Source organism: Sapajus apella, unplaced genomic scaffold, assembly GCF_009761245.1.
Source record: "Sapajus apella isolate SASKATOON/1434 unplaced genomic scaffold, GSC_monkey_1.0 scaffold102, whole genome shotgun sequence".
In the NCBI taxonomy this organism is placed as follows: Eukaryota; Metazoa; Chordata; class Mammalia; order Primates; family Cebidae; genus Sapajus; species Sapajus apella.
Genome location: NW_022437042.1, coordinates 860,090 through 932,178, shown reverse-complemented (window position 1 = coordinate 932,178; position 72,089 = coordinate 860,090).

Sequence of the window (72,089 nt, the reverse complement as noted above, 5' to 3'; positions counted from 1 at the left end):
ATTTAATTTCTATGGATTGTGGACTCTAAACTGGCATTTTAAAATGTTCTCCTGGTGAACTAATATGCAGCCAAGATTTAAAACCATTGTGAAAGCAATAGGGATGTAAATCAGATGCATCACTTAAACAGAACTGTGTGAATGAGTTATTAGCTTCCTTCTATCTGACAGTAGAAGACAGCAAGAGAGCACTAGATCCTGGAGTTAGATGGTGAATGAATTAATTCAAATGTCCAGGGAGTGGAGCAATATGTATAGAAGCTGTGAGCCCAAGAATTAGATTCGTGCTTATACACCCTGAAATGCCAGCTTCACTGCTTCTAGCTATTTCAAATTAGATAAGTAGTAATATTCCTAAGTGCCAGTTTACACATAAATAAAATAGGGCTACAAATGATGGGAGGATTCAATGACATAAAGTATGTAAAATCATTTAATAAGGGTCTTACTTAATGTTAATAAGCAAGTATAAACTGCATTATTTAGTTTTGCACTTTGCCAGCAACGGGTTTAGGACAGTTATCTTTTCCTTGACCACAGATAAATTTATAGTAATGAGATGCTTTCCTCTTCAGTATAACTTAACTGGTTTTCTCATTTGCCTGAATTTATTAAAAAAAATGTAAAATTCAAGAGTTTGAAGGAATTTCAGGAGTCACCTCATAAAATTTATCGTTCAACTCAAGGATTCAATTTCAAATGGAGAGATGTTGGTTCAAGGGTACAAAGTTTCAGCCATGCAATATGAGTAAGTTCTGATTCTAATCTAATGAAACATAGAAAATACTCTGATTCAAACCTAATGTACAGCATGGTGACTATAGTTAATAATATCGTACTGTGTACACAAAAGTTGTATGTCCTCATCACACATACACAGAAAGGTAACTATGTGAGGTGATGAGTATGTTAATTATCTTCATTCTATCAGGCATTTCACAATCTATACGTATATCAAAACATCACGTTTCACCTCTTAATATGTAATACAATTTTAATTAAACCTCAGTAAAGCTGGAAAGAAGAAATTTTAAGAAACTACCTTTACTAGAATAATTTTAGTAATAGGAAATCCACTTCCTCAAAAATAGCTTTATTTTTTTAGATAAGAAATTTCACTTTTTACATTTTAAAAATTTAACAATTACCTGTAAATACCAATATAATTCATATTTATATAAACTGGGATGAAAAAAACATATGGTCAAGATACAGTTTAAAAAATCCCTTATTTACCATGCATATTACCTGGGTGATGAAGTAATCTATACACGAAACCCCAGTGACATGCAATTTACCTATATAACAAACCTGCACAAGTACCCCTTAACCTAAAATAAATTGTTAAAAAAAGAAAAGAAAAAGAAAAAAATTCAGCTGGGAGTGGTGTCTCATGCGTCTAATTCCAGCACTTTGGGAGGCCGAGGTGGGCGGATCACCTGAGGTCAGGATTTCAAGACCGGCCTGGCTAACATGATGAAATCATGTCTCTATTTAAAATACAAAAAATTAGCTGGGCATTGTGGTGAGTGCCTGTAATTCCAGCTACTCGGGAAGCTGAAGCAGAAGAATCGCTTGAACCCAGGAGGCTGAGGTTGCAGTGAGCTGAATTCACGCCATTGTACACCAGCCTGGGTAACAAGAGTGAAACTCCGTCTCAAAAAGAAAGAAAAAATTTTATTTCAAACCTTCCTGATGTTTTTTATGGACAAAGAATGTAACAATTTTTTATTAGGTTATTTAAAAATGAAAAGAACCCTATGCAGGAATCCTGTGTTGTAATGATTATAGCTTTCAATCACAGGCATACATATACAGTTATATGTAAACAGATTTTAAATGTGTGTTATTATTTGTCTCTAGCTAGTACCGTGTTATGTTACACCTGAGCATCCTTAGAGTCCCAAACCTTGTACAATAAGTCTTCAGTTAATGTAGTAGATAGATTCTTGGAAACTGTGGCTTTAAGCAAAATAGAGTAATGAAACCTATTTTTACCATAAGCTAATTTACATACACAAGTGTTAAGTTCCTATGACATATTTCTGGTCACAAAAACAACACAAAATTTCTAAATAAAGAAAAAAACACTTCAAATATTAAACATTTAAATAAATGTGAGCTATACATGCAGTCAAGACAGATTAATAAAAACAAGTAAGATAATTATTTACCCACTTACTCCATTTCAGACCCTCAGGTCACCAGAGCCTATCCCAGCAGCTCAGACCTAAAGGTGGGAACCATCCCTGGACAGGACATCATTACATTGCAGAGTGTACTCACACCCACACTCATACTCACTCCTGTTGGGACCATACTCATTCATGCTTGGACCCTGTAAATATGCCAGTTCACTTATTGTGCACATCTTTGGGATGTAAGAGGAAGCTGGAGTACCCAGAGAAAACTCACACAGATATGAGGAGAATGTGCAAAGTCCATATAGTCAGTGGTCCTGAGGGAATCAATTTTTTTTTCTTGTCAATGTTATAACAAAATGATGTTGAATGAAACAATGTTATTTGAGGACTTGCTGTATAGAGAGCTATTTTTAAATGATCGACTGTACACCAAACACATTGTTTGAAGGACAATGTGTTCACCATGAAATTTGGAAGGTATGAAACTGACGTGTGGTCATTTCTGTGAAATGCCATGTGGAATCTCCTAACACTTGAACAAAGCACCACTTCAAAGCAAACAAAAGCCCATTTTAATGAATCCAGATTTAAAAAAAAAATTTATCTTCTGCAGATATATGAAGCATTATATTCAGTTTCAAAATGATTTTTTACAATGACTCAATTAGCTAATTATATGTTATGGCTAATTACGTGCACTTGCACTAATTATGTAATAAAGCATAATTAGACTAATAATATAAACATATCAACTAAAAATCAGTTTTCTAGAATGCAAGGATATTCTCAGATAACAAAGGTAAGAGACATATTTGTAAGACTACTAGAGCAGAATAGTCGTCTCTAATATCATCTATTAACATTATACTTAGCTTGTAACTTATTCTAGAATTTCTAGACTTGCATATCCTATACTGATATTTAAAAATCTAGACATTTTAGTGACAGCCAACAAGGTGCTCTGTATTCAGATATGTGCCCGAAGTAAAATGAGCAAAGAATTTGCATTAACTCTTGCTGTGGAGAATAGATCTAAATCAGGAAAACTACTCCAGATATACTCAGCTTTATGAAATAGCTATATTCCTGAAAAGTTACATAGAAATCAATTTTCCTTAAGGAAAAAATGGCTTTGAAAAAACACTGCTGTTTGGTTTTTAATTGGCAATGTTGCCCATTCTCTTACTATTCCATGGGAGGAGCTTCAAGAGGGGAATATGCTCAGGCTTTTCAACTGAAAATTTCTCTATAAAGAAATGATAAATAAGATAAAAGCATTTGATATTTTAAAAATCTGTAGCAAAGTCTTTTGTAAAGTGATTATTCCTTCAATTATGTCAGTTTTTCTTACTGTAAAAACACATTTTAAAGGTTAAAAGCAAAGGCTTATTTTTCTGTAACATAAATAAGAAGTGGTAAAGCCTATGCTAGACTCCCTTTCTAGCATGATCATTGGAGCCCCATTGGAGCTTTAAGAGGAAAAACATTTTCAAGCTTCACATTTATCGGTCATGCTATCAGGATTGCAAGATCTGTCATATAGCTTTTTCATTTTTTTTCCCATTTATTTATTTTATTGCATTTTAGGTTTTGGGGTACATGTGAAGAACATGCAAGATTGTTGCATAGGTACACACGTGGCAGTGTGATTTGCTGCCTTCCTCCCCATCACCTACATCTGGCATTTCTCCCAATGCTATCTCTCCCCAGCTCCCCACCCCCCACCGTCCCTCCCCTATTTCCCACCAACAGACCCAAGTGTGTAGTGCTCCCCTCCCTGTGTCCATGTGTTGTCATTGTTCAACACCTGCCTATGAGTGAGAACATGCGGTGTTTGATCTTCTGCTCTTCTGTCAGTTTGCTGAGAATGATGGTTTCCAGGTTCATCCATGTCGCTACAAAGGACAGAAACGCATCGTTTTTGATGGCTGCATAATATTCCATGGTGTATATGTACCACATTTTCCCTGTCCAGTCTACCATCGATGGGCATTTGGGTTGGTTCCAGGTCTTTGCTATTGTAAACTGTGCTGCAATGAACATTCGTGTACACGTGTCCTTATAGTAGAATGATTTGTAATCCTTTGGATATACACCCAGTAATGGGATTGCTGGGTCAAATGGAATTTCTATTTCTAGGTCCTTGAGGAATCGCCACACTGTCTTCCACAATGGTTCAACTAATTTACACTCCCACCAACAGTGTAAAAGTGTTCCTATTTCTCCACATCCTCTCCAGCATCTGTTGTCTCCAGATTTTTTAATGATTGCCATTCTAACTGGTGTGAGATGGTATCTCAATGTAGTCTTGATTTGCATTTCTCTGATGACCAGTGATGATGAACATTTTTTTCATGTTTGCTGGCCTCATGTATGTCTTCTTTTATAAAGTATCTGTTCATATCCTTTGCCCACTTTTGAATGGGCTTGTTAGTTTTTTTCTTGTAAATCTGTTTTAGTTCTTTGTAAATTTTGGATATCAGCCCTTTGTCAGATGGGTAAACTGCAAAAATTTTTTCCCAATCTGTTGGTTGCCGATTCGCTCTAATGACTGTTTCTTTTGCTGTGCAGAAGCTGTGGAGTTTGATTAGGTCCCATTTGTCTATTTTGACTTTTGTTGTCAATGCTTTTGGTGTTTTGGTCATGAAGTCCTTGCCTACACCTACGTCCTGAATGGTTTTGCCTAGATTTTCTTCTAGGGTTTTTATGGTGTTAGGTCTTATGTTTAAGTCTTTAATCCATCTGGAGTTAATTTTAGTGTAAGGTGTCAGGAAGGGGTCCAGTTTCTGCTTTCTGCACATGGCTAGCCAGCTTTCCCAACACCGTTTATTGAACAGGGAATCCTTTCCTCATTGCTTGTTTTTGTCTGGTTTGTCAAAGATCAGATGGTTGTAGATATGTTGTGCTGCGTCCAAGACCTCTGTTCTGTTCCATTGGTCTACATCTCTGTTTTGGTACCAGTACCATGCTGTTTTGATTACTGTAGCCTGGTAGTCATATAGCTTTTTCTAAGAATAAAACGTTTTTCTGTATTCAAGTATTATTTCTCTAGGATAAATTCCCTGAAGTAAAATTGCAGGATTAAAAAATATAAACATTTTAAGGGTCTTGATTCCTATTGCAAAATTGTTCACCAAAAAACCTATATCGATTTCCACTGCCATTAGCAATAATGAGATCATCAGTGGGATACTCCCACAACTCACAACACTGTTTCAAACATATGCCCACACCTCTTTCCCTCTAGTCTCTCAAGAACCAAGTAAACATTCTTCTGTTTAGAAGAATGGGTCAACCTGTGTTCATGTGCTCTTTCCTTTCAATCGACATTACATTTTTATTTTTTAAACCTTCCCAGCAGAGGTGTTAGACATTTTGGATTTGCTAGTAATTACTTCTTCATTAATACACCTTGCTTCTTAAGGTTTACTATGCTTGAAGGGCCAAAGTTGTAGGTGTGTGGGTCTCTAAGAAAGGCAAAGAAGAAAGAAGCTTTGCTGACTTAATCAATACTCTAAACTGCTCCTGAAGTTAATCTTGTAAGTATGGCTGTTTGGGTTAGACTCCTGCACTGGCATTTAATTTCAGGCTTATAACCTAGACTCTTGCTTGGTTGATTTTGATATGGTTGTATTAAACCAGCGGCAATTTCATGTACTGAAAATTGATTATATCTCAATTGTCATTTAGCATTATCCATTCTGTCCTCATGCCCAGACCCAGAATTCTTTCTACTGTTCCATGTTACTTACCCTGTGAAGCAGTGTAATGTAGTGGGAAAACTGACTATGTTTTAACATTGATTCTGTATCAATTGACTGTATAGTTTTGGGTGAATTACTACTTCACATTTTAATATTTCATTTCTATTTATGAAAGCAGACACAATACTAACTAGTTTTGGGGAGCATAAATGTGACAAAGATAATATGATCATGAAAATATCAATAAACTGATGATGATATTAATAGCTATACTTTATTTTTTACTTACTATGGCATGTTTCACCTACATTACCACATATAAACTGTATTTTGTATGAGAAGCTCAAATAAGTTACCCAAGATTACAAAGCTAGAAAGTGGTAGAGACACAGTTTTAACTTTAGAGTCCATGCTAACAACTATACCAAAAATAACTAGGATAGGAAATGGAACATGACCCAATTCAGACCAGAAAGTAAATATATAATATAAATGTTTAAAATCTAGAAGAAATCTTTATATGTCATCCAGTGTGATATTCCTTAAAAGGAACCCTCAAATCTTCAAGAACTAAGAGAGATAGAGGGAAGTTGAGACAATAGAGCAGACAAGATCCAAATGGCCATATGGCGATAAGGAGGCTAGTGGTGTGCCCTTGTGTTGAATGCAGGAAGCCAGGCAAGCTAGAAATAATTGATATGCCAACCTCACAGGATTGTGGTAAGAATCAAGTGAGAAAGAAGATCCTAATAACAATAGCTTCAGATTAATGAGTCCTTCCTATGAAGAATGCATTGTGCTGAATTCTTGGCATACAGCAGCTCTTTTCACACGTTAATGTACATATGCACATATGGGAATCTTGTTCAAATTGAAGATTTTAATTCTGTAAGTCTGAGATGGGGCTTCAGATTCTGCATGTCTAACATACTAACAGGTGATGCCAATGCTGCTGGTATCAGATATATTTTGAGTAGTAAGGACATACATTACCTCATTTAATGATCAAAGCAATCACATTTTACAGAAGAGAAATTATGCTATAAGAAGGTCGATTGCCTCACTGTCATTCAATGGCACAATGAGGATTTAAACCCCATGTCATACTCATAACAAGAACACTCAACTAATTCCCAATTATACTTTGAAGAAAAGGATACCTTTATACTTTACTTTATGACAGTTTTCCATGCCTCTCTGAGGGGTCAGTCAGTTGCATTATCACTGAACTTACCAAGTGATCTCCTTATAGTAGTGGTCGCCATGAAATTCTGGGAAGCATTCGTTTGGTCTTCCTGTTGCCCTGCCATGAACAAAAATGGGCAGAAAACTCCATCCGTAATTAATTAACAATGCAATCTGTGAGATCAAGAAAGTGGTGGAGGTAGATTTTTCTCTAGACTTGGGTATTGGCCTTTGGCAGAACCCCCACTTGGAACTGTGCTTTTAGGCAAAATCAAAGTGGGCCAATTGTCTGTCACGGGGAGTAAAGCCCATTGTGCTCACCAGAGACTTGAAAGATCAGCAAAGGAATGCTGTCTATATGGAAATCTGGCATTGTTTAGTTATCTACCTGAAAGTAACTTTAGATTTTCCTTCAACCTAAAGTAATTATAGCGTCACAGACTTTGAAAGAAATGACAAAACAGATATTTGAAAGGGGAGATAATTGTCTACATTGGCCAAATATTTCACAAGAGGAGAGAGACGAAAGTATTAGAACTAAAAGAGAACTTGGAGGTCAACCGTTCCAAATCCTTTTTGGGGGCTCAAGGAAAAGGAGGCTAAGGGGCTGCCTAAGGTCTTGCTCACAAAGCTAGTTAAGGTAAAGCCTGTGCTATAACTCAAGGATTTCTGACACCAAATCCAGTGCTTTTGGTAGAGCGCTATGAAAAATTTGGATAGCATCCTTGCTACTTTTAAATGATTGGTTGTATTATCTTTTAGATATTTTGATATATTTTATATCATTTAGAATGATATAAATATATCCTATTTTCTTCATGATATATTATTATTGTTTATACTTTTAGATATTTTATATTTTTCCATTTGTTTATGCCTTTCCTAGTCCCTGAAAGGCTTTAAGATAAATTAAAACAATAATATAATTAAAAAGAAAAATACAAATAACAAACATGATGTGTTGTGGTAGAGCCAAATCTAGAACATAAACACATTCACTTTCTCACTATTCTAAAGTGTGGTTCAAGCAATATCAGCTTTAGCTTCACAAAAGAGCTTTTTGGAAATGCAGAATCTCAGTCCCCATCTCAGAACTCCTACATAACAATCTGTGTTTTGACAAGATCTCCCCTGGTGATTTGCATGCATATTAAAGTTTAAGAAGCACCGCTTTATAGCATGCCACGGTTTGTTGCTTAACATATCTCTAAATTTCCCTGTGACACACGTGTCAGTATTTCCATATTTTCTATTATGCAGGTTGCTTTAAGATATAAAAGAAGCATAGGTAAGGGGTCATTTTGTGTGAAGCATATCTTAACTAATTTTGCAGTCTTGAAGTAAGAAGAATAAAACTGCTGCAACAACTACAGCTAAGTGTAAATGAGGTTTATTGACATATTTTCATTTGTTTCATTATTAAGCAAAAGAAGATATACCTTTTTGAAACCGTGAGATTGAAAGGCAATTTAGTTGTCTTAATAAATACATAATTACAAAGGCATTTTCTCTCTTGTCTATACAAAACGTAAATGTATACCAATTTGTTTCTTTAAATGGTATCTGTCAAATGAGTGACTCCCCACAAATGTACATAGCCCCGAAATGACAATCCTCAGTTTTTAATTAGCTTAATTTGGTAAGTGCGTTTGCTTCTCCTTGTGTTAGCTCTTTTATCAGAAGATGTGAAAGAAACCCAAGAATTTGGTCAAATGTTTGCTAGAAGTGATTGAAACTCCCTCCAAATAAAAATTATTTTATTTATTTCATTCATGCTCCTTCCTTGCAGGAGTAACAGAATTTAACATCATAAAGTTAGTAGTGGATTAATTAACTCATACCACTATGCAAGTTTTGGGTTTTATCCTCATTAGGCAAATTAAATTTATCCCTTTTCCTGACAGGTATATATCATCAGCAGAAGAAGTTAAGCTGTAGAGTTTTTATTAGCTTTTCTTTTGGTGTGATTGTTAAACCAGTGCTAAACTGTTATCAATTTAAAGTAATAGGTAATAAGACAGTATTTGCAGTCCTCATGGTAAACTCAAGCCAAAAAACATACAACAGATACACAAAAAATAGAAAGCACAAAACTAAATCATATTACCAGAGAAAATCACCTTCATTAAAAGGAAGACAGGAAGGAAAGAAAGAAAAAAAGAGAACACAGAAATCACCAGAAAACAATAACAAAGTGGCAAGAGTAACTCCTTATTATCAATAATAACATTAAGTAGGGCTGGACATGATGGCTCACACCTGTAATCCCAGCGCTTTGTGAGTCGAAGGCAGGTGGATCACCTGAGGTCAGGAGTTCAAGACCAGTTTGGCCAACATGGTTAAACCCTATCTCCACTAAAAATACAAAAAATTAGCCAGGAGTTATGGCAGGTGCCTGTGATCCCAGCTATTCAGAAGGCTGAGGTGGGAGAATTCTTTGAACCTGAGAGGCAGAAGTTGCAGTGAGCCAAGGTCATACTATTGCATTCCAGCCTGGGCAACAAGAGTGGAATTCCATCTCAAAAAATAAATAACTAAATAAATAACATTGAATGTAAGTTGAATAAACTCTCCAATGAAAAGACTTACAGTGGCTGAATGAAAAAAAAAAAAGACTCATTGATCCATTGACTACAAGAAACACTTCACCTGTAAAGATACACATAGACTGAAAATAAAGAGATGGAAGCTGATATTCCATGCCAATGAAAACCAAAGAAAAGTACGAGTAGCTATATTTATATCAGACAAAATAGATTTAAAGGTAAAAATTATAAGAAGAGACAAGGCCACTATATAATGATAAAGGGGTTAATTTAGCAAGAGGATATAACAATTTTAACAATATATGCACACACCTCTGGAGTACTAAGATATATAAAGCAAATATTAACAGGGTTAAACAAAGAGCTATGCTCAGTGCAATAATAGCTGGAAACTTCAACATGTCACTTTCAGAATTGGACAGATCTTCCAGACAAAAAACAACAAATAAACGTCAGACTTAATCTGCACTATAAAACAAAGAGATCTCATGGAGAGTTACAAAATATTTTACCCCATCGCTGAAGAATACACATTCTTTTCCTCAGAACATCGATTATTCTTAAAAGCAAACCATAAGTGAGGTCACAAAAGAAGCCTTAAAACCATCAAAAAATTGAAATTGTATTAAGCATCTTCTCTGACCACAATGGAATAAAAGTAGAAATCAATAATGAGAGAAATTTTGGAAACTATATGAACACATAAAAATTAAGCAATATTCTTCTGAATGAAATGGTGAGTCAATGCAGAAAGTAAGAAGGAAATTAAAAATGTTCTTGAAACATATAATAATGAAAACACAACATATTATTACCTATGAGATACAGCAAAAGCATTACTAAGAGGTAAGTTTATAGCTATAAGTGCTGACATCAAAAGATAAGAAAAACTTCAAATAAATAATCTAATGATCCATTTAAAAAAGTACAAAAGCAAGAGTTAACCAAAACCCCAAACTAGTAGAAGAAAAGAAATAATGAATTCAGAGCAGAAATCAGTGAAAATGAAATGAGGAAAGCAATACAAAAGATCAATGAAAAAAAATTCGATTTTTTGAAAATTTAAACAAGTTAGACCAACCTTAAGCCAGACTAATTAAAAGAGAAGATCCAAAAATATAAAATTGGAGATGAAAAATGAGACTTTACAACTGATACCACAGAAACTGTAAGGATTATTAGTAACTACTATGAGCAACTATATACCAATAAATTGAACAACCTAAAGGAAATGGACAAATTCCTAAGCACATACAGCCCACCAAGAATAAACTAGGAAGAAATCCAAAACCTGAACAGATCAATTATAAGCAATGAGATTGGCAGTGTAATAAAGATTCTCCCAGTAAGAAAAACCTGTGGCCTAATGGCTTCACAGCTGAATTCTACCAATCCTACTCAAACTATTCCAAAAAATAGAGAAGAATGGAAAACTTCTAAAGTCATTTGGTGAGTCCAGTACAACCTTGAAACCAAAACCAAAGACATATCAGCAAAAGCAAAGCAAAGGCTAATATCACTGGTGAATATTGATCCAAATATTCTCAACGCAATATTAGCGAACCAAATTCAACAATACAGTAAAAAGATAATCATAACTTCATGGAATTTATCTCTGGGGTGCAAGAATGGTTCAAAATATGCAAATCAATGTGGTACATCATATCAACTGAATGAAGGGCAAAAACCATACATCATTTAAATTGATGCTGAAGAAGCACTTGATAAAACTCAACATCTCTTTACAATAAAATCTCCCCAAAAACTGGGTATGAAAGGAAAATACCTCAATATAATAAAAGACATTTATGACAGACTCACAGCTAGAATCATACTAAATGAGGTAAAACTGAAAGTCTTTCCTTTAAGATCTGGAAAATGACCAGGATGCCCACTTTCACCACTGTTATTCAGCATAGTAATGGAAGTCCTAGCTAGAGTAATCAGGAAAGAGAAAGATATAAAGAGGATCCATATTGTAAAGGAAGAAGTCAAATTATCCTTGTTTGCAGATGATATAATCTTGTTTGGAAAAAACCAAAAGCATCCACAAGAATACTATTAGAACTGATAAATCCAGTAATGTTGCATGATATGAAATCAACATACAAAAATCAGCAGCATATCTATACACCAACAGTGAACGATGTGAGAAGAAATAAAATGTAATCCTTGTGTTTACAATAGCCACACATAAAAGTAAATACCTAGGAATTAACTTAATCCAAGAAGTGAAAGATCTCTATAATGAACACTATAAACCACTGATGAAAGAAATTTAAGAGGACACCAAAAAATAAAAAGATAGTTATGTTGATGGATGGGAAGAATCAATATTAAAGTGTCCATACTATCGAAAGCAATCTGTAGATTCAATGCAATCCCTATCAAAATAGCAATGTCATTATTCATACAAATAGAAAAAACAATTCTAAAATTTATGTAAAAACATGCTACAGAGCTACAGTAACCAAAACAGCATAATAGTGGCATAAGAAAAGACACATAGACCAATGGAACAAAATAGAAAACCCAGAAATGAATCCACATACCTACAGTGAGCTCATTTTTGACAAAGGTGTCAAGAACGTACACTGGGTGAAAGACAGCCTCTTCAGTAAATGATGCTGGGAAAACTAGATATTCGTATGCAGAAGAATAAAACTAGACTCCTATCTCTTACCATATACAAAAATGAAATGAAAATTGATTAAAGTCTTAAATCTAAGACCTCAAACTATTAAAATTACTGTAAGAAAACACTGGAGGTGTCCTCCATGACATTGTTCTGGGCAAAAATTTCTTGAGCAATAATACCGCACAAGCCCTAGCAACCAAAGGAAAAATCAACAAATGGGATCATATCAAGTTAAAAATCTTCTGCACAGCAAAGGAAACAATAAATAAGGTGAAGAGACAGCACACAGAATGGGAGAAAATATTTGCACACTATTCCTTTGACATGGGATTAATAACCAGAATATAAAAAGAGCTCCAACAACTTTATAGGAAAAAAATCTAATAATACAATTAAAAATGGGCAAATAGTTGAATAGACATTTTTCAAAAGAAAACATTCAAATAGCAAACAGGCATATGAAAAGATGTTCATCATCGAGCAGAGAAATGCCAATCAAACCTATAATGAGATACCATCTCATCCCAGTTAAAATAGCTTATATCCAGAAGACAGGGAATAACAAATCCTCATGAGGATATATGGAAAAGGGAACTTTCATACACCATTACTGGAAATTAAATTAGTACAATTATTTTTGAAAAGAGTTTGGAGGTTCCTCAAAAACTAGAAATAGAGCTACTATGTGATCCAGAAATCTCATTGCTATGTCTATACCCAAAAGAAAGGAAATCAGTATATCCAACAGATACTCTGCATTCCTGTTTGTTGCAGGACTGTTCACAATAGCCAAGATTTGGAAGCAACCTAAGTGTCCATTACAGATAAACGGATAAAGAAAATGTGGTACTTACAGACAATGGTGTACCACTCAGCCATAAAAACAACTGTGATTCAGTCATTTGCAATAACATGGTTGGAACTGGAGGTCGCTATGTTAAGTAAAATAAGCCAGGCACACAAAGACAAGTATTGCATGCCCTCACTTGTTTGTGGGATATAAAAATCAAAACAATTGATCTTATGGAGATACAGAGTTGAATAATGTTTTCCAGAAGCTCGATAAAGTAGTTGGGGGAAGGGTGGATGTGGGAATGGTTAATAGGTACAAAAAATACTAGAAACAATGAGTAAGACCTAGTTTTTGATAGCACAACTGGCTGACAATAGTCAATAATAATTATTCAGTTAAAAATATCTAGAGAGTATAATTGGATTGTTTGTAACATAAAGGATAAATGCTTGAGGGGACAGATTACTCCTTTTCCATGATATAGTTATTTCACATTGTATGCCTGTACTAAAATATCTCACATACCCTATAAATATTATACATCTACTATGTACCCATGAAAATTAAAGTAAAAATAAAAACATTCAAGAAAAAGATTATGGATCAACTTTTCCATTTCTGTAAAAAAACAGTCATTAGGATTTTGATGGGGATTTTCTTGAATGTGTAGATCATTCGAGGTAGTGTTTCCATCTTATCAATATTAAATATTTGAATCCATAAAACAGATGAGTTTCTGTTTGTTTAGATCTTCTTCAATTTGTTTCAGTCATATTTTGTGTTCTTCAGTAAAGGCATCTTACATTTGCCTGGTTAAATTTATTCCTAAGTATCCTCCTTTTTTTGATGTTATTGTAAATGAATTTGTTTATTTAAATGTCCTTTTTGGAATGTTTCCTGATATATACAGAATATATAATAACCTCTAACAACTCAACAACAAAAACCTGAAACAATCCAATTAAAAAATAAGTGAAATATTGAACAGTAATTTTTCCAAAGAATATATACAAATGTCCAAAGATGCTCAACATCATTAGTCATTAGAGAAATAAAATAAAAACCACAGTGAAATACTACTTCATACCAAAAAGGATGCCTATAGCAAACAAAGAAATAAAATGAAATATAAAAAGTATTGAAGAGGATGTGGAGAAATTAGAGCACTTGTACAATCCTTATGGGATGAAAACAGGTAGAGCTATTTTGTAAAACAGATTGGTGATTCCTCAAAAAGATAAACATAGAATTACCTTATGACCCAGCAACTCTCCTCCTATGTAAATATCCATAAAGAATTTAAAACAGGTAATCAAATGAAAATTTGTACATGAATGTTCTTAGTGGCATTAGTCAAAATAGCCAAAAGTTGAGAATAACCAAAATGTCTATAGACTGATGAATAAACAAAATGTAGCAATGTGGTATAGCCATACAATGGAACATTATTCAGCTATAAAAAGAAATAAAACACTGATAGCTGCTAAAATATGGATGGACCTCAAAAACATTATGCTAAGTCAAAGGAGCCAGATACAAATGATCACATATTATGTGATTTCATTTATGTAAAATGTCAAGGATATATAGATTCATAGAGATAGAAAGTGGATTGGAGGTTCTTAGGGAGGTTATGATTGTACAACATTTTGATTCAATGTTACTGAATTCATACTTTAGAATGATTATTTTTATGTGATGTAAACTTTATCTCAATAAAAGCAATCCTTTTGGAAAACAGCAACCATCCTTCTGGTATGCACCACAAGTGAAAACTCATTCTGCTTTGTGCTCAATATTTGGCTTAGGCTTGCTAGCCTGGTAATCTCTCAGGAGTCTGACATTTGCTTTTTGTGCTTTCTTCTGATTACTTTTAGCAATGCATCCTTTCAGGGTTTACTAGGAACATAGCTGTATAGGATTTGAAACTATCCAGGCCTGGTAATGCAAGTAGTCACGTCTTTTCACTCTTAGGCACTTTTCTTATGACAGCTTAGTTGGTAAAGGAGTCAGGAGAGTCAGAGCAGAAGAACCAGGAGATGTTTGAATTCAGAGGCACCAAGGATGTGACAGGCACTTCCTTTATAAATGTTTATTATTTTGTGTATACATTTAATTAATTATATGATTGTAAATTAAGCCCATTGTAATCTTTAAAGACTCCTGTTCTGAATCTCTCGGATAAAACAAAACCTACACTCTTAGTTGTTTTATAAGTTGTATTTTATAGAAAATTTGTATTTTAACCTCAAGAGAAAGCATGAGATAATGGGAGGGACAACTAACCCTGCCTTGGAGTTTGAGCAGAGATGACCAATTTTACTTTTTTGGATTTGGTTTCCCTATGTGTAGATAAAGTGGTTGAACTAGTAATCTCCAAGAACTCGTTAAGGTCTTTTATTATATTTTATTCAATCCTTTAATATTTTGAATGATGCTGTTTTCCTAATCCCAACTATCTTCCTCATGCTTCTGAAGTATCCAATGGAAACAATTCCTGTACCAAAATATTTTTCCCCCTCAAGTTTATCCTAATTAAAATAACAAGACACTAAATATGTGGTTAATAATAGAACTGTCAGTCATGTAAAATTAAATGCAGGAAATGGCAGCATCTGGATGCTCATTGGTTTAGCTGCCAAATCCAACCACGATTATTTGATTGACTTCAAATGATTATGACTTTATTGAATAATTGGTTATTTTTGAATGATATAAATACTTATTTTTCTGATTATTCCTGGATAATTTGTGAACTTCAAACATTAGATTTTGTTTTAAAATATTTTCAAAATAACTGTATTTGTCTTGAATATTATTTTAATCTGGTTACAAGTTCATGGGAAAAATCATCTTCTTTAGTAAAAATACTCAAAATATAAATTTAGAAGTATGGCAGTCAAATCAGAATATATATAACGTTATTTAAAGTTTAGCATTCTAGACATCACATTTTAAAACTCAGTCTGTTCACTGAATTTGTAAGATATGACTTGTAGCAAAGGTATCCTAATTTATACTTCATTTGCAATTTTTAACATAAAAATGTAATTTCTTTTTGGTTTTAATTTTAATTAAAAATTTAAAAAATATTTAGTTGCAAGCACATTCTCTGTGTGTGTCTAAGTGTGTGCTGGAGATAGTCTAATAGGTATGAAATAGGGAGAAAATTTTGATTTTTAGTGATGTATATTCAGACAAAATATTATGCATAATTCTTTTCAGGACTCTTGATTGTAATTTGTTATAATAATGATAGTAGCAATAATGGTATAATAATATGCTTGGCTATAAAAATACATTTTATTTAATACATTTTTTCTCTATGAAAACAGCATTATCTTTAAGCAACATGTGCAATTCTGCTACTCAAACTTGGCATTTGAATTGATTTCACTCATGTAAGCAATAAAACATTGCTTGACATGATTGGTTTTCCTGCCTTTGAAGGAATTATTACAATGCTTTAAATCAGTAGCATCTGTAACCACTACAATCTTTGTATGATCTACTGTCATTAATCAGAGAAGGAAATTTTCTTCAAGCGGTTCTCACATCACAGACTTTTCACTGGGGTAAAGATTTGAACCTTTTTCACACATTGAAATTTGGAACTATTAAAAGGATCCAGCTAGACATAGAATTTGTATCATTTTCCCAAGATAAATACTTCCTGAAGAATTATTTGGTTTTTGCATGTGTGAAGAAAAAGCTTCAAACTTCTGGGACCAATTGCTTCTAGAAGAGTAAGTAGGGAGGTGATTAATAGGATCAAACTCCTACACTTAGCCCATAGAAAATCTAAACTGCTCTGAGGCATCTCAGGTCAGCAGCTAAGCATGGATGTTCATGGCTTAATCAAGGATCATTCAATATTTTACTTATTTAACAAATACTTAAGCAATACACTTAGTTTTGGAGAGGATTACAAACATTTTCTCCCAGCCCTAAAGGAGTTTAGAATCTAATTAAGAAGAAAATATACGTATATATTTCTGGGTATGATTATTTGCCTTTTCTTATAGATGGATTAGGAGCCAAATTAAAAAAAAATAAAGAAGATTTATATTGGCAGAAGGAAAAAGGGAAACTTGTGGCATATCTCATGACTATGAAATACAGGTGTGTCTAGACTGTTGTTTTTGGAAATAAGAAATCATCAGAAGTCTTTCAGCAGGTTTGAGTTTGAGCAAGTGCATAAGAATGATTGGAAAGGAGAGACATAAGAATAAGGAAGTCAGGGAGAAGGTTATTACATTAATTCAGCCATAAAATTATTGACATCAAAATTATGGTACTTAGAAGTGAAGCTGAAGAGAAAGACATGAAAAGAAATAATTTTAAAAAATAGAATAAACAAGGTTTTATGTGTGTGGGGTTTTTTTGTTGTTTTTTGTTTTTGTTTTGTTTTGCCCTTGGAATGTGAGAGACCTAACGGCTTAAAGAAGAATAATAAATATCTTTTAGATTTTCAGCTTGAATGTTTGGGAGAAGAATTTTTTCCACCAGCTGAAAATTGGTAAGCCCATTTAATAACACTAAGACTTCATGGTTTAGAGGCCAATTAATTAAAAAGCAGACTTCCTTTATACACTGCAGCCTCTACGGCTGCTTTCAAATTTCCTTAAAGAAGTTTTGGGTACAATTCTACAGTGAAACTGTCTTAGAAAACTTGTTACTGAACTATAGCTGGTTTTGAGTCCTTGGGACTCTTTGAGGAAATTTATGTGAAACATCTTAGGTTATTTTGGCAAGATAAAGGAGATAAAGGGGTGAATTTCAAGGCTAAATTGGATTCCCAATTTCACTTGAGCAAAGTATCATTTAGGTTAACCTAAGACTTACTGATCCAGCATACCAGTAATGCAGATATCAGTATGTAGATATCTAAGCTTGAATATCTATATTTTTCACAAGCTCTTCAGTATATTCTAATATAAGCAGTCCAAGGACTTCACTGAGAAACACTGTCTTAGACATGCTGCATATTCCTCAGCTTAATATTGTCCTTAGGGTTGAATATTTTGAATTTTTTGCAGGGCATAAGTGTGTGTGTGTCTGTGTGTGTGTGTGTGCGCGTGCGCACACACACACACATGCATGTGCACGTACATGTGTGTATAGGAAGCAAACACTGGGAGACCTGATATCCCTCTGAGATGTACTCCTGCACTGGATTGCTCTCAGAATCATTGAGATTTTACTACTGGGCAGGAAATTTGAAATGAAAACAGGGATTTGCAAACAAATGAAAAGCCCAATGTTAGAGAAGAAATCTTTCTTTTGCTTTCCACCAGTGATTTTGTTTGTTTGTTTTTGCCTTAATAATCACTTTCCTCTCCTATATTTTGACCACAGTCTCAAACAATCCTATGTGTAAAATCCACAACCACTGAGCTGTGTTATATACAATGGGATTCAATAAATATGAACCTTCAAACTTCCTGGATGGTAAAACTAGCAACTGTCTAGTTTGAAAATGTAGGTGAGGGACTCATTTAGTAACCTTGAAAGATGCCTTAGTGACAGCATTTAAAATAAATGCCATATGGTCCTTGTTCCCAATCCTGAGAAGATAGCTGATTTCTACACCAGTGAAAAGGTGTATGACATGCCTTTTCTGTGCTGACAGCACTCTGGCTGGAATTTCCTTCGTATGGTGACACCTGCCAGAGAAGCCTGCATCAGGCAAATATCTGGGAGTTCTCTGATGTAAGGCAGACTGTGATTGTTTCCAGACTTGCTTGGCGTGCTCTCTCACTGAGTAGTAGTTCCAAGATGATTAGCATATGTCTAGTATGGATAACTGAGTCTTTGTATTTCAGGAGCTTGAGCTGTATCAGTGAAATGCCAACTAATTTTGGAACAACTCTAAGGTACTAGGCCCTCATAATTCTAATATATAGAGCACTCCTTTTTTTTAACAATGTGCTAATGTTTTAGACATATTTGGTTCTGATATGTATGCTGAAGGCTAGCCCTATGTGCTATCAGGAAAGGGGAAAATCAGGCACTGATATGGCTGTTTTGGTTTACAAAATGCAGAAACTGCTTTAAAAAGTGAGTTTTTTTTGTTTTTTTGTTTTTTACTATATTGATGGTTTTGAGGCAGGGATGAACAGTGCCTTAGTTGATCAAGTGACCCTGAGGCCTTTTGGGGGGCATTGTAGGGAAGCATCCATCGAGCTATCTTGTCTTCACTCAGAAATTCCTCACTGGAGTCATTGTATATAGAAGTCTTCAAAGGATTGATAAGACAGCACATGCAGCTGAGGCAAATGAACAAATCTGTTTTTTGTCATTATTTATCAATGATGCTGGTGAGAAAAAATAATTTTCCACAAATGAATATATTCATGTAATGACACAAAAAAAGCTGTGAGTTCACTGGAAACTACATAATGATGTTCTCGTGTGAGAAGATTGTCACCTCCATTTTAATAATCCTGTATGTTGCATGCTGCCTCTTCCCCTGCATTCTTACTGAAGCCTCAAAATTACCTTGTGGTATGTCCCAAGTAGTGAGAGTAGTGACAAAGAATGGTTTTCTACAAGCAAGTAAGTAGTAGAGTTTTATTTTCTCAGAAAGAGATTTGCTAAAGTCAGGCAGTTCCTTTGTATTTTTTCCATTTTATTAAAACACCAGCCACTTTATCCACTTACACTTGTTACATAACTGTAACATTGTGATATGCAAATTTTTGAAATATAAAAGAGTAATTTCTCAGAGACCTTAGGAGTCTAGATAGATACCATGCGTCACAGATCAGGTAATACACAAATTTATCTCAATTTATTGGGGACATAAGAAGTAGCCAGTCATTCTTGATGACAATGAAAAGAATCAGATAGTTTAATAGGAAAATATAAATGTACTAGTGCCACAGAATTAAGTATACAGAACCAAAAACAGTGATTTTCCAAATTTGAATATTATTATCTTGGTCAAAATATTGTATTCCTTTTTATATGTTAACAATCAATAGACATCTAAATTACTTAATATATATTATACATATAATGAATGTGACTCTTTAGTTGGTATGGCATATTAAAATATCATATGATTGGTGCATTTGTCAATGTTCAGCTGCACGGATGATTTTGAGACCAACAGTCCTTTTTTCATTACTTATGAGTCCTTGAAGTTAAACACAAGAGGAAAATGTCATGGCTTATCAAAACAAACAACAACATAAAGCCACTAGAAACAATTCAGGAGAGCTTTTCAAGTAGTAAATCAATAACCTTAAATGTTTGATAGAAATTACAGTTTTAAATAAAATTAGGCATTTAGGACAGAAAAAGTAAGTCTTGTAGCAAAAATTATAATTGGAATATACAATCATGGTGCAAATTTGCATTTATGATATTTCTTTTGTTATTCAGGTTTTGTTGTGTTAAAAAGGAAAAAAAATATGGAAAGTTAATCTCTTCCTTTGGCAACAGAGAAGGAGCAGATCTCCAGTGGTCAGAGTAAGAGCACTGGTAAACCAAAGATCTATATGTTAGGTTTAGAGCAAAACTGAAACCTGAAGATTCGGAAGTGAGAGGCTTGGGCACACACACATTCGTTTAGGCTAATGGTCTCATGTGAAGCAGTATCAGTGAGGGGTTCAGAGTTTTTCTTTATAGAAGGGTGGAACTCAGTGAATGCTATGGACTTAACTGTGACCCCCCCCCCCGCCTTCGAATTCACATCTCGAAGGCCTAACCCCCAATCAGGTAGTACTTAGATATGAAGTCTTCAAGAAGTACTTAGGTTTAGATTAGGTCATGAGATGGACACCCTCATACTGGGATTAGTGCTCCTGTAAGAAGAAATCAGAGACAAAGTGTTTGCTTCCCCATGCCTTCCTTGATCTTAGACTTCCCGGCCTCCAGAACTGAGATGTCTGTTGTTTAAGCCATGCAGTCTATAGTGTTTTGTTATAGCAACTTAAGCTGACTAAGATAGTGAGGTTGGAGGAAACAGAGTTAAAAATTTAGGTTGGATAAGAAAGATGGTTTCTCCTATGGGCCTGTTTCTATAAATATGTCTCTGATTTTTATAATTCTTAAAGTATTTGATTATATGATTAAAAAATCATTTGCTTTACAAAAAAATGTTTGTGGGGAATAGTATCATTATGTATACATTTTTACTCTGTTTTTCATACCTGTAGGGAAGTACAGTTTTAGTTATATAAGCATAATCTGTGATCACTATTTACCTGCTTGCAACTTCTGTGAGTTGCAAACGGTGAAGCCAGAAAGAAACAAAAGGCCCTGAAAAGGCAAACCTTGTCAACTGAGATCTCAGCAGTGACTGCAAATATCATTAGCTTAAGGATTGCTTTATGAATTATTTTAGTATTACAAATCAGCTGGAAGATAGCTATCCTATGTTCTTTGACCTTTTACATTTACTTTTATATTAAGGCCTACTCCAAAGAATAAAGAGACACTGATTTGGTGATGTAATTATGCTTTCACAAACAACTTATGATTGTTTTAAACTTAACAATCACAAAAAATGTAGATTTCAAAGGCTCCGTTAGCAGTTACATTAAGCAAATTACAAAAATCTGAATGGACTCAGTTGTGAGGCGCTCTGGAGCTTTTCAAATGGGGAGTATGTAGACTTGTCCTCAGAATTCTGGGAACTCTAGAGATAGCCTTGGCTCTTTGACTCTGGGTGGTTTTCTCCACCCTGTGGATGGTTAATTTCTTCAGTTGGTAACTACTGCATTGGTGTTCCAGATCTTGAGGTCTGGTTTGTGTTTTAGTTCTTCATCAAGGTTCTCTCTCTCTTTCCACTTTTCTGCAAATCTGTAGAATACCGTCTACTGGAACAGAAGCCATGTGATGCACAGGATTCTGCAAGAATCTGGCCTTTATTGTCCCTGCATGACAGAGCCTTCTGTGGCTTCCATTGTGCTCCACTGTCCACACCATCTCTGGCAGTATCTCCTTCCTCTGCTTGCCATATGTTGCCAGGGCTCTTCTTTCTGGCCTTGACTATCCTCAAAGTTGTAAGTTAAAGCTTGATCCAAAGTTCCTAAAGCAGCTTGTGTCTTAGTTTCATGCTCTTCCTTCTGCAGCAAAAAAGCCATTAACTGTATATCCCTCCCAAGGATCCCTCAGAGGCCATCAGCCCTCTAATTTCTCTTGTTGTTGAATGTATGCTCATGTATTACAGGCATTTTGGCACCATTCATAATGATGTGTCTGATGGAGAGTGCAAATATGACAACCAAACTTCTAAGCCCATAACTTGAATTTAAGATAAGAAAAGAAAACTGAAGTGAGACTAAAACAAATAAATGCAGTTTCAGATAAATGTTTCCTTACACAGGAGGTATTAAATTTCTAAAACATCTCTCTATAATTATAAAAAAAAGTATTAAAAATAATTAAGAAGTTGATGAAGTCAATTTATTTTTTAAATCTGTCTTTTAGTTCTAAACTATTTTAAATCTGTTATGAAAAATGAATAAACTAATGCACCAAAACATTTTTATCCATCTTCCCACCTCAAAATTTTTATTTTTAATTTTTTAAGGTTAACAACATTATGTATGTTCTAAAAATATAAGCACTGCATTTGTTTAGTCTCATGTCTATATTCAAATGGATTCATCTCTTACCACTAGTACTTTTTCAAGAACTTCTACAAGTTTTTTTAATCTCAACATGTGATTCTGATACATAATTTGGGTTTAGAACTGCTGCTGCTTTAGGGTCATTGGGTGAGAATTTTTTTCTTTTCTTTATTCTTTATTACCAGGAGATCCCTAAATGCCAGAATTCAGAAGACTTTGCTTTGGGGCTGTGTAATTTCTTTAGGAATGAGCCCTTTGGAATTTTATATGAGAGGAAAAAGCCTGGCTGTCTGAAGTTCTAGATGAAAGAGATAAGTAGAGCTAGAAGTGTTTCATATATATATAATATATATATATGCATGTGTGTATATATATATATATGTATATGTATATATATATATATGAAATTTTAATTAACCTGTGGAGGTTAGATCCTCTGCAGACTTTTAGAGGGCATGGTAGATTTCTACTAAGCTGAATATATGTAGTGACGGTTCTCAAAGTGTAGTCTTGGGGCCAACAGCACTGACATCACCTGGAACTTAATTAGAAATGCACATTTTGGAGCTCCACTCCCCAAGACCTATAGAATCAGAAACTTTGGAATGAGTTCCAGAAATCTGTGTTTTATCAAACCCTGGTGATCCTGATGTACTCTCAAGTTTGAGAAACACTAAGGAGAATCAAAGTTTCATATCTATGTCTATAAACTTTAAGAATCTAATTTTCTTTGATGTATTTCCTAAGTCAAATTTCATTAAAAACATGAATTTTGGGAAAAATATAATCTTTAGTATAGCTGTAATATATCGTAATTAATTTATCTATAATTGACAAATAAAAATTGCATTTCTACTGTACAAATGATGTTTAAAATATGTATACATTGTGGAAATGGCACAATCAGAGTAATTAACATATGCATTATCTCACATACTTATTTCTGTGGCTGGAACATTAAATATCTATTCTTTAAGATATTTAATGTTCTTTAAGCAATTTTAAATAACATAAAACATTATTACTAATGATAGATCTTTTGAATGTGCTTTTCTTATATAACTAAAATTTTTGAATCTTTGACCAACCTTGGTTAGTCTCTGGCAACTATTGTTATACTCTCTGCTTCTATGAGTTCAACGTTATTAGATTCCACATATGAGTGAGACTATGCAGTATTTGTCTTTCCTTGCCTGGCTTATTACATTTAATATAATGTCCTCTAGGTTCATTCATGTCATCACAAGTGACAGGGATCCTTTATAAAAACTGAAAAGTATTCCATTGTGTATTTATACCACATTTTATTTATGTATTCATCTGTTGATGGACACTTAGGTTGATTCTATATCTTGGCTCTTGTGAAAAATGCTGCTGTGAACAAGGGAGTGCAGATATCTCTTCAAAATAATGATTTTATTTCTTTTGCATATATACCTAGTGGTGGAATTGCTGGATCATATTGTAGTTCTATATTTATTTATTGTTTTGAGGATCTTCCACACTGTTTTCCATAATGGCTGTACCAATTCACATTCCCACCAACAGTGTGCAAGAGTTCCCCTTCTACCCATCCTCACTGACACTTATCTTTTATTTTTTGAGCCATTTTAACAAGTGTGAGGTAATACCTCATTGTACATTTTATTTGCATTTTCCTGGAGAGACGTTATGTTGAACATCTTTTCCTGTATCTGTTGACCATTTATATGTCTTCTTTTGGAAAATGTCTATTTGGATCACTGCACCTCTTTTTTTTTTTTTTTAAGATAAGATCTCACCATGTTTCCTAGGCTTGATGCGAACTTGTGGGCTTAAGTGATCCTCCTGCCTTAGCCTGTTGAGTAGCTGGGACTGACTATAGGCATGTACCACCATGCCCAGCTCCTTTTAACCAGTTTTTGATGAGGTTATTTGGTTTCTTGCTGTGGAGTTGTTTGGGTTCCTTATATATTTTGGGTATTAACTCCTTATTAGATGTTTGGTTTGCAAATATTTTCTCCCATCCTGTAGGTTGTCTCTTTGTGCTGTTATAATTACTATAGCTTTGTATTATATTTTGAAATCAGGTAGTGTGATGCCTTTATCATAGTTTCATTTTTATGCTCAAGGTTGCTTTGGCTATTTGGGGTCTTTTATGGTTCACATAAACTTTAAAATTGCCTTTTCTATTTCCATGGAAAATGTCTTTGAAATTTTGATAGTGATTGCATTGAATCTGTAGATTACTTAGAGTAGTATAGATAATTTAACACTATTAATTCTGCCAATCCATGAACACAACATATTTGTTTATTTATTTATATTTTCTTTAATTTCTTTTATGAATGTTTTATAGTTTTCGGTGTATAGATGCTTCACTTCCTTGGTTAAATTTATTGCTATTTCTATTTTTGCAACTATTATAAATCAGATTGTTTTCTTAATTACTTTTTGAGAAATTTTGTTGTTTGTCTATAAATATACTACTGATTCTTGTATCTTGGTTCTGTATACTTTACTAACATTTTTTATTAGTTCTAACAATTTTTGGTAGAGTCTTTAGAGTTTTCTCTATATGCGATCATGTTATCTGCAAACAGGGAAAATTTATTTATTTTTTTCTATTTGAGTCTTTCATTTTTTTCTCTTGCCTAATTGCTCTAAGACTTCCAGTGCTATGTTGAATAGAAATGGTGAGAGTGGGCATTCTTTTCTTGTTCCTGATCTTAAAGAAAAACATTTCAACATTTCACTGTTGTGTATGGTGTTAGTTGTAGGTTAGTCATATACAGCCATTTGTGTCTTGATGTGTGTTCCTACTATACTTAATTTGTTGAAAATTTTTATCATAAGGTGATGTTGACTTTTGTCAAATGCATTTTCTGCATCTACTGAGATTACCCTATGGATTTTGTTCTTTATTTAATCAGTGTGGTTACTCAAATTTATAGATTTGGTTATATTCATGCCTCTCTGTGATAAATTCGACTTGACCATGGTGACTGATTTTTTAATGTGCAATTGAATTCTGTTTCCTAGAATTTTGTTGAGGATTTTTGCAGCTGTGTTCATCAGGGATACTGGTCTATAGTTTGTTGTTGTTGTTGTTGTTGTTGTTGTTGTTGTTGTGTCTTTCTCTAGTTTTGATATCAGAGTAATGCTGGCCTCATAATAAAAGGAAAGCATGTACTCCCCATTGATTTTTTTAGAAGAATTTAAGAAGGATAAGTTTTAGTTCTTTAAAAGTTTGATAGATTTCGACAGGGAGAACATCAAATCCTGTGCTTATTTTTGAAAAGACATTTTAAATTACGGATTCAATTTCCTTTCTCATTGGTCTGTTCAAATTTTCTATTTTTCTGTAATTTAGTCTTGGTAGGTTGTATGTGTCTAGGAATTTATCCATTTCTTCTAGTTTATTTGATTTTTTGACATGCAATTGCTCATAGCAGTCTCTTATGATCATTGTGTACCTGTGGCATCAGGTTAATGACCTCTTTTTTATTTCTGATTTTATATATTTGAGTCATCTCTCTTGTTCTAGTGTAGCTAAATGTTTGTGGAGTTTAGTTTTTCAAAAAACTAACTGTTCAATTAACTTTCTCTAATTTTTTTAAATCTTATTTCATTTTTTCTGTTCTGATCTCTAATATTTTCTTCCTTCTTTATTGGGCTTATCTTCTTAACTTCAATAAATGATGCTGAGAAAAGTGAATATCCATATGCAGAAGAATGAAACTAAAACCCCTATCTTTCACCACATACAAAAATCAAATCAAAGGAAATAAAAGACTTAAATGTAAGACTTGAAACTATTAAACTACTGGAAGAAAACATTGGGCAAACTCGTCGGGACATTAGTGTGGGCAAATATTTTTGGGAAGAGATCTCTAATGCACAGAAAACAAATATAAAAATAGACAAATTGGATTACATCAAGCTAAATAGCTTCTGTGTGGCAGAGGAGACAATCATCAGAATGAAGAAACAATCTACAGAAAGGGAAAAAATATTTTCAATCCCTATCTGAAAAGGTGTTGATATCCAAAATACATAATAGGCTCAATCAACTCAGTAGACAGGAAACAAAATAGTCTGATTAAAAAATAGGCCAATGATTTGAATAGACGTTTCTCAGATAAAAACATGCTAATGGCCAATAGTATATGAAAACATGTTCAACATCATTCTGTGTTTTTAATGCATAATTTAATCTATTTATATTCAAGGTAATTATTATCATTATTTTTTGTGAGACAGTCTCACTCTGTTTCCCAGGCTGGAGCGCAGTGTCACAATCTTGGCTCACTGCAACCTCTGCCTTTCGGGTTCAAGTGATTCCCACGCCTCAGCTATCTGAGTAGCTGGGATTACAGGTGTGCACCACCATGCCCGGGTAATTTTTTGTATTTTTAGTAGAGAAATGGTTTCTCCATGCTGGCCAGGATGGTCTCAAACCTCTGGCCTCAAGTAATCTGCCCGCCTCAGCCTCCCAAAGTGCTGAGATTACAGGCATGAAGCACTGCGCCTGGTCCAAGGTAATTATTTTTAAGTAAGAATTTACAACGACATTTTGTTCATTGGTTTCTGATTGTAGAACCCTTGTTCCTTTCCTCCTCTTTTGCTGCCTTCCTTTGTGGTTAGGTTATTTTTTCCAAGTAAAATGCTTTGATTTCTTTCTTTTTCACTTTTGCATATCTACTAAAATTTTTGCTTTGTGATTAACATAAGGTTTACAAAATCATAGAGTCATAACAGTAACAACATTGATCACATATATAACTCTATACTTTTACTCCATACATTGTCCCTGGATTTAGGAGTGGTACTAGTTCCTGTATTTTTTTGGAACATGGTTCCACAGGGACAGGCCTTGAGAGTGGGACCAACGTCATGCTGGAGCCAGCATAGGACCAGGGTCTGTGAGTGTCTGTTCTGGATCCTAGGATCATGGAAACTAGCTTTGTGTCTGAGCCACTGGGACTGGCCTGGAGCCAGAGGTCATGATGACTAGCTTTGAGCGTGTATCTGCTGGTGTTGGCTTGGATAGTAATATTCAGGTGCTGATGTATAGGCTAGATCTATGAGGGATGGCCTGGGGCTTAGGGCCTTGGGAACTATTCTGGGATCTCGGTACAAAGGGGAAGTCCTAGAGCTTTGGTCCATGGGAGCTGGTCCACTGCTGGAGTCTACTGGGACAGGTCTGGGCCCTGGGTCTGCTGGAGCAGGACTGAAACCTGGGTCTTTTGAAACATGGACTACAAGGGCCAGTCTGCAAGTTGGGCCCTTGGGGACTGGCCTGAGATTGGCCAGTCCTGGAATTTTTATCTGTCAGTATCTGCCTGGTATGTAAGGTCATGGGCGTCAACCTGACACTAAATGTACCTGAAGCTTAAGGCTGCAGGGGCTGGCTTTGCACTGGGTAGGCCTGGTTCATTTATTAATAAATGAACTGATATACAATAAGAGAAGGGGCAAAAGTCAGAGATTGAATTAAAATGCCACTCTGCCCTAGAAGCTTTTTTCAATATAAGACTCTCCAGGAAGATCTTTCCAACTTAATTTATGCAGCATTTTGTATTATTTATTTATTTCTAATTCTTTTTTTTTTTTTTTTTTTTTTTTTTTGAGATGGAGTCTCTGTCACCCAGGCTGGAGTACAGTGTCAAAATCTTGGCTCACTGCAACTTCTGCCTCCCAGGTTCAAGAGTTTCTTGTGCTTCAGCCTCCTGAGTAGCTGAGATTACAGGTGTGTGATGCCACACTTCGCTAATTTTTGTATTTTTTGTTTTTAGTAAAGACTTGCACTCCTGGTCTCAAGTGATCCTTCCACCTCAGCCTCACGAAGTGCTGTGATTACAGGCATAAGCCACTACACTCAGTTGACTACTTATAATGAACTATCTCATACCATTGCTGCACAAACACATATCTAACCCTTGGGCTAAATCATTAGCCTTTTCAGGATAGAAAGCATGTCTTAATTAGTTCTTTATATTACACTCTGGTATAGTTTCTTGAATATATTAGATTTTCTCTAAATATGTCATAGGTTCATTGCCTGTTCATTACATTTCTCAACCTGGTATGGATATCAGGGAATGCTTCTGTTTCCTCACTTGTCCAGTGAGGATTTGAACTAAACTATTTCTACTGTCTTTCTGGTTCTGATGTCAATGGTTCTACACGTAATGTACCTTCAAAATATATATCTTTTTTTTTGGAAAGGCTTTTACTTCAACTATAAGAAGTTGAAAGCATTGCTACTTAATTCTTAACAAAGGACATTTTGGTAAATTAGTTAAAAATTTGCAACTGCCTGAGATGTCAAGCTGAATATAATAATGAGCTGAGTTAAAAATAATTTAATGAATTCATGCATCCTTTTAACACTTATAATTTAGAATAGGCTTCTATGAAAATGGATCATGCTAAAATACCCCTACCACATAACTGGTAATAAAACTACCTTGATAGGTTAGACCTGTACTCAACTACAACACCATTGAAAAAAATAATTTTGATTTTTCAAATTATGCAGATCTTTTAAATCCAGAGTTTGACCCTGGTTAACCCTCTTTCTTCAATAGCTTCATCTCAGATGCTAAACTTTCATTTCACAGAAATATATTTGTGTTCTTTTCAGTAATGTAATGTTGGTGTGTTTGTATGTTTTCATTATGTCTCATTCGCTACTCCTCCTCTGACTCCTGGGCAACGTTCAGGGCTAAAATATGTGGATCTTATCCCAAGTCTTTAATAAGAATCGTTTGAACAAATAAGCACCTTTCTCCCCAAAGGCAGACATTAAAGCAACCCCAGGACCAGTTTAATTCCTTCTCCACTGATTTATTCAAGAGAACCAGAATTCTCCTCATTTCTTTGGAGGTGAAAGTAAATGGGCTATATGTTAGGCCACCAGCCCCTTTGTTAAGAGATAGCAGTATTCTAGGTATGCTTCAGTAACTATAATAAAAGCTATACATGTAAACCCTTATTTCATCCTTACAATAATTCCAACAGTTGTTTTCAATATTATATTACTAGCTCTATTTCTAGTTGTAGAAACTGAGACTGAGATATAATAAGTGAATTATTTTAATTTATGAGTAATACTACAGTATCAAACTCTGATCTAACACCAAAGCTTATTAATTACTAAACTGTGTTATCATCTTAGCCCTACAACACGTACTAAGCATCCTCCTGGGCAGGTAGCTTTCAAAAGTTCACTGAACACCTATAATAGCTACCTTAACTACTCATCTATCATTTTAAAGTAAAAACAAACATTCTCATGACAAGAGAGACTGCTTTGTCAAAGGAAATTTTCTATGTGACAAAGGATTTTAGAACATTAGAAAGTATTTTATGATCTTTACAAAGAATATTATTTTGTGTACTTAAATGTGTTATGAACATATACACATATATATGTGTGTGATTGTGTTTTGGTGAATCTGTATAGGTGTGTGTGTGTGTGTGTGTGTGTGTGTGTGTAGATAAATAGATAGGTAGATAGATAGATAGACCAAAAAATGATAACTGTGTGAGGTAATGCATATGTTAATTTGCTGGATTTAATCATTCCACAATGTATAAATATTTCAAAACACTATGCTATGAAGGTGTTCTTCATAGAACAATATTCTATGAAGAAGAAATGATAAATGAATTTCATTAATTTTTTTTAACAAGCATAAAGACATTAGTGAAGACTGCTTTTATTCCCAGTCACAAGCCCAGTTAAACCATTACTTGATAACTGAAAATAGCTATTGAAGTTACCACCTTATCAATACTAATGTGAACCTTCTATGGAGGTTAAGAGGAAAAACAGAGATGGTGGAGGGGAGAACTAGAAGGGAAGGCAGGATAGAGCTGAGTGAGTGAAGTGAAAGGGGAATAGAATAATGGAACAAATAAGACATGGGTAAGTAATGGATTTAAACCTCAACCTCAACCTGTCTAGGCAAAATCCTCCTTTCAGGAATTTATCTCTTGCATCTTAAGCAGCATCTTCTATGCATTTGTCTCTGAAATTGCCCAGGCCAATGACACCCTTTTGTAGAACACTGAGTTCTCACATTTTAAGTGAATCTATTCAATAATAATAACTCTTTGATTTCCTGGCATATGTCCCAAACTGGGATAGTGAAGAAAGACAGAAGAATAATAAGGCACAGCTTTATAAGAAAAAAATGAATATTTATATGTTCACAATATCCTTATTTTACCATGTATATTTCCTTGGATTTTTTGTATGCCCCCTGCCACACACAAATACATATGTGGATTTTAGTAAAGCTATTCTCAGGCTTTTATCCAGATTAACACATTTGAGGAATATGATAAACCTGCACAAGTAACAGTGACCCAGAAAGACAAAGATTATCATAGTATTAGAGTGTAAATTATGATATGATCCCTAGGATATATAAAGAGTCTTTACAATCTTCTTCATATCACAACACACATAGAAAAATATCATAAAAGTATAATGCAATGCATAGAAGTTAGAATGATGCCCCAGATCCAACCCAGCTGCCCTGAGAACACTCTCTGGACTAATGTGATCCATTCAAAAATATCATTTTGAAGCTCTTGTCTAAAGGATGAAACAAGATTTTCCCTTGTATGTGTCCCCCTCCTCACGCTACCCTCCTCCAGTAGAGTACCTTTTGTAGGTCAAGTCAATTTGAGGATGATGAAAGATTACAAATCCACACATATATACAAAGCTTTTCCATTAGTAATATGATTTTTTTCCATTTGAGGTCAACATTAAAGATTATCTGTTACATTATAAAGAATAGCTAATAGACAATGTGTGAATGAGGATTCTGCTTTGGTGTGGCTCATGATTATTTATTGACTTGAGACCTGGGCCTTTCTCAGAACTAAAGTCTGTGATATAGCAATGCATGTGAATGAAATACAATGGATTCTGTTTAGAAAATGCAAGATATGCAATTCACATCTTGACAGCTTTAAGCTTATTACTAAACATTATTCCCTCTCAGATATAAAAATCATTCCCATTGAAATGAAAGATTAAAATTCATGACAAATGTAGATAAGATGCTAATTAACAAAGGTGATCACAAAAGCCATTTTGAACAGAATTAAGCCTTATTTATGTTCCATTGACAGGTTTCAGTTTGCAATTGTACTCCTCTTGTTTTGCAACCAGTGCTTGAAAAATAACAAGTTAAGACTATGTTATTTATATGGCAAAACATCATACTGAAACCAATGTTTACGCTGTCTAGAGTAGTTTTCGGGGAAGGAAAATCTGGTTTAAGACTAAACTTATTTTATTTTTGCTGGCAGTCATACTACTTATTATACATATAAAGCTAGTGATTAATTAATAGGAAGGTGTTAGAGAAGAATGATCTTCAGCTCTAATGAATGAACTTGCTGACAGAATGGAATTCTGAGTATAACAAAGACTTGAAAATGAAAGCTACCTTATCTGGAGAAAATCTCTCCCAAACCACTGAAGATATACATAGGAAAAAATCAATTAGCATGGGCTAGAATTGAAAATCATGTGGTTTATTAGATAATGAAATGGTTTTTGATGAAGAAAATGCAAACAAATTTGGGACCAAGAATGATAACACTAGTATCCTTCCTGGAGAGCCAGTGTAAAACTGAATGCTGGCAGAGTGAAATCCTTCTTTCTTCATCAATTTAGCTTCCTACTAGAATGGGAACAAATATATAATTTTTAATGCCCAGATGATAATAGAAGGATTAGGTTAAAACTTGTTCTGGAACTGAGAGAATGGAGAAAGCTACGATCTACTGATTTAGCTCAAGACACATGTTTTAAAGAAATGGGGAATGCAAAAGTGGAAGCTAACAAAAGGAGGAGATAAAAAGCCCCTATTTAGCCTTCTCTCAGGTCATAAATACTCTGAAGTCTCAATGACCCAATGTGCCTTTCCACATTATAGTTCTAAGAAGGTTGGTAGTATGTAGAGTTGTTTCTTACCTATTGCCACGAGTGATATTGACAAAGTGACAAGTATAGCTGAACACTTTCTACATAGAGTCCTGCATGCTAAATCCACACTTGGAGATCCATTATCAAGCACAAAGACTCTATAACATGTCCAGGGAGCCAGGGGATGGATTTTGTTTTAACTTTTAAGTTCATGGTTATATGTGCAGGTGTGTTACATAGGTAAATGTGTGTCATGGGGATTGGTTGTACAGATTATTTCATCACCAAGGTATTAAGCCTAGTACCCATCAGTTATTTTTCCTAAACCCCTTCCCCTTACCTCCACCTATCTCTACACTGTGATAAGTGCCACTGTATGTATTTCCCCTCTATATGTCCATGTGTTCTTATCATAGATTATTTTCTAACTGCAGTAAGGCATCAGACACTCACAGCATGGATAACTAGATATTAGCTAGGTAACTAGCTAACTAGTAAAGAACTAGAAATTAGCTAGTCATTTAGCTATTACCTAGCTATTAGCTAGTTATCTAAAATATAGCTATCTAGCTATTAGTTATCTAGCTATTAAATAGCTATCAACTGAATATCTAGCTATTAACTAGTCATCTACCTAGCTATAAGCTAGTTATTGACTAGTTACCTAGCATTAATCTCTAGACACAAGCTATGAATTTTGTATTGACTAGCTATTAACTAGTTACTTAGCTATTAATTGGTTAATAGCTATTAACTAGCAATTAACTAGGTCTGAACTAGCTGTTACCTATGTTAACCACCTATCTGATTAATGATTACCTAACTCACTATTAAGTAGTTACCTAGCTATTAACTAGTCATATAGCTAGTAAATAGGTATTAAGTATTAGCCACTTAACAAATTATCTAAGTATTAATTAGCTTTGTAGGTATTAATCAGCTATTAACTAGCTACTAACTAGATATAAACTAGCTATTAACTAGCTATATAGATTAACCAAGTATTACTATGTAGCTACTTACCTAGCTATTAACTAGTTAAAACTTATCTAGTAAATAGCTACATAGTTATTAACTAGTTATTAACTAGTCATCTAGCTATTAACAATCAGCTAGATATCCAGCTATTAACTGATCATCCAGCTATTGACGATTTATTAACTAGTGACAGCATTAACTAGTTAATAACTAGAAACCTAGCTATTGTCTAGCTATTAAATAGCTACTGACCAGCTATTAACTAGTTATCCAGCAATTAAAAAATGACTATTTCCCTATCTATTGCCTAACCATTAAGTAGGTTTTAATGAGCTATTGCATAGCTATTTACTAGTTATCTAGGTATTAAGTAGTTATTAACCAGTTACCTAGAATTAACTAGAAACGTAAACATTAACTAGCTATTACCAAGTTATTAACTAGCTATCTAGCTATTAAATAGTCACTAACCAGTTATTCACAAGCTATTACCAAGATACATAGGTATTAACTAGCTATATAGCTATTAAAGATTTATTAACTATTGGGCAGTTAACTAATTATCTAAGTACTAACCAGCTATCTACTAGTTATCTGGGTATAACCAGCTATGAACTATTTATATATCAAACTGCTATTAACTAGCTATTAACTAGCTATTAACTAGTTAACCTGGTATTAACTTGCCATTTACTAGTTAATGAGTCATTAACTAGGCATTAACTAGGCAAGTGGGTACTAACTATCCATTAACTAGTCAACAGTTATTAACTAGATATTAAATGTCTCAATATTGCCTAACAACTAAATTTTAGCTAGCTATTGACTAGCCATTAGTCATCAAGCTTTCAACTACTTATTAACTAATTATCTGGCATTAACTAGTTATTCAATAGACATCTGCATATTAACCAGCTATTGGCTAGCTATTAACTAATTAGCTATTAACTAGTTACCTAGCTATTGCCTAGAAATGAACTAGGTATTAACTAGCTATTGCCAAGCTCTGAACTAGCTATTGAGCTATTAACTAGTCACTAACCAGTTATTAAATTGATATAACCAGCTATTAAATCGTTATTAATGAACATATTAACCAGCTATCTAGCTATTAACCATTTATTAACCAGCTATTGATTAGTTACTAACTAGTTGCCTACTTGCTGCCTAACAACTATTTTAACTAGCTATTGGTGACATCTACATATGTCATTAACTAGCTAACTAGCTATTAACTAGATATTAACTATTAGGCACTTAACTATTATTAACTCATTATTTATTTGTTATTTAGTTATAACCAGCAATTTACTAGCAATCTAGATATCAAATGCCTATTTACTAGTCATTAGCTATTGATTAGTTAACCAGCAATTAACTGTCCATTACTCGTCATCTAGTTAACTAGTTATTAACTAGATATTCAATAGACACCTATTAACTAGATATTGAATAGCTATTAACTACTTATGTGGCTATAAACCAGCTATTAAATTGCTACTTAGCTATTGTTTAGCAATTAACAAGCTATTAACTAGCTATTACCAAGCTATTTGCTATCGAGCTATTATGAGCTATCTTTCCATTAACTATTTACTAACTGGTAATAACTCATCATCTAGCTATTAACTACTTGATTTTTAGGTTAACTGGTTATCTAAGTACTAACTAGCTGTTTTCTAGTTATCAGCTGTTAACTAGCTATCTAGATATAACCATCTATTAATGAGTTTGTAACTATTAACTAGCTATCTATTATCTAGGTATTAACTAGCTATTATTTAGCTATTACCTAGCTCTTGCCTAACAATTAATTCTAACTAGCTACTGTTTAGTAATTAACTAGTAACATGATATAACTAGTTATTAACTAGTTCCTATTAACTAGCTATTCACTATTCACCTGTTTGTTAACTAGATATTAACTAGCTGTGAACTACTCATCTAACTATTAACTAGCTATTAACTAGTTACCTAAGTATTGCATATCAATTTACTAGGTATGAACTAGCTATTTCCAAGCTATTAACCATATAGCTGTTGTCAACTACTATTAGTATTAAAATTACTATTAATATATTGATATTAATTATTATTAATTATAAATTATTAAGCAGACATCTGACAACTACTTATTAACTAGCTGTTAACCAGCTATTAACTAGTTACCTGGCTATTAACTAGCTATGTGGCTATTAACTAGTTATTAGCTATTAGTCTATTAACTAGTTTTCTAATTATTAAGTAGCTATTTACAAGTTATCTATGTGTTAATCCACTGTAAACTAGCTGTCTAGATATTAATCTGCTCTTAACTAGTTATTAACTATTAACTAACTAGCTGTTAACCAGGTATTAACTAGATATTTATCTAGCTGTTACTTAGCTATTTTCTCATTATCTAGTAAATAGCTCTTTAGCTTTTTGCTTCTTATTAACTAGTTTTCTAGAGATTAACTATCAGCTAAATAGCTATTGAATATCTAGCTATTGGCAAATTATTAACTCTCACCTAGCATTAACTATTCACTAGACACCTAGCTTTTGACAAGCTATTAACTATTCATTAACCAGCTAGTGACTATTTACCCAGATGTAGCCAACCAATTAAGATATTAAAAAATATTAGCAATGTAGTTATTGACTAGTTAATAACTAGATATCAACAATTGGTGAGTTAAATAGTTATCTAACTATTGACTATTTACCAGTTATTTCTGTATTGGTCAGCTATGAGCTGGCTTTCTAGAAAATAACCAGCTATTACCTAGTAATTAACTAGCTATAAAGCTGTTAACTAGCTACTAACTAGCTATTAACTACTTATTAGCCAGTTATTAACTAGCTGTTAACTAGTTGTTGATATCTTAATTAGCTTTTAATTAGTTATCTAGCTAGTGACTAGCTATCTCACTATTAACTAGCTGTTAGCTGGTTATCTGTGTATTAACCAGTTTTCTAACTATTATCTAAGTACCAGTTATTTTTATTTTTTTCTTATTTTTTATTGCTAGCTATTATTTCATTCTGTGTATACAGTGCAATTTTTAAAATTTTTACTTTGGGTTCTGGGGTAAATGTGCAGATCATGCATGATTGTTGCATAAGTACATACATACATGTCAAGGTGATTTGCTGCCTCCATGCCCCCGTCACCTACATCTGGCATTACTCCCCATGATCACTCCCCAAACTCCTCACCTCATGCTGCCCCTCCCTTACCCCGAACTGACCCCAGTGTGTGATGTTCCCCTCCCTCTGTCCATGTGTTCCCATTGTTCAACACGCACCTATGAGCGAGAATATACAGGGTTTGGTTTTCTGTTCTTGTGCCAGTTTGCTGAGAATGAGGGTTTCCAGATTCATCCTTGCCCTACAAAGAACATGAACTATCATTTTTTATGGCTGCATAATATTCCTGTTGTCTATGTACCACATTTTCCTTGTCCAGTCTATCATTGATGGACATTTGGGTTGGTTCCAGGGTTTTGCTATTGTAAACAGTTCCACAATGAACATACATGTATTTATAATAGAATGATTTATAATCCTTTGGGTGTATACCCAGTAACGAGATTGCTGAGTGGAATGGAATTTCTATTTCTAGATCCTTGTGGAATCAGCACATTGTCTTCCACAATGGTTGAACTAATTTACACTCCCACCAACAGTGTAAAACTGTTCCTATTTCTCCTCATCCTCTCCAGCATCTGTTGTCTCCAGATTTTTTTAATGATCACCATTCTAAGTGGCATGAGATGGTAACTCAATGTGGTTTTGATTTGCATTTCTCTAATGACCAGTGATGATGGGCATTTTTTCATATATTTGTTGTCCTCATAAATGTCTTCTTTTGAAAAGTGTCTGTTCATATCTTTTGCCCACTTTTGAATAGGTTTGTTTGTTTATTTCTTATAAATCTGCTTTATTTCTTTGTAGATTCTGGATACTAGGCCTTTGTCAGATGGGTAGATTGCAAATTTTTTTTCCCATTCTATTGGTAGCCAGTTCACTCCAATGATTGTTTCTTTTGCTGTGCAGAAACTCTTAAGTTTAATTAGACCCCATTTTACTATCTTGGCTTTTGTTGCCATTCATTTTGGTGTTTTAGTCATGAAGTCCTTGTGCATGCCTACGTCCTTTATGGTTTTGCCTAGGTTTTCTTCTAGGTTTTCTATAGTGTTAGGTCTTATGTTTGAATTTTTAATCCATCTGGAGTTAACTTTAGTGTAAGGTGTCAGGAAGGGGTCCAGTTTCTACTTTCTGCACTTGGCTAGCCGGTTTTCCCAACACCATTTATTAAACAGGGAATACTTTCCCCAATGCTTTTTTTTTTGTCAGGTTTGTCAAAGATCAGATTATATTGTAGATGTGTGGCATTACTCCCAAGGCCTCCATTCTGTTCCATTGGTCTATATCTCTGTTTTGGTACAAGTACCATGCTGTTTTGATTACTGTAGCTTTGTAGTATAGTTTGAAGTCCAGTAGTGTGATGCCTCCAGCTTTGTTCTTTTTGCTTAGAATTGTCTTGGCCGTGTGGGCTGTCATTTGGTTCCATATGAAGTTTAAGGTTGTTTTTCCCAGATTTGTGAAGGTCAATGGTAGCTTGATGGGGATAGTACTGAGTCTATAAATTACTTTGGGCAGTATGGTCATTTTCACAATATTGATTCTTCCTTACCATGAGCATGGAATATTTTTCCATCTGTTTGTGTCCTCTCTTATTTCCTTGAGCAGTGGTTTGTAGTTTTCCTTGAAGAAATCCTTCACATCCTTTGTTAGTTTTATTCCTAGTTACTTTATTCTCTTTGTAGCCATTGTGAATGGCAGTTTGCTCTTGATTTGGCTCTCTTTTAGTCTGTTATTGGTGTAAAGGAATGCTTGTGATTTCTGCACATTGATTTTGTATGCTGAGACTTTGCTGAAGTTTCTTATCAGCTTAAGATTTTGTGCTGAGATGATGGGGTCTTCTAAATATACAATCATGTCATCTGCAAACAAAGACAATTTGACTTCCTCTTTTGCTACTTCTATACCCTTTATTTCTGTTTCTTACCTGATTTCTCTGGTTAGAACTTTCAATATTATATTGAATAGGAATGGTGAGAGAGGGCATCCTTGTCTAGTGCTAGTTTTCAAAGGAAATGCTTCCAGTTTTTGCACATTCAGTATGATATTGGCTGTGGGTTTGTCATATATTTTTTATTATTTTGAGATACGTTCCATCAATACCTAGTTTATTGAGAGTTTTTAGCATAAAGTGCTGTTGAATTTTGTCAATGGCATTCTCTGCATCTATTGAGATAATCATGTGGTTTTTGTCTTTGGTTCTGTTTATGTGATGGATTACATTTATAGATTTGCATGTGTTGAACCAGCCTTGCATCTCCAGGATGAAGTGTACTTGATTGTGATAGATAAGCTTTTTGATGTGCTGTTTCATTTGGTTTGCCAGTATTTTATTGAAGATTTTTGCATTGATGTTCATCATGGATATTGACCTGAAGTTTCCTTTTTGAGTTTAGTCTCTGCCAGGTTTTGGTATCAGGATGATGTTGGCCCCATAAAATGAGTTAGGGAGGATTTTCTCTTTTTCTATTGTTTGGAATAGCTGCAGAAGGAATGGTACCAGCTCTTCTTTGTACATCTGGTAGAATTCGGCTGTAAACCTGACTGGGCCTGGACTTTTTTTGGTTGGTAGGCTGTTAACTGCTGCCTCAACTTCAGCTCTTGTTATTGGTCTATTCAGAGATTCATCTTCCTGGTTTAGTCTTGGGAGGGTGTAAGTGTCCAGAAATTTATCTATTTCTTGGGAATTTGCTAGTTTACATGCATCGAATTGTTTGTAGCAATCTCTGATGGTGATTTGTATTTCTGTGGCATCGGTGGTGATATCCTCTTTACCATTTTTTATTGCATCTATTCTATTCTTCTCTGTTTTCTTTTTTATTAGTCTGGCTAGGAGTCCATTTTGTTGATTTTTTTAAAAAAACACTCCTGGATTTATCAATTTTTTGAAGGATATTTTTGTGTCTCTATCTCCTTCATTTCTACTCTGATCTTAGTTATTTCTTGTCTTCTGCTAGCTTTTGATTTTTTTTTATCTTGCTCCTCCAGCTCTTTCAATTTTGACAACAGGGTGTCAATTTTAGATCTTTTCTCACTTCTCATGTGGGCATTTATTGCTATAAATTTCCCTCTAGACACTGCTTTAAATGTGCCCCAAGATTCTGGTATGTAGTATCTTTGTTCTCATTGGTTTTGAAGAACATCTTTGTTTCCGCCTTCATTTTATTGTTTATCCAGTCGAAATTCAGGAGCAAGTTGTTCAGTTTCCATGTAGTTGTGTGGTTTTGAGTGAGTTTCTTTATGCTGAGTTCTAATTTGATTTCACTGTGGTCTGATAGACTGTTCGTTATGATTTCTGTCCTTTTGCATTTGCTGAGCAGTGTTTTACTTCCAATTATGCGGTCAGTTTTAGAGTGAGTGTGATGTGGTGCTGAAAAGAATGTATGTTCTGTGGATTTGGGGCGGAGAGTTCTGTAGATGTCTATTAGGTCTGCTTGGTCCAGCTCTGCATTCAAGTCCTGGATATCCTTGTTGATTCTCTGTCGTGTTGATCTAATATTGACAGTGGAATGTTAAAGTCTCCCACCATTATTGTGTGGGAGTCTAAGTCTCTTTGTAGGTCGTTAAGAACTTGCTTTATGTATCTGGATGCTCCTGTATTGGGTGCATAGATATTTAGGATAGTTAGCTGTTCTTGTTGCATTGATCTTTTTACCATTATGTAATGCCCTTCCTTGTCTCTTTTGATCTTTGTTCGTTTGAATTCTGTTTCATCAGAGACTAGGATTGCAACCCCTGCTTTTTTTCCTCTCCATTTGCATGGTAAATCTTCTTCCATCCCTTTATGTTGAGTCTATGTGTGTCTCTGCATGTGAGATGGTTGTCCTGAATACAGCACACCAATGGGTCTTGACTTTTTATCCAGTTTTCCAGTCTGCGTCTTTTGTTTGGGTCATTTGGACTGTTTACATTTTGTGTAATTATTGTTATGTGTGAATTTGATCCTGCCATTTTATTACTATCTGTTTTTTTTGCCCATTAGTTGGCGTGGTTTCTTCATTATGTTGTTGGTCTTTACCATTTGGTATGTTTTTGCAGTGGCTAGTACTGGTTGTTCCTTTCTGTGTTTAGTGCTACCTCCAGAAGCTCTTGTAAGGAGACCTGGTGGTGACAAAATCTCTCACTAATTTCTTGTCCATAAAGGATTTTATTTTTCCTTCACTTCTGAAGCTGTTTGGCTGGATATGAGATTCTGGGTTGAAAGTTCTTTTCTTTAAGGATGTTGAATATTGGCCCCCATTCCCTTCTGCCTTGTAGGGTTTCTACTGAGAAATCTGCTGTGAGTCTGATGGCTTCCCTTTGTGGGTGACCTGACCTTTCTCTCTGGTTGCCCTTAGCATTTTTTTCTTCATTTCAACCCTGGTGAATCTTAACAATTATGTGCCTTGGGGTTGCTCTTCTTGAGGAATATCTTTGTGGTGTTCTCTGTATTTCATGGATTTGAATGTTGGCCTGCCTTGCTAGGTTGGGGAAGTTCTCTAGGTAATATCCTGAAGTGCTTTACAGCTTGTATGGATTCTCCCTGTCACATTCAGTTACACTAATCAAGCGTAGAGTAGTCTTTTCACATAATCCCATATATCTTGGAGGCTTTGTTCATTTCTTTTCATTATTTTTTCTCTAGTCTTGCCTTCTCATTTTATTTCATTGAATTGATCTTCAATCTCTGATATCCTTACTTCTGCTTGATTGATTCAGCTATTGCAACTTGTGTGTGCTTCATGAAGTTCTCATGCTGTGTTTTTCAGCTCCACCAAGTTGTTTATGTTCTTGTCTGAGCTGGTTATTTCTAGTTAGCATTTCCTCTAACTTTTATTCAAGGCTTTTAGTTTCTTTTCATTAGGTTAGAGCATGTTCCTTTAGCTCAGAAAGTTTGTTATTACCCAACTTCTGAAGGCTGCTTCTGTTAATTTGTCAAACTCATTCTCCAACCTGTTTTGTTCTCTTGCTGGTGAGGAGTTGTGTTCACTTGGAGGAGGAGAGGCGTTCTGGATTTTGGTGTTTTCATCCTTTTTGCACTGGTTTCTTCCAATCTTCGCAGATTTGTCTAGTTTTGATCTCAGGGAGCCACTTGAGGAGGCAGTCTGTCTCTTGTCTGCCTGTAGAGGTACTGCTGGGCTGCCACAGACTCTGTCCAGCTGTTGTATAATCTTCCTGTGTCTTTTGTTTACATTGGAAGGTTAGGCCTGCATTTGTAATGGCAGATGCCCTTTCCCACACCAAGCTCGATTATTCCTGGTGGAGCTCGAACCCCGATGGGTTGGCTGTGAAACTCTCAAGCAAGAGGGCTTCAGTTTGCTGGGCTTTGTGGGGGACAGACCCGCCTAGCCATATCACCTGTGTTTCTGCTTTCAGCTCCCCTTCTTTCTGGGGGGCTGGTAACTTCATCCCACAGTTCGCCCATACATCCACCTAGGTCTGTGCTGACAAGCTGCAGTAGTGGCCAGGGCTGCTATTCAGCTCTGTGAAGGTAACTCGTGGTGCTTTTCAGCCCAATGAAGATCTCCTGGTCTGTCTGTTGCAGAGGCTTTGGGAGAAGGGCAGTATCTGAACTGAAGTGTCAGCAGGGAGAGCTCTCAATCCTCCAATCAGATGTGCTTCCCAGGTGGAGCAGCACCCGGCCCTGCCTCAGTTTGCCCTCTTTGGGTTATGTCCACTGTCCAACCACTACCATTGAAATGAACCTGGTACCTGAGATGGAGATGCAGAGATCACTCACCTTTTGGGTCTCTCCTGATGGGAACTGCACACTGGAGCTGTTTTTATTTGGCCATCTTGGTGGAATCACCAGTATTATTAATTAGCTAGTTATTTAGCTAGTAACTTGCTAGTCAACTATAAAATAGAACATATTTAAATTTATTTTTTTTTTATTATTTGCTGAACTTGGCAATTCTACTTGACTTAGTAGCTATCTAAGTTAAGCTAAGCTAGCTAAGTTGACTGAGTAGTTAGCCCCATACCAAGGGGTAGCAAGCTTGTCCTGTGCCCAGTGTTCTGGTGTTATGGAAATCACTAAGGACAGTCTCACAAGTGGTCTCTAAACTGGCATGTCACAGGTGAGGGTGGGAAGTACATGAGTCACCGTGCCCAGGGTTCCCAGTCCCCAGAGCCCAATGTTTAGCCAACCTCCAGTGACTAAATTTCTGCATTATCTGCATCCCTAGACCTGGGGAAGAGAAACTGCTGCATGATCTCAGCAAGAGTCTCAGGGTTTCTGTTTGACCAGGACCTTCCAGGTCATCTGCTTGGTGTACATTTATCAATGAGAAAACAATCCCAGAAAAGTTAAGTAACATGTTGAAGGTCACACAGCCGTGTAAGTAGAAGTATGAAGGTAATCCAGGCTTCCTAATTCAAGAACCCCCCACCACATGAGTCAACTAGCTAGCTAAGCCAGCTAATTAGTTGGTTTGCTAGTTATTTACTAGCTGTTAACTAGTTATCTAGGTTTCAACTATCAACTATTAACTAGTTATTAACTAGTTGTATAGATATTAACTAGTTAGTAACTATTAACTGGCAATTGGCTATCCACCTAGCTATTAACTGGACATCTCACTACTAGCTAGTTATTAACTAGTTTCTATTTAGCTAGTAGCTAGTTGCCAAGCTAATAACTAGCTGTTAGGAAGTTATCTACTATTTAGCTAGCTTAATAGCTAATAGCCAGCTATTAGCTAGCTGTTTTTTCTAGTTATCTAGTTATTAACTAGTTGTCAAGCTATTGACTAACTATATAGCTATTAACCAGCTACTATTTATCTAGCTAGTAACCAGTCATTAACCATTTTAACTAGCTATTAACCAGTTATCCAGCTATTAACTAGGTATCAAGTCGTTATTAACTAGCTATTAAGTTGTTACTATTAACTAGTTATTTAAATATTAGCTATCTCTTCACTAATTATCTCACATTTATTGCACTTATGTAGTAATCTATTTGATATCCACTATATTTCTCCTTTTACCATAAATTCCAGTTTATGAAATAACTCAATTTTCCTCCCAAAATAATGTTTCTAGGTAGTAGAAATCCATATCTTTCCATTAATAAGTTATTAACTAGCTATTGACTAGTTATATAGCTATTGAGTAGTTATCCAAATAACTAGATATTAAGTCATGTAGCTTTATTCTGTTATTTCACTGATGAAGAAACTGAGGGCAAGTGAAGGAAAGGGCTCTTCTAAGGCTACTTATTAAGTTTGTAAAGCTCTTCATCTTGTCTTACTTTAAACTTTTCTATTTAACAATGCTACTTTTTGTGCTGAAGGTAAAATTAATAAAGGGACAAATTAGAGGCACTTCTTCCATTATCTCACTTAATCAGTCAAGTAGAATTGCCAAGTTTAGCAAATAATCAAAAATTTTAAAATTTAAGTATGTTCTATATATTACATTGGATATAGGCATACCTGGCAATCCTACATATCAATGTATATCATTAACTCCCACTTTAATGTTAGACATTTCTGGCAATCCTACATATCAATGTATATCATTAACTCCCACTTTAATGTTAGACATTTCACTTTGTCTATATCAATAAAACAAGAAGAGGATGGATAAAATAATTTTCTGTACAGGCTGAACTCATTGAGGCTTGAAAGAACCAGTGAATATAAGTGGTTCCTTCTGTTTGCTGGAGCCCTACTACACCAATACACTGCTTCACCCATTCAAAGGACTTTATTTTGAATGAAATCACTTATTTGGAGCTTTTCTGTCTTACTTCTAACACATGTTGTTGAGCTTCATAATAACCAAGGATGGATAGTAAGAGATATTTGTGAATTGAATATTTCTGTATAAACACTATCTCTGATACATGAGGCCAACAAACATATGAAAAAATGCTCATCTTCACTGGTCATTAGAGAAATGCAAATCAAAACTACATTGAGATACCATCTCACGCCAGTAAGAATGGCAATCATTAAAAAATCTGGAGACAACAGATGCTGGAGAGGATGTGGAGAAATAAGAAAACTTTTACACTGTTGGTGGGAGTGTAAATTAGTTGAACCATTGCGGAAGACAGTGTGGCAATTCCTTAACGACCTAGAAATAGAAATTCCATTTGACCTAGCAATCCCATTACTGGGTATATATCCAAAGGATTATAAATCGTTCTACTATAAGAACACATGCACACGAATGTTCATTGCAGCACAGTTTACAACAGCAAAGACCTGGAACCAACCCAAATGCCCATCGACGATACACTGGACAGGGAAAATGTGGTACATATACACCATGGAATATTATGGAGCCATCAAAAATGATGAGTTCGTGTCTTTTGTAGGGACATGGATGAACCTGGAAACCATCATTCTCAGCAAACTGACACAAGAACAGAACATCAAACACTGCATCTTCTCACTCATAGGAGGGTGTTGAACAATGAGAACACATGAACATAGGGAGGAGAGCACTACGCACTGGAGTCTGTTGGGGGTAAATGGGGGAGGAACAGGGGATGGGGAGGTGGGGAGAGATAGCATGGGGAGAAATGCCAGATATAGGTGAAGGGGAGGAAGGCAGCAAATCACAGTGCCATGTGTGTACCTATACAACAATCTTGCATGTTCTTCACATGTACCCCAAAACCTAAAATGCAATAAAAAAAATTTAAAAAAAAGAAACACTAAAAAAAATAATAACAATTAATTAATTAATTAAAAAGAGTACTACAGGATGAGAACAAGAAAATAGAAGATCCTTAAGAACTCTAGTCCAGTGCTTATCAAACATAGCAAATCATCACAAACGCCACAGGATGTTACTTAAACAACAGGTTTACAGTCCTCACTACCAAATAATCTAATTTAATAAATCTGTGTTTTAACCTCAAATTCCCATGGTATGCCTGCAGATGATCCATTGCAAAACACTGGCCTAGAATACATTAAGGCAGCCCTTCTCTCCCCTCCCATGCCAACTTCTTTCTGCTCTCTTCTTATTCAATAGGTAAGTCCCATTCAGTATTTGTTACCACTTCCTCCTATTTATTCCACTTGTGTAGTGGTCTATTTGATATCCACTATTTTATCCTTTCAACCATAAATTCCAATTTATGAAGTAGCTTTCAATTTTCCTCACAAAATAATGTTGCTAGGTGGTAGGAATCCATACCTTTCTATAAATAAGAAGCTTGTTACAGGTTAGTTTTGTTTTTATTTACCCAGCCTATAGATCTTGCAGTATAATTTGGAGCTCTTCCTCCACCTCTATCCAAATGTCATATCACAATAGCCTCCTGTAAATTAGGACTAATGACTCCCTTTTTTGTCACAATGAAAGATATCCCATCCAGAGAGGTACCACATTAATGGCTGGATTTGAACTGTGCCTTAAAGTATGAGCTGCATTTCAACATACAAAAATAGTGGGGAAAATATTTTAGCAAGAGACACCATAACTCATGTTTTATTCTAATGTTTATGAAACCTGAATTATTCCCAGAATCACCTTCATAGTTTGGTAAAATTTATCTGGGGAGAAATTTAAAAATCAGGCAGATTTAAGTATAGAAAGAGGCCCTAGATTATGTCTTTTAATTATACTCATTTGTGACTTATAATCAGGTTTAAGAACAACTTGAACTAATGTATAGGCACCTGGATAAAAAGAAGTAAAAGACTCTGGGTAGACTTGAATTATTTATTTATTTATTTTGTCCAGGAATAATCAAGAGGTGACTTGTCACATGCTATAAGTCCCCATTTTTTATTGTCTTGCTGATTTTATCTTAGATATGGTTTAAGGAAATGCACAAACGTGTTTTACCCCTATAAACCCAATGGCAAATCTGCTAAGGAGAAGAGAGTATGGAAGTGAATTGCTGACCTATATTAACTTAAACAATAACAAACAGTACATCACCAGTCATTACTTTGAACATCAGAATCAATTGAATGCCTAAAATGCCTGACTTTATTCAGCAATCTGGATGTGCTATGAAAAAACTCCTCTGATGGATTTGGCTCCCTTCAGTTTGATTTTAAAAAATCAATTTATTTCTGCAGCAATGATTCCAGTGCTTTGGTGGCACTGTGTGTATGATAACAAAAATTTAAATCACGTTTTTGATCTGAAACTAGACATCATGTTCCAAAGTTAAAAAGGCTTATATGGATAATACAATGAGTGAGCACAAATAGTGTCTATTGTGGGAATTGGGAACCAATTCTTATTGTCTTATTGATATGGTTTCAGTGAGATTCTCCTCATTGTGTTTGTATTTGTAGGTGTAAATTAAATTTACTTAGAAAAATAAAATAACAATAACTAATCCTACTGTTATTTGGTGGGGGTGCTTTTGTGTGCCTATATAATAGTAGGCTTTTCACATATGCTGTTTTGTTTAGTTTCTTAAAAACAACTCATGGAGGTGGAGATTATTAACATTATTTTATGAAAGAGAAAACTGAGACTGAGAGAAGATTTCTTCATTCATTTATACACTCATTCATTCAACAACTATGTATTGAGCATGGAGTATGTGCTAGGCATTGCTCTGTTTGCTGAGGAAGCATCAATGAATGAAACAAAGTATCATCCTTCATGGAGCTTACATGAAACAGAGGAATGCAGATCAACATAAAATAAATATTTGTAGGCAATGATTAGTGCTAAGAAATTTTTAAAAGTGCTATAAAGACTGGGCACAGTGGCTCACGCCTGTAATCCTAGCACTTTAGGAGGCCAGGCAGGGACATGGCTTGAGACCAGGAGTTTGAGACCAGCCTGGGTAATATAGTAAGACCTCATCTTTATAAAAAGTTAAAAAATTAGCTGAGCATGATGGTGCACACCAGTAGTCCCAGCTGTGCTTGAGCCAGAGAGGCTGAGGCTTTTAAGGGCACTCTCAGCTGCTGGGGCAACAAGTCCTTTATTGAAGTGGGGTCTGAGCTATGCATAAGTTCCAAAGCAATCCTCTTGCAAGCAACCAAACTCTTATGTGGACTTCATTAATCTCAGTGTGAAGGAATCACATTGGTTAGCACAGGGTGAGTGCCTCCATTCCTAGGAGCTAGCTAGCCAGATTTTCTCCCTAACATGCCTGATAATTGAGTTTTCTACCTAAACTGCAGAGTGCCCACTGCCCAGGACTTTCCCACTAGCCATCTTCACACTTGTGGAGAGTTTCCTCCTGGGCATCAATGGTCTAGACCTCAAAAGTTTCCTTCTAACCCTTGCATATGCCCAGTTAAGAGCCCCTTTTTAACATTTTAATTATGATGGATTTTCTTTGTTCTGTGTCTGTGAAAGAATAATAATAATGATGTTTTGTATATTTTCATGTATGTTTATTAGCTATTTGTGCATATTCTTTTGTGAGTTTTCTGTTCATTTTCTTTGCCCAGTTTTTGGGAATGTTGTTTGTGTTATTTTTTGTAGGTGACGGAAGGTCCGCCAGGGAGTCTTGGCCAGCAAGAGGGTCCTGATCTGAAAAAGGGGGTTCACAGAAATAAAGAGATACAGAAAAGCTGGGGTCTGGAGGACTGAAAAGGCAATGCCTAAACAGCGAATTTATTTTTGTCCAGGGTCTCAATATATACCTTAAGATCAAAGGTGTTTACACAATCAACAATAAGAGGAATGGAAATTTACAAAATATAGGATCACAAAAACAATCTTAAGTATGACATTCAAGGATCATAAAAGTGGGCAGGTGGTATGCTTTATCTGTTTTTACCAAAACACACTTGTGAATAACAATACCTAAGAGTCACAAGCTAAGCCATAAAGTCATTATCTAGGGTTCAAGGTGGTCATGCGGATAAGGTAAAACTTCTTGAAAAGTAAAGTCGTAAAGGTCATGCAGAGGCCTAGTGGAGACATAATGTCTGACAAAGCCACACGACCCTTGCCCAAGCGACATTGAAGTCAGAAACCTTTGCAACATCAGTCATTTCTTAGTTCCTTCTTTCCCATAGCTTGACTGCCTCCAGCAGGAAACTGTGTTTTGGGCTGAAGCTCACCGTCTGGTGAGGCCCACACATTAGGGGGCCTTACACAGGAGAGTTCCTCACAATTTTTGAGTTGCATGAGTTTTATTTGACTTTGCATGGGTTACTATTGAATTCTATGAATTATATATGTGTGTGTGAGAGAGATAGATAAATATGGATATAGATTTGGGGGAAGAGAGAGAAAGAGAAGAAGAGGGAAGAGATTTATTTATTATTTATTTATTTATTTTGAGATGGAGTCTTGCTCTCTCGCCCAGGCTGGAGGGCAATGGTGTGACCTTGGCTGACTGCAACCTCTGCCTCCCAGGTTCAACTGATTCTCCTGCCTCAGCTCCTGAGTAGCTGGGATTACAGGTACCTGCCACCACACCTGGCTAAATTTTGTATTTTTAGTAGAGATGGATTTCACCATGTTGGTCAGGATGGTCTTGAACTCCCAACCTCAAGCATTTCACTCACCTCATCTGCCCAAAGTGCTGGGATTGCAGGCGTGAGCCACTGCACCCGACCTTATTGTTAAATGATTAGCTTTTCTTCTCTATTCCATGTTCCTGGATAAGCTTATCTTCTTTTCTGAACTAAGATTATCAGTGGAGAAGCTAATTAGCTTGCTACTCTCTCTAGACAAGAACTCATTTTTGATGACTTAAAGCGCACAATTGTTACTGCTTTGACCACAAACAACTCTGGTCTTTTGATATGAAGCTCTGACTAGAACACACACAAGTGTCTCTTTTATCATTCCAAAACAATATTTTTAGTTTTCTTTATCATTTAACTGCATAGACAGTTTATCTCTAAAGTTCATCACCATACTGATTGTTATTCCAACCTTAAGTACGTGCATGAGAATTAGTCGCAAAAAGATACCACAACTCTAAACCCACATTCCAATGCATTGCTTGAAATTCTTATCTCAAAGGAAAATTCAGTGTTATTCCTCCTCAAACAATAATATTCCTCTAATGGAAGGCACAGACAGAAGTTACAAATTGGGCACCGCTTTAACACAGAACAGAAGCTAAGACCAGTATTTATGTTGAAAGATTTAGAGGTACAAGATGCAGAGAAAGATGAGGAACAAATTGAACTGGAGTTGGTATTGATTTGCTTCGTTGTATTTGACCTCTCTTGTACATGGTATCAAAGCAAGGCCTGTGGTTTGTCCTCTCCACTGTAGAGATCCAAAAAATGCACCCCTATTATGCAAGTGTACCTCATCCTAGAAAATAATGTATACTGTAGTTGAAGCAGAATCACAATCACAATGTCTGAAGCAGACCAGGACTGAAAGTCATGTTATCCTATCTCTTCACTTCATAAAAGGTACACATGCCTAGGGAGCAAAAGGAACTTTCTAAAAGTGGATTGAATTATTCTCTGATTTAGCTTATCAGTGAATTAGTCAGAGGTTCTTTCCTCTACACCACTTATTTAAATTTTATAGCTTTTGGCAGTGCAATTTTATTTGTGTTAGAAATGCATTCTGCATCTCATTCCTAGGCCTGGCTGTCCTTCTAAAGTGGAAAGGGATGTTGCTGGCTTCTCATTGCCTTCCAAGTCAGTTTTCTATTGTTTCTATTTCCCCTTCTAGTGGTGTTCTCATTTTCTGTTCTCTGGAGTCTATTGTATTTTTTAAAGAACTTCTATTTAAAGTTTGTTGCTAATGTGTCTACTAAACTATATATCCTGGGAGAAAGTTTCATTGTCACTTTAGAAAAACCTGCTAATGAGAGGTATTTTACAAAATAATATACAGGAGATGAGGAGGAGGACAGTTTTACAGAACCATCTATAATTCTATGACATATAAAGGCGTGGTTTCTCTTTCTGTAGTTTTTCTTTTCCTATGAGCACTTAGATGAGAAATAAAAAAAAATGGAAGCCCTCTTTTGAAAGAGTTCCATAGCTATCTATAGAAATAGATTAAATCTCTTTCTGGAATGTGTGACAAAATTGTTAATACTGGGGACATGTCTATGTTCCAGCAATTCACATTTCCAAGCAGGCATGGAATAGTTCATTTGGGCATGGAGATTAATTTTTGTACTAAAGAATGCTTTGAAAATTAAACTACTTAATTATGATAGCAACTTCCTAATTGATAAAGGACTAATTTTCATAGCAGGCTAGTTGTTCTCAACTTTTGGTGGTAGGGCACTAGATTAAATATTGAAAAAATTCCCAGGTGCTGATCACTTGCAAATATGATTGCAAAACACTGAACCCCAATAGTAAACTACTGATGCTTGACAAAATTTTAAATTATATGAGATTTCCTTGTTTGATTAGTGAGGCATAATTGCCATACAATAGACTGTATTGATTTTAAGAGTAAAAATTAAATTTGTCAAATTTAATACCTGTGCAACCTCCCTTCCCCAAACAAACGCCGATCTGATTTTTCTTACTATAAATTAGATTTGCTTGTTCTAGCAGTTTATACATGCAAGCATACAGACTGTACTCCTTTTCATCTTGCTTCTGTCTCTTGACAAAATGTAGGTGATAGCCACCCATGTTTTTTATGTATAATTCTTTTTTAGTAGTATTCTATTCTAGGATTATACTAATATCTGTTTATGTTCCTGTTGATGGACATCTGCATTTTTTTGGCTCTTTGAAATAAATTTTCTATGAAATTCTTATACATGTATTTTGGTGGACATTGGTTTTCATTGCTCCTGGGTAAATATCTAAAACTTGGTGTGCTTAACTTTATGCAAAATGACCAAAATATTTTTCAAAGTAATTGCATAATTTTACATTCCCTGGGGTGATATGTGAAAGTTCTAATTGCTCAACGTTGTTGCTAGCATTTGGTATTAGAGAAATAATTTTAATTTGAGGCATTCTTACAGGTATGAAGTGCTAACAGATTTTTAGTTTAATTTGCATTTTCCTCATGACTAATGCTATTGAGCATCTCTTCATGTGTTATTGTCCACTCACATATTTTCTTCTGCAAAGTGCCTATTGAAATCTTTTGCCCACTAACAAAGAATCAACTTTACTTATAATTTACATAGTAAATGCACACATTATAAATTCTAATGATTATTTTAAAGTTCTGTGGCAATAGCCTCAATCAAAATATCAAACTGTTTTTTACTCTAAAATAGTGATATTCTGGGAAACATTGAACAACTGGCTCTTTAAGGGGAAAAAAAGCTCTAATTTTTAGCTTTTGACCAAATCTCTGATATAAATACTCCAGCATGGTAAATTTCAAGCTAGCAATGACATCACTGAATGTGAAAGTGGGAGAAAAGACGCCCACAAATGGCTCTTTCAAAGTCATAAGACCTGGCTCAGCAAAACGTCAATGAGATTTATCCATGCTGTTTTCTGTATCAGCAGTTGGGTTGTTTTTTCCTATTTTTCATTGCTGAGTAATAATTTATTGTATAGATATACTATATCATGTTACCCATCACCTGTTGATAGACTTACATTACTAATTATTTTGAATAACACTGTTATAAACATTCATGTACAAGTATTTGTGTATGTACATTTTCATGTGTTTTAGGTAAGGAGGAGTGAAAGTTATAGGTCATATGATAAATGTATGTTTAATTTGAAAGAAATGCCAAAGTATTTGCAAAACATTGTATAATTTTACATCTCCACCAACAATATATTAGAATTCAAGTTGCTCTATATATTCCTCAATATTTGAATAATGGATTTTTTTTAATTTTAGGCATTAGACTAATTGGTACTCACTCAAGTTTTAATGGGCATTTCTTTCATGACTATTGATATTGAGAATCTTTTCCATTTGCTCATTGGGCACTCTTAGATCATCTTTTGAGAAGTGTCTTCTTAAATATTTTGCCCAATTTGTCATCTCTTGGTCTCGTTAATCAAATGTAGAATTTTTTTTTTATTCTGGGTACAAGTCTTATATATAGCTAATTAAAATATTTTATTCTAGTCTGAGGCTTCTCTTTTTATTGTCTTAAGGGTATCATTCACAGAGCAGCAAGTTTTAATTTTGATGAAGCAAGTTTATTGATTTTTCATTTATGATTCATGCTTTTTAAATCTATCTACAAACCTTTACCTACTATAAGACCACAAGGATTTCTTTCTATATTATTTTCTAAAGGTTTTAATTTTCAAATTTAAGAAATTCTATTTTGGGGTATTTAATTTTGTGCAAGCTTTAAGGTAAGAAGATACCTTTTTCTTTTTCCCACATGGATAGTCTCTTATTCCAGATCCAGATTTTGAAAATTATATCCTTTCCCCATTAAATTTCTTAAGGGCCTTTGTAGAAAATCAGTTGACTGTATCTGTGTGGATCTATTTCTGATGTCTATTCTGTTCCATTAATGTATACATTTATCCTTAGACTAATGCCTTACTGTCTTGATTATTTTGGCTTTTATTAAAAGTCTTAAAAATGGTAGTTAAGTACTTCAATATTTTTTCTCCTTCTAAAGTTATTTCTTCTTATGAAGTTATTTTCTAGTTTCTATCAAGCCGTTCCAAAACAAACTTGGCTATAGAGGTTGGTATGGCATTTTCATATAAGTTTTACAACAAGTAAGATGGTGGAGGACAAGATGGCTGATTAGACACAGCCAGGAAGTGATACTCTCACTGAAAGAGACCAAGGTTTTGGGTAAACCAATGTAATTTGGACATATCTTCAGTAAGAAAATGCCAGGGTAGGAAGAAATGTGATGTGGATGCTGAGGCTGAGGAGCGAGGGGGCTAGAAACCCTGTGCAAGGTACATGAACAGGGTTTGTTCCTGGGGCTCGTTCCTGGCTAAATGCCCCACTTAGAGACATAAAGTGTCAAGCTGCATTAAAAGACATGACCTAGTCCGAGTGTGGTGCCTCATACCTGTAATCCTAGCACTTTGGGAGGCCGAGGAGGACAGATCACGAGGTCAAGAGACAGAGACCATCCTGGCCAACCTGGTGAAACCCTGTCTCTACTAAAAATACAAAAAAAAAAAATTAGCTGGGCTTGGTGGTGTGTGCCTGTAGTGTCAGCTACTTGGCAGGCTAAGTCAGGAGAATCATTTAAACCCTGGAGGTGGAGGTTGCAGTGAGCCGAGATCATGTCACTGCACTCCAACTCAGTGACAGCAAGACTCTGTCAAAAAAAAAAAAAAAAGTTTTAACTATCTGTTGTCTTCAAGAGACCCATCTCACATGTAACAACACACATCAGCTCAAAATAAAGGAATGGATAAGGAACTAGCAGGCAAAGGGAAAACAACAACAAAAGAAGAGTAGAAGTCATTAAATTTATATCAGATAAAACAGAAGGACAATGAAGGGCATTACATAACGATAAAGGGTACAATCCAACAAAAAGACTTAACTGTCCTAAATATATATGAACTCAACACTGGAACACTCACATTCATAAAAGAAGTTATTCACGGCCTACAGAAAGACTTAGCCAAAAAACAATAGTGGGAAACATCAACATTTCACTGACAGAATTTGACAAAAACCTATGTAGAAAGCTAACAAGAGACTCCTGACTTAAATTCAACACTTGACCAATTAGACTTGATAGACATATATAGAACACTCAACTCAACAACCACAGAATGTACATTTTTCCCACTTGCATATGGAAAATATTCTATGATTGACCACATGTGGAGCAGAGCCAAGATGGCTGACTACAAGCAGTGGCAGTCAAAGGTTCCCACTGAGAAGAACCAAAGCCATGTGTGAATCCTGCAGTGGCAACCTGATGAGGCTGTATCATCAGGACTGGCTAGGCAAAAGAGCAAGGAAAATCAGGGTGGTGCATCAGCCCACTTGGCAGCCACATAGGGCAAGGGGAGCCCTTACCACCAGCCAAGGGATGCAGTGAGTGAGCATGCTCCCAAGCCTGAGAAACTGTGCTTTTTCCATGGATCTGTGCCACCCACAGATCAGAAGATTCCACTCATGAGCCCATGCCACCAGGGTCTTGGGTCCTGACCGTAGAGCCACACAGATTCTCAACAGCCACTTGGCTGGAATCTGCCTAAGGGTTCCCAGGGGGAAGGGCATCCATCATCATTGTAGCTACCTGCTGTCTAAGCTGCCTGAGCTTTCTGGTGGAGCAGTGGCAGCCATCCTTGGGGCTGTCAGCTATCTATAAATACTAAGTTCCCTAGGGAGAGACAGCAGCCATCACTGCCTGCTAGCTGCCTAAGACACTGAACTTCCTGAGAGGAAGGGCCCAGGCATCACTACAGCTCCAGGCCATATTTTTCGACTGTAGAGCTGGGGACGGCTTGATCCCAAGAGGTATTCCCCACTGCACAGCACACCAACTGTGGCAGACCATGTCAAGACTGCCTGTTTAGGCTGGACCCTAACCTATCCCTCCTCACTGGGCAGGGCCTCTCTGCAGGAACTCTGGCAACTCTGCCCAGGGCATGAGGGACAGAGCTCTGATATCCCTGGGTCTGAAAAGGGGAGGGGTGGTCATGGTCTCTGCAGGCTAACATACTTAGTCTTTTCTCTTTCTAGCTCTGAGGAATCTGGGCAGCACAGATGAGTGGGTTTCTGTCCAGTGCAGCATACCACCTCCACCAAAGGAAAGCTAAAGTGCTTTGTTAAACGGGTCCTGGTTCCCATCCCCCAAGACTGGGTCAGAAGACACCCTATGCAGGAGTGTCCCTATGGGCAACAGTTCAGTGCCGCTGTATGTCAGACATCCTAGAGAAAGTAGCAGGCATCCATCTTTGCTGTTCTCCAGCCTTCTTGAATAACAGGTACAGATGCAAGAGATACCTAGAAGAATAGGTCCTGAAGCAGCCCAGCAAACGAAAGTACCCCTACAGAAGAGGGACCTGACTATTGAAAGAAAAACAAACAGAAAGAAACAACAGCATCATAAAAATGTATCCACAAAAAATTCATCCAAAGGTAGCAGCCTCAAATATTGAAAATAGACAAACTCATAAAGAGAAAAGAAATCAACAAAAACAACAACAAAATGAAAACTCTAAAGGCCAGAATTATTCTCCTCCAAATGATCACAACACATCTCTACCAAAGGCACAGAACTGGACAGAGGATGAGATGAATGAATTGACAGAAGTAGGCTTCAGAAGGTGGGTAACAACAAACTTCATTCAGGTAAAGGAGCATGTTCTAACCCAATGTAAAGAAGCTAAGAACCATGATAAAAGGTTACAGGAGCTGCTAACTAGAATAACCAGTTTAGAGAGAAACAAATGACCTGATGGAACTGAAAAACACAGCACAAAAAATTTGTGATGCAAACACAGGTATCAATAGCTGGATTGATCAAGCAGATGAAAGAATATCAGAGCTTGAAGACTTGCTGAAGTAAGGCATTCTGACAAGATTAAAGAAAAAAGAATTTAAAGGAACAACCAAAACCTCCAAGAACTATGGGACTATGTAAAAAGATCAAACCTATGACTAATTAGTATATCTGAAAGAGACAGGGAGAAAGAGCCAAGTTGGAAAACACACTTCAGTAAATCATTCAGGAGAACGTCCTAGACCTAGCAAGAAGGCTAACATTCAAATTCAGGAAATACAGAGAACCCCAGTAAGATAATCCATGAGAAGATCAACCCCAAGATGCATAATCATCAGATTATCCAAGTTCAAAATGAAGGAAAAAATGTTTAGGGCAGCCAGAGATAAATACCAGGTCACCTACAAGGAAAAGTCCATCAGATTAACAGTGGACCTCTCAGCAGAAACCATACAAGCCAGAAGAAAGTGGGGCCAATATTCAACATTCTTAAAGAAAAGAATTTCAACCAGAATTTAATATCCAGCCAAACTAAGCTTCATAACTGAAGGAGAAATAAAATCCTTTTCAGACATACAAATGACACTATGAAGAAACAGCATCACTAAGGGTGCAAAATAACCAGCTAGCATCATTATAACAGGATGAAATTCATATATAACAATATCAGCCTTAAATGTAAATGGGCTAAATGCCCCAATTAAAAGACACAGACTGGCAACTTGGATAAAGAGTCAAGACCCAATGGTGTGCTATATTCAAGACACCAATCTCACATGCAAAGAAACACATAGGCTCAAAATAAAGGAATGGAGGGAAATTTGCCAAGCAAATTAAAAGCAGGGATTGCAATCCTAGTTTCTGACAAAACAAACTTTAAACCAACAAAGATAAAAAATACAGAGAAGGGCATTACATAATGATAAAGGGACTAATTCAACAAGAAAAGTTAACTATCCTAAATATATATGCTCCCAACACAGGAGCACCCATATTCATAAACAAGATGTCATAGACCTATAAAGAGACTTAGACTCCCTCACAATAATAGTGAGAGACTTTAACAATCCACTGTCAATATAAGACATATCATTGAGACAGAAAACTAACAGAATATTGAGGATGTGAACTCAGCTCTGGATTAAGTGGACCCAATAGATATCTAGAGAGCACTCACCACTCTAAAACAATAGAATATATATACATGCTTCTCAGTGTCACATGTCACTTACACTAATATCGATCACCTAATAGGAAGTAAAACACTCCTCAGCAAATGGAAAATAACTGAAACCGTAACAAACAGTCTCTCAGACCAAAGTGCAACCAAATTAGAATTCAAGATTAAGAAATTCACTAAAAACCACATAAGTACCTGGAAATTAAACAACCTGCTCCTGAATAACTCCTGGGTAGATGAGGAAGTTAAGACAGAAATCAAGTTCTTTGAAACCAATGTGAATAAAGAGACAATGTACCAGAATCTTTGGGATGCAGCTAAAGCAGTGTTAAGAGGGAAATTTATAGCACTAAATGCCCACATCAAAAAGGTAGAATGATCTCAAATCAACATCCTCAAATCATAACTCAAATAACTAGAGAAGCAAGAGCAAACAAATCCAAAATCTAGCAGGAGACAAGAAATAACTAATAAAGAAGAAAAGAGAGAAGAATCAAATAGACACAATAAAAATGATAAATGAGATATTACCACTGACCCCACAAAAATACAAATAACCATCAGAGAATACTATAAACACCTCTATGAAAGTAAACTAGAAAATCTAGAAGAAACGAATAAATTTGTGGGCACATACACCCTCCCAAAACTAAATCAGGAAGAAGAAGTTAATTCCTTGAATAGAACAATAACAAGTTCTGAAATTGAAGCACTAATAAATCGACTACTAACAAAAAAAAAAAAAAAAGAAAGCCCAGGACCAGATGGATTCACACCTGAATTCTACCAGAGGTACAAGGAGGAGCTGGTACCATTCTTACTGAAACTATTTAAAACAAATGACAAGGAGGGTTTTTTTCCAAACTCATTTTATGAGACCAGCATCATCCTGCTACCAAAATCTGGCAAAGACACAACAAAAAAAGAAAACTTCAGGTCAATATCCCTGATGAACATCAATGTAAAAATCCTCAACAAAATACTGGCAAACTGCATCCAGCAGCACATCGAAAAGCTTATTCAACACAAACAAGTTGGCTTGATCCCTGGGATGCAAAGCTGGTTCAACATGCGCAAATCAATAAATGTAATTCATCACATAAATAGAACTAATGACAAAAAAACACTTTATTATTCCAATAGATACAGAAAAGGCCTTTGATAAAATTCAACATTTCTTCATGTGAAAAAGTTACAATAAACTAGGTATTAATGGAACATATCTCAAAATAAGATCCATTTATGACAAACCCACAGTCAATATCATACTAAATGGAAAAAGCTGGAAGAATTACAGCTTCAAGAAAAACCCAAGGAAAGGATGCCCTCTGTCTCTCACCACTTCTATTCATCATAGTATTGGAAGTTCTGGCCAAGGCAATAAGGCAAGAAAAAGAAATAAATGGTTTTCAAATAGGAAGAGAGGAAGTCAAATTAGTTCTGTAGACGAGAAGATCTTATATCTAGAAAACCTCATTGTCTCACCCCAAATGCTTCTTAAGCTGATAAGCAACTTCAGAAAAGTCTCAGGATACAAATTCAATATGCAAAATTCACAAGCATTTCCTATACACCAACAACAGACAAGCTGAATCATGAATGAACTCCAATTCACAATTGCTGCAAAGAGAATGAAATACCTAGGAATAGAGCTAACAGGGGATGTAAAGGACCTCTTCAAGGAGAACTACAAGCCATTGCTTGATCATAGTATCCAAAGTAATTTATAGACTCAATGCTATTCCCATTACACTACCATTGACATTCTTCACAGAATTAGAAAAAAAAAAAAAAAAAAAAAAAAAACTACTCTAAAATTCATATGAAACCAAAAAAAGCCCACATAGCAAAGACTATCCTAAGCAAAAGGAACAAAACAGGAGGCATCATGCTAACAGACTTCGAACTATACTACAAGTATATATACAAGCTGAACCAAACAGCATATTACTGGTACCAAAACAGACACATAGAACAATAGAACAGAATACAGATCTCAGAAATAAGACTACACATTTACAACCATCTGATCCTTGACAAACCCTACAAAAACAAGCAATGGGGAAAGGATTCCCTATTGTATTAGTCTGTTATCACACTGCTGATAAAGACATACCTAAGCCTGGATAATATATAAGGAAAATGAGGTTTAATTGACTTACAGTTCCACATGACTGAGTAGGCTTCATAATCATGGTGGAAGGTGAAAGGTACATCTCACATGGCAGCAGACAGGAGCATAATGGAAACCAAGTTAAAGGGGTTTTCCCCTCAAAAAACAACAGATTTTGTGAGACTTACTACCACTAGAACTGTATGGAGGAAACCATTCTCTTTATTCAATTATCTTCCATTCTGTCCCTCCCACTACAAGAGGAAATCATGCAAGCTGCATTTCAAGATAAGATTTGGGTGGAGACACAGACAAATCATACCACTCCACACCTGGCTCCTCCCAAATCTTATGTCTTCACATTTAAAACCAATCATGCCTTCCCAGCAGTCTCCCAAAGTCTTGCCTCATTTCAGCATTAACCCAAAAGTCCACAGTCCAAAGTCTCATCTGAGACAAGGGAAGATCCTTCTGCCTATGAGCCTGTAAGACTGAAAGCAAGTTGGTTACTTCCTAGGTACAATGGGTTTGTAGGCATTGGGTAACTAGGTATTGATGCAAATACAGCCTTTCCAAATGGGAGAAATTGGTCAAAACAAAAGGGCTACAGACCCCATGCAAATCCAAAATCAAGCAAAGCAGTCAAATCTTAAAGCTCCAAAATGATCTCCTTTGACTCCATGTCTCACATCCAGGTCATGCTGATGCAAGAGGTGGGTTCCTATGGTCTTTGGCAACTCCTCTCTGGTGGCTTTACAGGGTAGAGCCTCCCTTTCAGCTGTTTTCATGGGCTAGTGATGAGTGTCTGCAGCTTTCCAGGTACATGGTGCAAGCTGTCAGTGGATCTACCATTCTGGAGTCTGGAAGACAGTGGCCCTTTTCTCACAGTTCCACTAGTCAGCACCCCAGTGGGGACTCAGTGTTTGGGCTTCCAACCCACATTTCCATTCTGCTCTGCCCTAGCTGGCCCCACCCCTGCAGCAAACTTCTTCCTAGATATCCAAATGTTCCCATGCAACCTCTGAAATCTAGGTGAAGTTTCCCAAACCCCAATACGTACTTAACTTCTGTGCACTCACAGGCTCAACACCATGTGAAAACTGTCAAGGCTTGGAGCATGCACCCTCTGAAGCCACGACCAAGCTCTACATTGGCTGCTCACAGTCATGGCTGAAGTGGCTGGAGTGCAGGACATCAAGTCCCTAGGCTGCACACAGCACTGGGACCTTGGGCCTGGGCCACAAAACCACTTTTTTTCCTCCTAGGCCTTCCAGCCTGTGACCAGAGGGGCTGCTGAGAAGACCTCTGACATGTCCTGGAGCCATTTTCCCCATCATGTTGGAGATTAACATTTGGCTTATGGTTACTTATGCAAATTTCTGCATCTGGTTTGAATTTCTTCTCAGAAAATTGGATTTCCTTTTGATTGCATTGTCAGTCTGCAAATTTTCCAAACTTTCATGCTCTGTTTTCCTTATAAAAATGAATGCCTTTAACAGCACCCATCACCTTTTTAATACTTCGCTGCTTAGAAATTTATTTCACCAGATACCCTAAATTATCTCTCTCAAGTTCAAAGTTCCACAAATCTCTAGGGCAGGGGCAAAATGCCACCAGTCTTTTTGCTAAAGCATAACAAGAGTCATGTTTGATCCAGTTTTCAACAAGTTTGTCATCTCTATTTGAGACCATTTCAGCCTGGATTTTACTGTTTATATAATTATCAGTATTCTGGGCAAAGCCATTTAACAAGTCTCTAGGGAGTTCTGGACTTTCCAACACTTTCCTGTCTTCTCCTAAGCCTTCCAAACTGTTTCAACCTCTGCCTGTTATCCAGTTCCAAAGTTGCTTCCAAAATGTTGGGTATTTTTTTTCAGCAGCTCCCCGTTCTACTGGTACCCATTTACTGTATTAGTCTGTTGTCATGCTGATGATAAAGATATACCCGAGACTGAGTAATTTATAAGAAAAAAGAGGTTTAGTTGACTTACAGCTTCACGTGGCTGGGAGGCCTCACCATTGCAGTGGAAGGTGAAAGGCGCATCTCCCATAGACAATAGATGAGAACCAAGTGAAAGGGGTTTCTCCTTAAAAAGTCATCAGGTCTCATGAGACTTACTACCATGAAAACAGTATAGGAGAAACTGCCCTCATTATTCAATTATCTCTCACTGTGTCCCTTCCACAACATGAGGGAATTAGGGGAGCTACAATTCAAGATGAGATTTGGATCAGGACACAGCTAAACCATATAACCTATTTAATAAATGGTGCTGGGAAAACTGGCTAGCCATATGCAGAAAACTGTAAGTGGACCCCTTCCTTATACAAAATTTAACTTATATTCAGCTTATTCAAAAATTAACTCAAGATAGATTAAAGATTTAAGTGGAAAACCCAGAACCATAAAAAACCTAGAAGAAAATCTAAGCAATACCATTTAGGACATAGACATGGGCAAAGATTTTAGATGAAATCACCGAAAGCAATTGCAACTAAAGGAAAATTTGACAAATGAGATCTAATTAATGGAAACACTTCTGCAAGACAAAAGAAACTATCATCAGAGCAAACAGACAACCTAGAGAATGAGAAAAAATCTTTGAAAACTATCTGACTGACAAGGTCTAATATCCAGAATCTACAAGGAATTTAAGCAAATATACAAAGAAAGACAACCCCATTAAAAAATGGGAAAAGGAAATGAACAGACATTTCTCAAAAGAAGATATTCATGCAGCCAACAAACATGAAAAAAAGCTCAACATCACTGATAATTAGAGAAATACAAATCAAAACAATACTGAGATACCATCTTGTGCCAGTTAGAATGGCAATTATTAAAATGTCTGGAAATAACAGATCATGGTGAGGTTGCTGAGAAATAGGAAAACTGTTACACTGTTGGTGGGAGTGTAAATTAGTTCAACCATTGTGGAAGACAGTGTGGCAATTCCTCAAGGATCTAGAACCAGAAATGTCATTTGACCCAGCAATCCCATTACTTGGTATATACCCAAAGGAATATAAATTATTTTATTATAAAGATACATGCACAAATATGTGTATTGAAGCACTATTCACAATAGCAAAGTCATGGAATCAACCCAAATGCCCATCAGTAATAGACTTGACAAAGAAAATGTGGCACATATACACCATGGAATGACAAGGAGCCATAAAAAATGATTTATGTGTCTATTTTGTTCCACTATAATGCTGTTTTTGTTACTATAGCTTTGTACTAGAATTTGAAGTCAAGTAATGTGATTCCTCCAGCTTTGTTCTTTTTGCTTAGGAATATGTTGGTTATTCAAGCTCTTTTTTTGCTTCTGTATGAACTATGAACTTCAGGAATTTTTTTTTTTTTTTTTTTTTTTTTTTTTTTTTTTTTTTTTTTGAGATGAAGTCTCACTCTGTTGCCCAAGCTGAAGTGCAGTAGTATGATTTTGGCTCCCTGCAACCTCCTGGGTTCAAAATATTCTCCTACCTCAGCCTCCTGAGTAGCTGAGGCTACAGGCATGTGCCACCATGCCTGGCAAATTTTTATATTTTTAGTAGAGACAGTGTTTTACTATGTTGATCAGGCTGGTCTTAAACTCCTGACCTTGTGATCCTCCCATCTTGTCCTCCCAAAGTTCCCTCCCATCTTGTCCTCCCAAAGTTCTGGGATTACAGGTGTGAGCCACTGTGCCTGATTCAGGATTGTTATACTCTAATTCTGTGAAAAATGGCATTAGTAATTTAAGAAGAATTGCATTAAATCTGTAGATTGCTTTGAGTAATATGGTCATTTTACTTATATTGATTCTTACAACCCATAAGTATGGAATGTTTTTTCCATATCTCTGTGTCATTTAGTGTTTAGCAGTTCTCCTTGTAGAGATCTTTTACCTCCTTTGTTAAATGCATTTCTAGGTATTTGTGTGTGTTGTTGTTACTGTAAATAAGATTGAGTTCTTGATTTGGTTCTTAGCTTGAATGTACTGGCTCTTTTTTGTACATCTGGTAAAATTCGGCTATGAATCTGTCTTATTCTGGGCTTTTTTGTTGTTGTTGGAAGAGTTTTTATTACTGATTCAATTTCATTACTCCTTATGGATCTGTTGAACATTTCTATTTCTTCCTAGTTCAATATTGGGAGGTTACATGTTTCTTTGAATTTATCCACCCCCATTTGGTTTTCTAGTTTGTGCACATAGAAGTGTTCATAGTAGTCTGGTGATCTTTTGTACTTCTGTGGGTTCAGCTGTAATGAAACTTTTATTATTTCAGATTGTGCTTATTTGAATTTTCTCTCTTTGTTTCCTGGTTAATCTAGCTAATGGTCTATCATTTTTATTTATTTATTTTTCTATAACCATGTTATTGCTTCATTTTTTTTATATCATTTTTGGTCTCAATATTAATTGTTCTCTGGTCTTTGGTATGTCTTTTGTTCTGCTGGCTTTGGGCTGCTTTTTTTTTTTTTCTAGTCCTTGAAATATGTCATTGGGTTGTCAACTTGAGATATTTCTAACATTTTCATGTAGGTTTTTAATACTATAAAATCTCCTCTTAGCACTGCTTTTGGTGTATCCCAGAGATTTTAGTATGTTGTGTCTTTATTTGCATTCATTTGAAAAAATGTTGGTTTTTTTGTTTGTTTGTTTGTTTTGTTTTGTTTTTCCCATTTATTTTATTGCATTTTAGGTTTTGGGGTACATGTGAAGAACATGCAAAATTGTTGCATAGGTACACACGTGGCAGTGTGATTTGCTGCCTTCCTCCCCATCACCTACATCTGGCATTTCTCGCCTTGCTATCTCTCCCCAGGTTCCCACCCCCCACCCTCCCTCCCCTATTTCCCCCCAACTGACCCCAGTGTGTAGTGCTTCCCTCCCTGTGTCCATGTGTTCTCATCGTTCAACACCCGCCTATGAGTGAGAGCATGCGGTGTTTGATCTTCTGCTCTTCTGTCGGTTTGCTTGTTTTAACGTTTGTGTTCAGTGTGTTGTTTACCCAAAATTTTTTCAGGGCAAATTGTTTAGTTTCCATTTATTTATGTAGTTTTGAGAATTCCTCTTGGAATTGATTTCTAATTTTATTATTCTCTGGTCTGAGAAGATACTGAGACATTTACCACCACTTGCAGAAGTTTGACTTAATAACAGATGAATAAATACACTCTTACACCATTACAGTGATTTAAATGGGCTAGAGATGGTTGTTGGCTGCTTTCTGAGGGCAAATGCAACCAATTGACCAAGACTCCCTCTCCATTGTCACATTTATTCAGTCAGATTTTACAACAGATGTTTTAAGTTAATATAATTGTGGATAATTAACATGGTTAAAAGACTGGTTTTACACTGAGAAAAGCTTTAGGTTCTGGGCCCAGAGTAAACACTATTAACAGGTAATGCCCCTTTGATTTTCCCCTGAGAAAACCACCCAGCACAAAATTTACATGAGTAAACGGAGTAGAGACAAAGGGATGTGGGGTAAACAGACTTAAATTGGGAAAGCCTTTGATCATCTCTATCTCTTTCCTATGCAAATGCAAATGAGGTGACTGCCTTCAGCCTACCTCAATAAAACTTTTGGCCTTCCAAAAGATTTGAGATTACAATCTTTACCTTTTGCTAGTATTTTGCCAGCCACCCGGAGTAAATATCAACAAGACGCTTGATATGATTTCATATTCTTAAAATTTATTAAGACTTATTTTGTGACCAGGAATGTTGTCAATTTTAGAGAATCTTCTATGCAGAAATAAGAAAAATATATATTCTGTGGTTGTTAGGTAAATGTCTAATAGGTTCATTTGCTCTAGTGTCCAGTTAAGCACAGAGCTTCTTTGTTGATTTTCTGCCTATGTTATCTGTGTAGTGTTATTGGTTGGGTTTGAATTCCCCCACTATTATTGCATTGCTGTCAATTCCTTTTCTGGGGTTTAGTAGTATTTGCTTTATAAATCTTGTAGCTCTGATGTTGGGTGCATAAATATTAAGGATAGTTAATACTTTTTATTGAAACTTTTATCATTACCTAATGCTTTTCTTTGTCATTTATAACTGTTTATGCTTTAAAGTATGTTTTATATAAGTATAACCACTTCTGCTCACTTTTGTTTTCCATACATATGGTATATCTTTTTATAACACTTTACTTTGAGTCAGACCATTAGATTTGTCTATTCTTGACAGCACACTGTTGGGTCTTTCTTTTTTTTTTTAATCCAATTTGCCATCTTTCATGTGGACCATTTAGGCCATTTACCTTCCAGGCTAATATTGACATGTGAGGTTTTGTTGTTAGCTAGTTGTCTTGGAATCTCAATTGTGTACTACTTTACAGCATCTATGAGCTTTGTGCTTATGTGTGATTTTATGATGGTGAGTATCATTTTGTTTCTGTTTGGAATTCTTTTAAACAATTCTTTCTGGGGTAGTCTAGTGGTGATAAATTCCCTTAGCATTTGTGCATGTGTGGAAAGAATTTATTTCTCCTTCATTTATGAAGCTGAGATTGACATGATCTAAAATTGCTGGCTTGCATTTTTTTTCATTAAGGAGGCTAAAAATAGGCTCCCAATAGACTTTGGCTTATTAAGCTTCTTCTAAGAAGTCCTCTGTTATTCTGATGAGATGTCCTTTATAGGTGATTTGGCACTTCTATGTAGCTGCTTATAAGATATTTTCCTTTCATATTGACTCAAATAGTCTGATGAATATATGCCTTGGTGTTGTTCATCTTGTATAACATTTTCTAAATTTTTTCTGAATTTCTTGTGTCTGAATGTCTACAACACTAACAAAATCAGGGAAATTTTTCTGAATTATTCCCTCAAATATGTTTTCCAAATTTCTTACCTTTCTTCCCCCTCACAAATGCCCATAAATCATAGGCTTGATCACTTTACATAATCCCATATTTCTCAAAGACTTTGTTTTTTTTTAACAATTTTTTTTCATTTTTGCCTGACTGGGTTAATTCAAAAGGCTGGTTTTTGAGCTCTGAAATTATTCCTTCTAATTGATCTAGTTTATTGTTAATTAATGCTTTCAACTCTATTTTGAGGTTTATTCAGTGAATTTTTTATTTTTGGATGTTCTCTTTTTAAATAAAAATGTATCTATCTTTTCTTTTATACACTAAATTGTTTTTCTGCTTTCTTTGTATTGGTTTTTAACCTTCTCTGGGATATAATTGAGGCTCCTTAATATCTATGCTTTGAATTCTTTTCTGTTATTCCACAGTTTTTATTTGTGTTAAGGTCTCTTGCCAAAGAGATAGTGTGATCCTTTTGTGGTGTCACAGCAAGTTTTTTCATGGTGCCAGAATTCTTATGCTGGTTCCTTCTCACCTGGCAGAGCTGAGGCTTCTTGTTTTTGAATTTATTTTCATTTGGATTGAAATTTTTCCCCCAGAGGGTGTGACTGTAGTCTATGTTGGGTAGGTTTTTCTGACTTTGCTTTATAGCTGCCTATGCACTTCTGTTAGCAGATTTTATATTGTGCTTGAGGTTCAACTCCCAAGCCAGTAGGTAGTGCTTATGGGTAAAATTCAGCTGTAGCATAAGCCAATGGGTCTATATTTGATCTTTTTTTCATGTGAGGTGCTTGCCGTAGTTTTAGGTAATGGGCTGGAAAGTAGAATGCATAGTGTTCTCAATTTCCTGTTCAGTGGGGGCTGGGGGACAAAGTTGGGTAGAGATGGACCACCTGGTTTGCCAATGAACACCCCAATAATAAGTACAGGCACAAACCCTGATGGGGGTAGCAGGGGGAGCTCTTGGTGAAATGCACCAAGATCTCTGCAGGGGCTGAGAGGGAGGTGCCAGTTTCACATCCTAGACAGGCAGAAAAGCAATCTGTTTTCTTATCACATCCCTGTCCTGAGGATCATGACTCTCAGTTCAGGCACACACTATCCTCTCTATCCAGGTTATGATGTAGCCAAGAGCCATGCACAACACTCATCCTGTGGTTTCCTGTGGGAGTGGTTTTGTAATGGAACTTTTTCATCCAACTCAGTACAGACGGATTTATGGCTCGCCTGTTCTCTAAGGCAGGAATGCTGCTGTTTTGTGTAGGGAGGGAGAGTTGCTTTGCCTTTCAGGATGTGTGGTGGGTGTCAGCTGACGCGATGTTAGCTGGTTGGGTCAACCCAACCTCAGACCCTGGGGGAATTGGTCAGGTGCCAGCAGTGTTGGACTGGGATAAGTAATCCCCCAAAGGTCAGGCTCTTAGATTGCCCACTAGATGGCATATACAAGTCCTGGAGGGACTGGATCAGGTCTTGGCCAGTGGGCTTGTTCTCAAGTTCCCTGAATTCAGGTGCTGTTTGTGAATGAGAGGGATGGGCTGGTCCCCAGGTCACCAGAAGATGACAGGAGATGGCAGGACACTCAGGCAGCAGCATCATAACAGTCAGTGGGAGCACCAAAGCAGATCACAGGCCTGTGGGGGCTGGGCTTTAAGAAGGCCTCTGGGGTACAGCTGAAATGGTTAGCTAGGAGTTGGGTGGATTTGCTGCAGGCCTTTCATTGGGGAGGGTAGATTCTCAGTGGGAACAATAGATTCAGAAAGCCAGTCTGTGCCTCACTCCAAAAGAAGCAGTGGCAGTATCCTTTGTTGAGTTTTGTGAAGATGCCCAGTTTCCCTCCTCTTTCCCTGGATTGGCAACAGCAAGGGATACACCATCAGCAGTGGTGACTGATGTGGGAGCTGAAGGACAGATCACCAGCCTCTCAGTGCTGGGTCACAACCAAAATCCTCAATTAGAAGCAGAGTGGCTACTCTCAGGGCCTGTCACTGGGGATAGAAGGCCCCATCTCAGCTGAAACAATGGAAGCTTGCAGCAGTGGGGTGCATGGCCCACTTGCATTTCCTTCCTACAGAAGTGGTGGTGAATTTTTCTGTTGAGGTACATGATGGTGCCTGGTTTCCCTGCTCTCCCCATATCCTACCTAACAGTGGTGAGGGCAGTGGCAGCAGCAGCTGCTACTGCTATGGGAGCTGAAGAGCAGATTCCTGGACTCTGGAGGCTGGGCACTCAGAATAATGCCAGGACACAGCCAAAACACTCAGGCAGGGGAAGGGTGGCTGTGTTGTAGACCTGACAGCAGAGAAAGCAGGCCTATTTGCCAGGGAGCAGCAGAGACAGATAGTTATGCCCACTCCTTCATACCAAGGCTGTAATATCTGTCTTTCAGGCACAGGAAAGTGCCCATGCTCCCCACTACCTTGCTGGTGGGGCGGTAGCAGCTGATGTTGGGCTGCTGCTGCTTAGGGATTAAAAGCTTGTGAGATTCCATGTAGGCTCCAGTAGTGTCTCTGCACAATCACCAGGCAACTTCCTGTGTTAGTCTGGAGGTCCATGTGCACCAAGGGGACTCTCCTGTGGCTAGGACTGTAAAAGTCTGTGTCAGTAACGTGAAGCCCCAGGGATCTCTCATTCGCTCAATTTTTTTTTTTTTTTTTTGCATCAGGAATCCTTTCCCAGCTCCATGCTGGTCCCAGCTCAACAGACTGTCCAGCTTCACTGCTTTCTGAGATGCCAGTCACTTTTCTGGTCAATTCCAGTGTGTTCTCTTAGGCAATCTATTCTTAATTCTAAATATTTTATGTTTTGAGGGGCTTATTAAAATTGTATTTTTAACATTACTTTTTAAATATTTGTTGCTAATATGGAGAATATATTTGATTTTTAATATTGTTTTTGTTTCTTGCAATCTTACTAATTTCACTTTCTAATTCTGATATTTATATTGTACATTCAGATTTTCTAAGTAAACTATCATCTCATCTGTGAGGAAAGATATTTTTCCTTTCAAATTTGGTATTTATTTCTTTGGCCTTATTCCACTGGCAATGACATGCAATATAGTGCTGAATGCAGGCAGCTAGAGTATACATTCAATTTTTCTTTGATGGTACTTGTTGGCTTGAGAAAGTTGATTTTATATTTGCTTACAGTTGTATTCATAAATGTATGTTTAATTTTATCAAATGCCTTTTCTGCATTTATTAAGGTAATTATATATTTTTCTCCTTTTTTACTTAAGGTGGCATTTTACCTGAATAAATAATAAAATATTGAACAAGTTTTGTATTTTTGGGGTAAAGACTGAATTGTCCTTGATGCATTATTTTTTTCTTACTAGATTCTATTTACCAATATTATGTTGAATTTTGCATTTATTTTCATCACAGCGGCCAATCTGTAGATTTTCTATTTCTTCTGTGCTCATTGTGATAAGTAGTGTTTTGCAAGAAATTATCTGTTTCTTTCAAAGTATTGAATTTACTGACCTTGTAATCCCTGATGATATTCTTTTAATGCCTGTAATATCTGTAATGATTTTCCCTCTTTATTTTTTCTTATTTTCACTAAGGATTTCTCTGTTTTATTAACTTTTCTGAAAAACTATTAGTTTTCTTCTATGATTATTTGTTCCCTATTTCACTGAATTTTTTTCTTAAATTATCCTTCTACTTATTTTGTTGATAATTACCTTGTATTTCTTTATATTTTTGAGGAAAAAATAAAGATCGATTTCAAAACTACTTGCTACTAATATAGTTATTTAATGCTATAAAGTTTTCTATAATAATTATTTCAGTTGCCGCCCACAAATTTTGATATTTTGTTTTCATTATCTTTCGGTTAAAGCTTTATCATTTTTCTTTTATTTTCTTTTGGTCTGTGAGTTATTTTGATTTGTAATATTTTATTTCCACATATTTGAGAATTTTGTAGATATTTTTAACATCTAATTCAGTTCCATTGCCATCAGAAAATATACTCTAAGATTTCAAAAATTTGTATTTAATAAGGCATTTCATCAAACAACATATGATCTATCTTGGGGAATGTTCTACATAAGATTAAAATGTTATTTTCTAACATTGAGTTTAGCCTTCTATAAATGTCAACTAGATCTAGTTTGTTGATAGTGTTCAAATTATTTGCATTTTAGTAGTTTCTTTTCAACTTTTATCACTTACAAACTTGTACAAAGTATCCTATTAATATTGAAAATTTCTCAATTTCTCCTCTTAGCTCTGTAAGCTTTTACTTCATGTATTTTAGAAATCCATTATTAAAACTATACACTTTGGGGGTTATTATGTCTTCTTCTTGATGTGACCTTTTATCACTTGCAAAAATCCTATTATCTCTGATAATTTACTTGTTTCTTTTTTTTTTTTTTTTTTTTTTTGAGATGGAGTCTTGCTCTGTCACCCAGGCTGGAGTGCAGTGGTACAAGCTTGGCTCACTGCAACCTCTACCTCCCAAGTTCAAGCAATTCTCCTGCCTCAGCCCCCAGAGTAGCTGGGACTACAGGTATGTGCCACCACACCCTGCTAATTTTTTGTATTTTTATTAGAGACAAGGTTTCAGCATGTTATCCAGGATAGTCTTGATCTCCTGACCTCGTGATCTGCCTGCCTCGGCCTCCCAAAGTGTTGGGATTACAGGCGTGAGGCACAGCACCTGACCTTTACTTGCTTCATAATACACTTTGTCTTATATTAATATAGCCACTCTGGTCTTTTTTACATTGTTTTATTTTCAGTTTATCTTTGTCTTTATATTTAAGGTACAACACCTGCAGACAGACAGCACATATCTGGGTCACGTTTTTTACATAGCTCGACAATAAATGACTTTGGTGTAATATTCTTTGTATATTTAATTTATTCATAATTTTAAGTCTACCATTTGACAATTGCATTTTAGTTAATTTATATGTTTTTATTCATCCGTTTCTCTTTTTAACTTTCTTTTGAGTTAAATTAATATGTTTTAGCATTTAATTTAATTTTATCTGTTGTGCCTGTCTTGCTCTGCTTAGACTCCACCTCCATGTGTTAAGGTCAGAAATTGTATACCTACAGAAAAATGTAGGATTACCACATGATGCTCAGTTTACCTGTTGCTATTTTTTCAGGTATTGAATACTGTTTTGCTTTTGCTCAATGCCTGTAAACAATTGCTTTATATATGTTCTTCAGATATGTTTATACTGGGAGGTTCAATGGTATCACCACTTACATTAACATGACAGGGGATAGAATTCTTTGTGTGTGTGTGTGTGTGTGTGTGTGTGTGTGTGTAAGTTCCTTCAATTTTCTTTATATTTATTTTTATTTTTTCTGAGTAATAGTGTATATATTTATGAGTTAGATCAGATAATTTGATACAGGCATGCAATGTGTAATAATCACATCAGAGTAAATGGAGTATCCACCACCTCAAGCACTTAATTTTTCTCTTACAAATGATCTAATTGTATTCTTTTACTTCTTTTTAACTGTACAATTGAATTATTACTCACTATAGTCATCCTGATGAGCTGTCAAATACTAGGTATTAATCATTCTAATATTTTATTTTGTACTAATCATCTCCACTTCATCCTACCTGTCTACTACACTTCCCAGCCTCTGGTAACCATCCTTCTACTCTCTATCAAGTTAAACCATGAGTTCAATTGTCCTAGTTTCAGCACCCACAAATAAGTGAGAACATGTAAGTTTTTCTTTCTGTGCCTGGCTTGCTTCACTTAACATAGTGACCTCCAGTTCATCCATGTCATTGCAAATGACTGGCTCTCATTCTTTTTTTATAACTGAATAGTACTCCGTTGGGTAGAGATACCACATTTTCTTATCCATTCATCTGTTTATGGACATTTAGGTTACTTCCAGAGGTTGGCTATTGTGAATAATGCTGCAATAAACATTGGAGTATTGATATTTCCTCTAAATACTGATTTCCTTACTTTTGTGTAGATACCTAGGAGTGGGATTGATGGATCATATGGTAGCTCTATTTTTAGTATTTTTTACAACTTCCATGCTTTCTTCCATAGTGGATGTATTAGTTTACATTCCCACTAATACAATACCGGAGTTCCGTTTC